Source organism: Phragmites australis, chromosome 14 (genome assembly GCF_958298935.1).
Source record: "Phragmites australis chromosome 14, lpPhrAust1.1, whole genome shotgun sequence".
NCBI classification, from domain to species: domain Eukaryota; kingdom Viridiplantae; phylum Streptophyta; class Magnoliopsida; order Poales; family Poaceae; genus Phragmites; species Phragmites australis.
Genome location: NC_084934.1, coordinates 3893091 through 3964327, shown reverse-complemented (window position 1 = coordinate 3964327; position 71237 = coordinate 3893091). Strand labels below are relative to the sequence as shown.

The 71237-nt window shown below is 42.6% G+C and overlaps 4 protein-coding genes, 2 long non-coding RNA genes and 1 pseudogene across 12 annotated transcripts in view; 4 read left to right on the top strand and 3 right to left on the bottom strand.

Moving 5' to 3' along the window:
- LOC133890168 (ubiquitin-conjugating enzyme E2 2-like) overlaps positions 1 to 1202 on the top strand; it is a 6277-nt gene extending 5075 nt beyond the window's left edge. Inside the window, exons 3-5 of the mRNA XM_062330624.1 lie at positions 1 to 5; positions 141 to 229; positions 837 to 1202. The exon at positions 1 to 5 is cut by the window's left edge and continues 85 nt beyond it. Coding sequence (XP_062186608.1) covers positions 1 to 5; positions 141 to 229; positions 837 to 965 — 223 coding nt within the window. The 3' untranslated portion in view covers positions 966 to 1202. The remainder of the gene's footprint in view (positions 6 to 140; positions 230 to 836) is intronic.
- Positions 1203 to 8617: 7415 nt separating this feature from the next.
- On the bottom strand, positions 8618 to 18278 carry LOC133889942 (ABC transporter C family member 3-like). Of its 3 annotated transcripts, none has more exons than XM_062330364.1 (12): positions 18102 to 18278; positions 15931 to 16242; positions 13471 to 15235; positions 12167 to 12253; positions 11450 to 12082; positions 11173 to 11337; positions 10567 to 10861; positions 10271 to 10485; positions 9636 to 9941; positions 9447 to 9510; positions 9126 to 9365; positions 8618 to 9043 (listed from the first exon to the last, which is right to left on the bottom strand). In XM_062330364.1, the coding sequence occupies exons 3-12, from the start codon at positions 15217 to 15219 to the stop codon at positions 8940 to 8942; spliced, it is 3858 nt and encodes a 1285-aa protein (XP_062186348.1). In that variant the 5' UTR covers positions 15220 to 15235; positions 15931 to 16242; positions 18102 to 18278; the 3' UTR covers positions 8618 to 8939. The 3 variants fall into 3 exon arrangements, with proteins under 3 accessions (XP_062186348.1, XP_062186349.1, XP_062186350.1); XM_062330365.1 differs by having other exon boundaries at positions 16163 to 16242; XM_062330366.1 differs by lacking the exon at positions 15931 to 16242.
- A 4919-nt stretch (positions 18279 to 23197) lies between these two features.
- On the top strand, positions 23198 to 24535 carry LOC133890544 (protein transport protein SEC24 A-like; annotated as a pseudogene).
- A 9293-nt stretch (positions 24536 to 33828) lies between these two features.
- On the bottom strand, positions 33829 to 39010 carry LOC133890461 (probable inactive leucine-rich repeat receptor-like protein kinase At3g03770). 3 transcript variants are annotated; one of them, XM_062330834.1, is made up of 9 exons: positions 38647 to 39010; positions 36548 to 38485; positions 36307 to 36440; positions 35842 to 36082; positions 35401 to 35609; positions 35270 to 35286; positions 35051 to 35186; positions 34507 to 34791; positions 33829 to 34339 (listed from the first exon to the last, which is right to left on the bottom strand). In XM_062330834.1, exons 2-8 carry the CDS (start codon positions 37917 to 37919, stop codon positions 34507 to 34509), a joined length of 2394 nt encoding a protein of 797 aa, XP_062186818.1. In that variant the 5' UTR covers positions 37920 to 38485; positions 38647 to 39010; the 3' UTR covers positions 33829 to 34339. The 3 variants fall into 3 exon arrangements, with proteins under 3 accessions (XP_062186818.1, XP_062186820.1, XP_062186819.1); XM_062330836.1 differs by having other exon boundaries at positions 35051 to 35162; XM_062330835.1 differs by having other exon boundaries at positions 35051 to 35162; positions 35255 to 35286; positions 38647 to 39009.
- Positions 39011 to 41668: 2658 nt separating this feature from the next.
- Positions 41669 to 42676, top strand: LOC133890460 (uncharacterized). Its single transcript, XR_009904041.1, has 2 exons — positions 41669 to 42051; positions 42492 to 42676. It is a non-coding gene; the product is annotated as an uncharacterized LOC133890460 (long non-coding RNA).
- Positions 42677 to 48191: 5515 nt separating this feature from the next.
- Positions 48192 to 49199, top strand: LOC133890459 (uncharacterized). The gene is made up of 2 exons (XR_009904040.1): positions 48192 to 48574; positions 49015 to 49199. It is a non-coding gene; the product is annotated as an uncharacterized LOC133890459 (long non-coding RNA).
- A 7552-nt stretch (positions 49200 to 56751) lies between these two features.
- LOC133890977 (uncharacterized) lies at positions 56752 to 61076 on the bottom strand. 3 transcript variants are annotated; one of them, XR_009904129.1, is made up of 3 exons: positions 60122 to 61076; positions 59544 to 59641; positions 56752 to 57090 (listed from the first exon to the last, which is right to left on the bottom strand). XR_009904129.1 is itself a non-coding variant. In XM_062331645.1 (3 exons), the coding sequence occupies exon 1, from the start codon at positions 60915 to 60917 to the stop codon at positions 60132 to 60134; it is 786 nt and encodes a 261-aa protein (XP_062187629.1). In that variant the 5' UTR covers positions 60918 to 61076; the 3' UTR covers positions 56752 to 57090; positions 59610 to 59641; positions 60122 to 60131. The 3 variants fall into 3 exon arrangements, 2 of the variants coding, with proteins under 2 accessions (XP_062187629.1, XP_062187628.1); XM_062331645.1 differs by having other exon boundaries at positions 59610 to 59641; XM_062331644.1 differs by lacking the exon at positions 59544 to 59641.
- Positions 61077 to 71237: the final 10161 nt, after the last annotated feature.

Here is a 71237-nt window from a genome sequence, read left to right as displayed (position 1 = left end):
AAATAGTAATATCTCTATCTCTCTACCTCCCTCCCTCTTGCTCGCTCAGTCCCTCCCTCCTCCTCCTCTCTCTGTGCATGTTAACATCAATCTCAAATGAAGTCGTGGAAAGATGGTTTAACATCATACTATTCATGCAGTATATGCAGATGGAAGCATCTGCTTGGATATCCTACAGAACCAGTGGAGCCCTATATATGATGTTGCTGCCATATTGACATCTATTCAGGTATCTCTCTTGTTGAGCAGACTTTTAGCCAAAATGCGCGTGCAAAATGTTTTAAAGTATTGTAAAAATGTTGATCAATTGTTATGAAATGGCTCAAATTTGAAAAACTATCTAGATGCATTGTTTACATCTTCCAGATCGTGAAGTTTTGTTTTCTTGTCTTAATTATTACGGTAGTTGCATTGTTGTATACACAATATGATTCTCCTGTATACTTAACGTTGGAAGTTATATTTATCAACATTTTTATTGTGTTGAAGTAAATCCGTATTGCAATATAATACATTAGGAATTTTTCTCATCATAACTTGACGAAGTGCTGGAACTAGTTCACCAGCTCAAAATTGTAAAGAAAACTTGTGGACCTAGAAGCACAGCACAGTGATTATAATTTGACTCAGGTTTACAAATCACGTACTGCACTACTTATTAATTGTTTGTTGTGATGCTATGTTTGAAACTTTGATGGAGCTGCATCAATTTCACGACAGATGTTGGGTTATTTTCCATTTACACAGTGCCATCTCCCAATGGCTTTAGTCTGGAGGTCATATCTATATTATGGCCATTGCATCAATAACTTGCTTGTGCTGCACTTGCTTTGCAGTCCCTGCTGTGTGATCCAAACCCGAACTCTCCAGCAAACTCCGAAGCTGCCAGACTGTTCAGCGAGAACAAGCGAGAGTACAACCGCAAAGTCCGCGAGATTGTGGAGCAGAGCTGGACCGCTGATTAGTGCGTGGGGCCAAGGAGGGCACCCGCCATGCCAGAAAGGGTGCAATAAGCAACTGCGAAAAAAACTTGTGTTTCTGGCTCGCCAGACTTGGTTTCCCCTTGAAACATTGAAGAACTCCAGTGATTGCGTGTAGTCCGTCTTGTTTTTGTGTTATGATCTGAGTGCGAGATACTCATGGTTGTTTAATGCAGTGGTGTTGACCTATCTCATGCATTAAAGGAATCCTTGTTATGTACAGAGTTATATTGTGGAAGTGGTTTGCTGGACTGCCAAAATCTTGCTGCTCTTGCCTGTAATTTGACAGCCTCAAGGCCCCAGGGGATTGATCGTATCTGAAAGGAAGCAAGGTGAGTTCATTGTAAGCGTCAGCCTTTGGCAAGTCATGTTTGTGGTGAGGGTGGCAGTTCCCAATGAACCATAGGATATTCCACTCTGTGAGCTCGAGAAATATTGGTGGGCTTTTAAGATAAATATTCACTCGGAGTTGATCATGTCTAGTGATGAACTTCTCCGCTTTTAACGCGAGGGAAGAATCGGTGGATTTATTTGGATTTATTGTTCTTGAGCCAGGGCACCACATCGAGAACACTACAATCTCTAGTCTATACACAGGGAATGCGAGACGCAGTTCGGTGGCGACAATCACCACATCGAGAACACTGTCACATGCAATTGCAAGCATTCTTACTCATGATACAAGTGGGTACCCTATATTTAGTTTATGTCTCTTCATATAGCAATTACGTGGTAATGATATCGTTAGTTTGATTAAGTTCTGGTTCAACCCAATTGGATCCCTAATTCTGAGCGATCTCAGCATTCCTTCCTGTACCTGTTCACAACAAGCGAGTATATTTGTAATTCGTCAGCAATGCATCTCTTCTATCTCAGATTCATCACGGTGGCAATGTTCGGCATCACGAGAACCTGATTCTCTTGATGATGTGTTACTGCTAGTTTAGCAGAGCTCTCAACTAGTTTTTTTAGTAGAATTAGTGTGAGATCTTTCGAACAATAGTTTGTAATTTTAAAATCTCAGAGTGATTTTGTGGAAGAGGTTCCTGAAATAAACTAGGTGCTAAGTTGAAAAACCAACTTATTCATTTTCCCCACAAAATTAATTTTTTCATAAAAAAAACCACTTTCAAGAATTTGAATGAGTAGATGCTCTACTAAACATAGTAACCACTCACAGTATATTCCCTGTTTTGCCTTCCAGCTCATAATGCAAAGATGCTGCACGTTTGAGGTCACAGTATTTTCCCTGTTTTGCCTTCCAGCTGACAATGCAAAGATACTACAGTACGTGATGTTACATTTGGTCCTAAATTTTCCAAGGTAATACAGTGGTTATTGCACACTCAAAAGATCCATGTAATTAAAGGGGCAAATAAAAGGGGAGAAATTTGAAGTAAAGAGTACAGTGAAAAAGAAAGAAAGAAAAGTAGCAGTAGTAGTCGTCGTCTGCCAAAGAAGCGATGTACATATCTGGGGTAGTAATTCATCAGCACATATAACATTCATATCGAGTTCTATAGTAACTATGATTTAAAACTACTATTGTTTGAAAAATGATATTTTGCACTCTCTCGAGTTACTTCGTTCAAAAAATTACTCACATAATTTTACATTAAATAAAAAAAGAAATATCGGCAATCAGACAAGTACCTACACAAAATTACATCGAATGAAAAATTAAAGAAAAATATATTCTTTGCAATCACAGTAATACTTGGACAAAATTACATCGAACAAAAAATTAAGAAATAAAAGTTCTCGGCAATCACACAAGTACTTGGACAATTTTACATTGAACCTTAAAGTGATCGGTGATGTTTTAAAATGGAAGTGAATTTGGATACTTAGAACTATTTTGGTTTAAAAAATACAAGATAAACTTATATTAAATTCTATCTAGATGTGCTTTAGATTTATCTAGTATGTCTATTCTACCGATCAAAGCACTTGTATCCTATCTAAGAAGGCAAATTGTAAGAATATAAATGTGGAAACGTAAATAAGATAGAGAGAGAACAAACTCGACATAAGGAATTTTTTCCGTATTATCGATTGCATAAATACTACCTCTAGTCCACGTTGGAGCTCCACAAAGTATATGCTCCCGGTTGACACCCGATCAAGATTCTTGAGCCACCAAGTCACAAAGACAAGATCTCCACTCGGATGAGCCACCAAGGTAAGGTCTCACCACTAGCCTCTCTTTCAGTTCCTTGCCGTCGTGATCACTTCGAAGCTTGAACCACCAAGGCAAGGGTCTCCGCGTCCCCGCACAATCATCTTGTCGTCGCTCCACACCAAGTCAGAGGGTCAACAAGCTTGCTGGCGAGTTACCAAGACTCCAAGGTGCTGACGTACCACTTGATACAAGGTTGGATCACTCTTTTATCCACTCTCTAGGCAGCAATCACATAACAACACTCTCTTTAGGCCTATAAGCACTAATTACTCTCTAATGGTGTGCTTAATTGCCTTGAATGATTACTTTAAGTACTTTGGTGGCTTGGATGTTTTCTCAGGTGTATATGAATTTCTCTGAACTCCAGCACCTTCAAATGACCGAGTGAAGAGGTATTTATAGTCTCAAACCCGTGCACTAGCTGTTAACCTAACGTCTCTTAAAAGCTGTTAACACCGGATGATCCGGTGAGAACAATAATACTAACACCAGATTATCCAGTAAGAACACTCTCACAAACTAGCTGTTGGAACCCCACTCAAGCCTATGTGAATACCGGACACTTCGGTATATGCTTCATCTCTATTACCGGACTATCCAGTGAGTTATCCTGAGCCATCTGAGTCTTTTCTTCTTATCTGTGTAAATTGCTCCGGTGTATTCATCCGGTGCACATCACTCCATCACCAGACTATCTGGTGAGTTGTCTTTAGCCAACCGAGTCAATGCAACCCTCTCTGAAAATAGTGCTTCGGTGTTATAGCTTTCATCATCGGACCATCCGATGCCTTGAACTTTGTTATGCTCCTTTGCACTATTCATTATCCGGTGTATTGTCTGTGATATTCATTCCATTAGCACTGGACCATCCGATGAGTTGAATCTTCAATCTTCAGTGGCTGCATCCTTCTCTGGTAATAATGCTCTAGTGCATTCATCCTTCTGATCACCGGACTATCCGGTGAGGCATATTCTTCAGCACAACATCTTCTCTATAAGAATTGCTCCGGTGAGCACTCGACTCAAACACCGAACCTTCCGATGAGGTCTTCATACATCTCTCCCATTTGACAAATATATTCCAATGAGTTCAACACACAGAGCATCAGACTATCCGGTGAGGCAAATCTTCCTGAGACTTCTCCAATTCAATCCAACTTTGTCCCGACTGCGGTGACTTCTTCATGTATTGCATCAATAAAACATACCAACATATATTCTTGATAAACATGTTAGTCCCATTAACTATATTGTCATTAATCACCAAAATCACAATCATAGCTCAATGGAGCTATTTCACTACAAACCAAAAAGAAAAGAAAAGATGTTTTGCATGCATAAAAAATAACTTAAATTAATTTTCATATTTACAAGATATTTTTGCTGAATGGAAAAGCGACGCAATATTTTCGCAAAACCATATCATAAAAACTTAGAGTCGCACTGCCGTTCAGCAAAAATTCAATTTTTTAATTTTAAGAAACACAAAAATATTTTCGCTATTCGGTAGCGTGAAAATTATATTTTTGCAGAACGGTCCCGCAATTTCTTTAATTTTCGCTCTATTGTTGTGCGAAAATTATTTTTCGCTAAACGGCCGCACAAAACAGGTGATATTTTTGGAATTTCATGATTTTTCGTATTATTTTTGAAATTACTGTAAAAATAATATTAAAAAAATTTCATCACATTGCCGTCCACTCCAGCTAGCTTCTCGGCATGAAAAACAACTAGGACGGTAGGCGCGCTTCACCGCACCCGTGTTCCTCTGTCACCACCGGCCGGCTCTCCAGCCCCTCGCAGCCTACAGGGGAGGTAGCGCCACCGCCCAGCCTCCATTTCGTATCGTCGACGGCCGGAGACAGTCGCCATCGCCCGAACCTGCGCCACTGCCATCCTGGTTTTGGCACCACCCGTCACTGATGTCGCTGCCGGGCGAAAGAAGAGGCTCCGGTGCGGGAACCCCGAGGCGTTGCTCATCGGGCTGGCTGAGCTGCTGACCGCCAACGGTGAGACCCCCGCGCACCACGTGGTGCTGCTACGCCACGTGGCTCGGAGGTGGAGCTGGGAGCGGGAAAGGGAGGGGAGCTCGGGGTGGCACACGTCGATGTAGGCATCGACCTCGGGCTTGGTGGGTGGGCAACCGTCAGGGAAGGACCGGAGCCAGGTGCGCGCTGTGATCTCCCATGGGTGCGACAACTGCAGGGAGGAGGAGGCGGGCGGGGTCGTAGGGGTTTGGGGTGGGGAGGGGTCGGGTTAGGGGCATGGTTAGGGCGGTGGCGAGGGAGGAGGGATGAGTGAGACGACTGCGTGGAGGAGATGAGGAAGGGGATTTAGGGTTAGAAAGGGGTCGGATGGGGGGCGTGATCGGGGTGGCGTCGAGAGGAGGTTTAGAGGTGGAATGGCGTTGGGAGGGGTAGCAGCGCGTCCGACGAGAGCTAGAGGATGCCCCCTCGACGACCACAACCACTTGTTGAGCCGACAACTCGCACATGGAGGAGGGTGACGATAGCGTCGAAAGAGGGTGCGAATGGCGAGGGAGAGGTGCGGGAGGGGAGATGGAGCCACACGTGTCACACGTCTATTAGCAAACAGTAGTTGCAGTGCGTCGATGGACTGAGAGGCCACCAATTCTTATTTAACTTAATATAATCGCTGCTAGAATCTCTAGCATGCACTGGGTCCGTCTGCTTCGCTGCTCTCCCGCGCGCTTCCCGCGCCAGCTGACTATCCAGAACAACACGCGTCTGACTGGGCTCCAGCACCTGGCGCTCCCACGCTCTTGTAGCCGCAGTAGGTCCACGTGCACAACCGCTCGGTCCGGTCCAGGCCTGCTCCACGCGAGCCACTCCCGCCTAGGCTAGATTGGAGATGACAAAGGTCAAGCCTCCTCCATCGCCGCCCCTCCTCTTCCGTCACCAACATACCCGAGTGCGTTGCCGGCGAAGAAGCCCTCCCCACAGAGCACTCTGCGAGCGCGCCATCCAGCAAGATCTATGAGTGAGAGGGAGTCTGATTTTTCAGCAAAAAATTGGTTGGGCTGGTAATGGTGGAGGGAGATAGATTTGTGGAGGAGCTTGGATCGAGTAGTAGAGAGATGGGAGAGAGAGAGAGGAGTGAAGCAGTAGAAAGATCGAGGAGCCAGAAGCTCCTAAGGGAAGTGACGGGGAGAACAAGAGAATAAGAACGGTGGTGGGGCCCATGAAGCACTGGGAGGCGCCCGCTTCATCCCTCGCCTGTGGGACGGGAATACATCGGAGCCAGTTATTTCGCATCAGACGCAGATCGCGCCTGCCATACCGAATGGTTAACGCACGCGCGCTCGGGAACAAGCGTATCTGTAATACTTAAAAAAAATATGTTCCGTTCACCCGACATTCCACTCCTAGAAATCTCGCTCATCCCTACGTTACGTTTCGCTCCCTGCATGGGCCTGTGTCGTGCGCTCCCGCGTGCTGTCATTCGCTGATAGCGCGTACCCGTGTTACTATCTATAAAACATGCGCATCAAATTAGTCTAAAAAATGGGACCTGTTGAGCGTCGTTCCGCTCCCGTGAATCTCGCTGACCGTTGTGAGTCCCGCGCTCTCCCAGACACCTGGGCCCTCTCGGCTCGCTCGGTTGCAAGCTGGCCTCGTGCCCAACAGCGGTTGCTACAGTACGCACCTGCGCTCTGCTGTCGCATGGGCTGCGCTAAGCCGGCCCGCTTGCTTGCTGCGTTCGTGCTTCTGCTAGAGCTGGGCCGCCAACCTGCACATGGGCCGTGCCCCTCTGCCCACCACGAACCTCCGAGTGTTTTTGACTCCCGTCGTAACACAAGGACACTTAACGAATCTATCTAAATTTAACTAACAAAGATTTCACTTGCACCGTAAAAACATAATTTATCCCAAGTACATTTATTACACAGCAATTTAGCATGTAACATCCGCTTCACTGTCTAATGATCAAGTAACAAACTAATTACATGATGCGACGGAATGCCAAGTACATCATCCAGAGTAGAATCAGAGCACATATTCATAATAAGCAAATGAAGAGTGGCTCCATGTTAGGAACATCCGTGATTGACAGCGTTCATCTATCTAAGCCTGGTGCGGAACACCTGCCACGTTCTAGTTTGTTCGTTACCACTGCCAATGCACACATATATAGGCCTCCATATTAGGAAGCCTCGGAGCAGGGCCGAACACAGGACAGATGTGGGGTGCGTGGTGGAGTGGAGGGCGTAGAGCCAAAAAATATAAACTATACAAGTTCACAACGGCAAGCACCATGGTACACAATGACATGTCCAACTGGGTCGTCTGACACGGCACAACCTAGGCCCGACTAGATCTAGCCCGTTTTAGCTCGTTAGCTAAATGGGTCATACCGGTCCACGTGTTGAGCCTTAGGTCTAGACACGATCCATTTATGGTCGGGTCCGGCACGGTAGACCCAACAATAATCGAACACATGATCTGCTATTTGAGAGACAAACACACTATCATTGCGCTATAAATTTCTACATGTATTAGATTTAAATAAATTATATAAAACCTTAGAAAATAAAAAAATTAAATGGGTCGAGCCGTGACGGCTCGGCGTGCCACGACTCTGGCCCAGGCACGGTCCAGGCCATTGGGCCGTGCCGGCCCAACCCATTAGCTATCATGCCGTGACGTGCTTGGGCTGAGCTAAAATGGCCGTGCCTCATGCCGACCCATTTGACCCGGCCCAGGTGGACAACACTAATACATATCGCATATCACCGTTACCTAGCCCTCATCGGCTCCTCCTACCTTTTGAATCCCAATTCCCAAAGAGTATAGTAAGAAAAGGAATAATTCTTTTGCTGCCATTGCAATTCTGTACAATTCCTTATTTGCTACTGTCAATGACATAGGTGGGTCCTACATATCATTGACACATCGATGTCAAATAAGGGATCAAATTTTTTTTAGTGGAAAATATGGAATTGCTCTAGAAAAAAAGGATACACAATGGAAGTAAATTACATGCACCAGATGTAGGACAAGTTAGAGTGTGTTTGGTTGTAAAAGAGGTGTTGCATTGTATAGCCTGACTGAGTGGAAATAAGCTGGAGGAGCCGTATAACTCTTGAGAAGAGTGTTTGGATGACTGTATAAGCAGATGCGATAACGGATACAGTGAATCTGTGAAAATGTATGATTGCTTATATGAGCGGATGCAATGACCTTGTGATCTAAGACTGACAAGTAGGTCCTACTGACATTGTAACTCATACAACCTACATCTACTTAGCCTGGATGCGAGTGATGCTCGATTTGGGTATATCGTATAACCAGGATAACTCATGCAGCCTGTATCCCGTCATGCAAGTAACCAAACAGACTTTTATACATGAATACATAAGTGGATACAAGTTTCTCGTATATGCAGGCTTAAATGCAACAAACCAAACAGATACTTATAGCACGAAGCAGACGTAGGCACGCACATGTACTTCCATGGCATGGTGAGATCGCGCTTATTGGTAATCCAAACAGCAGAAACAGAAGATAAGCTATGTCCCAGGGACTTATAGTTTGGGAAAGCTTGCTTTCTATGTACAGTATTAGACTACCTAACTTGTAGCAAGTAGATATTAGCACTTCTAGGGGGAGCTTGTGTTTTCAAGTATTTATGCCACTCTGTCCGCAGGAAGCATGGGAAGGAAATAATGTTCCATTACACATCCCCAAACCCCAATACACAATAAATTGTGACAAAACGTCATCCCTAAACTATTAATTTTGCAATTCTTCCAACTGCTACTTATAATCTGATCCCATGGTATACTCAGATACGAGTTTGGAAAATAAGGATGTGCTGTCCTCTAGCAGTTTTGCTGGTTCGTCATACTCTGCAATTTCACCTGTTTTACAACATGAACAGAGTTAAAGTGGGTGGAGAAACAAATGTAGACATTTTTGGTTCGAGTCAGGGGGCTAACTAACCGTTGTCGAGAAGCAAGACTTTGTCACTATCAAGAACTGAGGTAATACGATGCGCTATTGTAATCACTGTGCATTCGGAAAATTGATGTTTTAAAGTTTTTTGAATCAAATTGTCTGTTATTGGATCCACAGAAGAAGTTGCTTCATCCAAAACTAAGATCTTTCTCCTTTTTAAAATCACCCTCCCCAAACAGACAAGTTGACGCTGACCTGCGCTCCAGTTTTTGCCACTTTCGATCACTGCATTTCAAAGGTCAAAGAACGAGTTATGGTTTTGACAATATGGAGCAGTGTCTCGGGACCTTCTGCCAGATATCAAACCTGTCGAGTCAAGCTTAAGCTCATTCTTTCTAACTTGATCCCCAAGATGACAGGAATCCAATGCCTAGAGAACACATACATACAATAATTTAGCCACCAAATAACACAAACGAACGTTGTAATAAGAAAACATGTAATACACAAAGGAAGTGTTGAGAACAAGAAATAAAGTAAACAATTAAAATGTACCTCCCAGATTTGCTCATCACTATACTCCCCCAGAGGGTCAATATTGCTTCGCAGGGTCCCCTGAAACATAACAGGATCTTGTGGAATGATGCTCAATCTTGTCCGGAGGTCATGCAGTCCAATAGTGCAGATGTCAATGCCATCTATCAACACTTGCCCAATACATGGGTCCACAATGCGGAACAGTGCTTGAATCAAGGTTGACTTGCCACCACCTGTTCTTCCAACAATACCTGTCTTCTTTCCTCCTGGTAAGGTGCATGTCAGACCTTTCAAAACAAAAGGCAATTGTGGTGCATACCGTACCTGCATCACATATAGGCACTTAGAGAAAAAGGCAATTAACTAGAGCAGTCCGTATAAGGTGATATTTGTTTTCCACCTTAAGCAAGATAGATTTCTAGAATATTCTGAGAGTATATTAAGAATAAGGGCAGCAACATTCTGTTAACAGAAGGAACAACATCAAAAATACTAAACAATGCATTGTAATGAAAGTCTTTTTTTTTAAAACAGTCAGCATTACTATCCCTGAAACTATCTCACAAATTTTTGGAAGTTCCATAAATACTGATACAAGTACAGCAACATATATACAAACTGAATATATGTAGCATAAAGTTGAAGAGACAAACGTGGAGGTTACGAAGCTCAATTTCACCCTTTGTTGGCCACTGGCAATTTGGTCTACTTTTTGATATTGTAAGCGGTGGTTCAGAAGGAATGTTCATATACTGCAACATTCTTTCCACAGATATCATTTGATTTTCCAAACTGCAGAGGACAGCAATAGCCCACCCTTGTAGCATATTGAGACTTAGTCCATAAGTGACTGCAAGACCAGCAGTCTCTGTGCAAAAAATATTATCAAGGATGTTAGTCGAGACTAAGAACAATTTTGATCTTGCTAGAAAAAGCCCGATTTACTTACTTGGGTCGATTAGAGCTGTTGACGAGGAGACCAGAAGTATCAATGTGAAGGAAAAAATGAAGGATGAAAGAATATCCAAGCGAAAGCACAGCCATTCCATCGCAGCAGCATTATATAAACTTGGTCGAGATAAATTATCCATCAAATGTCCAATAGAACTGATAAATTGTCTTTCCTTTTGAAAGCATCTAATGATATTTGAGCCAGCTATTGATTCAGTAAAATGTTGCATCACGGGAGCTCTGCAAACTCCAATCAACCTTTGCAACTCTCTAGCAGCATCTATGTAATATTGCTAAAAGTGGGGAATGTGTATGATGATTAGGAGCCAAATAATAAACACAAAACACATAATAATAATAATTCTGAGATACAACTTAATGAATATCATATGGTTGAATAATATCTTGACTGAACTATTACTAATTTATCCAACACAAATGGGCATTGCGACCTGAGTCCATAATTTTATATGCACTTTTAGATTCTTGACTCATGTAAGTTAGGTCCCCCAGAAAAAAAAACACATAATTGCAATCAATGAGAAATTGGCACCGCTAATTATAAAAAATAGAAAATTAATATATAAACTATATAAAAAATTACCTGATACCACAACGACGCAACAATAATGGGGATAAAAATTACGAAGACTGGCCAAGCAATCTGTGACATTAGAATAATTGTTCCTAGAATCTCAATGGCAGGAAATAGAAGATAGCCCATCAGGTCAAAAAGTCTGGTATCCACTGTGCTTTGATCAGTGGAAGCCTACAATTTGTTTCAACTTTCAGCATTAACACCACAAAAAAGCAAATAGCATTCCAAGGACACGCTAATTCCATACGCGGTTAAAAATAACATGCTGAATCTAATTGCTTACTCTATTCAAGATACGCCCACTAGGAGTGGAGTCAAAGAAAGACATTGGAGCTCGGAATATGCACTCGTGCATCTTTTCAAATAGAATAGTGGCAGTCTTACATCCAGCAATGACAAGAAAATGTGATCGTATGAAGATGCACAATGAGCTAACAAGTGCTAATGCAACATATACATTTACCATCAGCAAGCTACTGACTGGAGGATCCACATCTTTAGATACTGGAGCTGCCCAAGCCATCCAGAAATTGCTTCCAATTTGAAGAACTTGGAAAATGATCTGAGCTAGCAAAATAAGTGGCACTAGTGCTCCATTATATGCCATCGTAATATATTTCCAGTAGACAATAAATCCAACCCGGCCTTTCTCCCTCTCTTCTTCTTCTACCAGTTGACCATTTTGAACAATTCCTTCTTCTTCATTGTTATCATCCTTTTTATCCTCTGCTATGAATAGGGTGCTTCCATTACCACCAGGATGATATGTACTATCGAAATTGCCACTAGGGCACTCCAACATGTCTAGAGTTGATAAGGCATCTTTGTGGGATACAACTAATTCCATGAGCTCTTCTCCAGATTTAAGAATTTCAGTGTAATCCCCTGACTGTGCTATTTTTCCATCTCTCAGAACCTGAAAAATGAGGAGAGGAACTAGAAAAGTGGAAAATTTGTTGTGTGTAACATAAAAGAAAAGACTAGATATTTGCCAGCTTACCAGGATAACATCAGCTGAAGGTAAAAATTCGACATGATGGGTAACATATATAACAGTTTTTGAAGCTAAAAATCCTAGCAAGCACTCCTGCAAAATACAAGTTATAGCCGGTAAAAATCACTTAATAGCAGCACATAATCCTTTGAACCCTACAATCACGCTCAAGGACAAATTAATTAAAGTCAAAACTGCATAGCTAACAGGCAATCAAAATATAGGAATTGTTTAACATAATCAAAAGTGCGAAAGGAGACTAGTGTTTCTCAGTCCTCTAAAACCCAATTTTTGGCACCTCAGACAAGATGAATTCAAAATAAGCTACTGCCCCTGGCCTAAAATAGATGTTCATTTAAGCAAGTTGGTTTTGGTTTGCCAATACTAGTTTTGGTTTTTCTATGCAATATTTTTAACCAGATGTCCCTATAAAAGTGCTTATTGATATATAGTATTAATTGAAGAGATGGCACATAGTTTGGGAAGGCAAACTACGGTAGAAAATAAGACATACTCCTATTGTCATGTTGGCACGCACGGCAACTGCCATACCAAACCCATCTTAGAGAAAAGCCAGATATCTTTTATTTGGTTTCCAAGTGAGCATAAGAGATACATTAGTTTAAATGAGAGATTCGTTAGAGATGAGATTTAGTGCTCAATTTAAGGTGTGTTTGGTTTGAAGAATTAAAATGAATGGGATGAAATGGTTCATGATGGGCTGCCCATGTATTTTGTTAAATGAACGCAATGAAATGACCCTGAATGTCTTCATGCACCCATGAATGATGCAACATTTCTTTTTTGACGGAATGATGCAGCATTTCAGTGGAAGTACTTAAATGCTGCATCATTCTGTGTTCCAAATTCAGCTACACGGCACGTAACGATGACGAAGCAATCTGCGTCTGCACCCCACATGACGGTTCACCTCTTTTCAGTACACAAGAATAGCTTTGTCCAAAATGCATATTTTCTTTAAGCATCATCTTATCTATATTCATTGCTACTGAGTCGAACCAAAGTCTAGTTCTTACGTATTTGGCAGCTGTACTAACCAAAACAAAAACAAAACAGCTCTTACTTATTTTCAAATTTGGATAACTTTGCAAGAATAATAAAATAGCTTAAGTGCTAAAAAATTAAAACAAATATTGAACCAGAAAAAAATTAGGGAAAGAAGTAATCATGAATATTGCAACATTATGACCTACAAAAATTATTTTATACAATCAGGACTATTAAGTACCAAATGTCATAACTAAGGCTATGAGTTTTAGCAACAGAATGTATGACATGTCAAAACATACCTTGAATAAGTGCAGTCCAGTACGAGCATCAACCGCACTAAATGGATCATCAAATAGAAAGATATCAGCATCTTGATACAAAGCACGGGCAATTTGTATCCTCTGTTTTTGTCCACCACTTAGGTTGATTCCTCTCTCTCCTATAACTGTTTGGTCACCCAAAGGCAATATATCCAAATCGTTTGTAAGAGAGCATGCTGCAAGGACCTTTTCGTATCTTTCCCTATTCATTTGTGTGCCGAAAAGTATATTTTCTTCAATTGTCCCACTTTGTATCCATGGTGATTGGCTAACACAAGCAATTCTACCACAAGTTCGAACCTCTCCAGATAACTTTGGTATCTCGCCAAGTATGCATGACAGTAAGCTTGATTTACCAGATCCAACAGTTCCACAAATAGCAACTCTCATTCCTTTCTGTACACGAAAGTTCAGGTCTTGGAGAGTAGGCACCTGAGAAGATGAATCCCAAGAGAAGTGACCATTCCTTACCTCCACGGATATATCGGTGCTACCACTTGGAAGCTTAGTTACTACATCACTCGCTAATTCCTCAAGGCATAGAAATGAGCATATCCTGTCAAGTGATACTTTTGTTTGAATGACTGACGAGATTGTGTCCGGAAGACTGTGTATAGGACCTTGCAACTGCCGAAATGTTGCCAGAGCAGATAATACTTTCCCTGTTTCTAGTGGAATGCCTAAAATCATGCAAGTTCCAAATGTGATCATAGCAACAAATGCAGTAGCACCAAAAAAGACAGATATAAGCATTGACGAGGTGTAGACATATTTCTTTATCCAGTTCATCTCAACCTTCCTCAACTCTTTTATCTTGGACAAGAAAATCAATTCCCAACCTTGAAGCTTGAGAATGCGCATGTTTTGTAATATCTCAGACATAGCGCTCATTCTAGCATCCTTGGCAGTCATAGTTTTCTCTTGGTAATTTTGCTCAATCTTCCCCAAAGGTATATTAGCCAACATTGTCAAAAGAGTGGCAGCAAGGGCGGCAAATGCTGCCAAGCCAAGAGTAGAGTATAAGATAACCATTGCAAGACTAATTTGTACAGGGACCAGCCAAAGCTCGTGCATAGACCAATTGAAATCTCCTACACGCTCAGCATCAAGGCTCACAACATTGATCAGCTCTCCATTTGAGCTACTTTGCCTGGACTGACTGGAGAGGGCAAGACCCTTTTGGTAAATAATAGCAATAAGAGCTGAACGCACACGCACACCTAATTGCTGAGATCTGAAGAGCAAATGCCTTGACGAGAGACTTTCCATGAACTGTGCAACAACAAATGCCAAAACCAAAAGGTATCCCTTTTTAGCAGATCGTGGGCTTTCATTTAGGTAGCCAACAAAGTACTCAATCAGATAGGGGCCAACATATGAAGTAACAGTACGGAGTAGGGCATAAACTGCGGTGACAATGATTAGTTTCCATGTTGTGAGCACAAGAGCTTTGGCTAGCTTAACTGTTGTAACATCAGTGTACTGCCCTGTGGCAGAAATCGAGGCAATCTTTGAACGAAACTTAGGGACGATTCCATGGACACTGTCACAGTCATCCAAGAATGGCACATCATTAAGGTCTAGTGTTTTCCTCTTCCCAAGATCAAGTAAAGGACCCATCCAAGAAAAGGTGATATTACTAAACAATCCAACATCTGCGAAAAGTGATCTACTTCTTTTTGCCTCAGATAAGGAAGAAGATTCATGGCCCAATAGTGGTTCCTTCATGATAATGTGATAGCTTCTGAATACAACACAACAAATTCAAAAAGGTGGAACTTAATTGTTAATGCTACAAGCTTAACACAAAAGTGATAGCTCAACTGAAGAAGAGTGTTAGTTTCAACAGATAAGGTTTCCACAAATTGTATAAGTTGCTGCTACAACAAAGACAATGTTTTTAACTTTGATATGCACAGGTATACGTAAGGAGATCTCTAAGAAAACAAAATAAGAGACTTCATTAAAAGTAAAGTGGGGAGAGCAAATCTAACTAAACTAAAATGACATTTGAAAGGTTCAAAGGGTAATGTCGTCACTAAAACCATGGCCGTGGAGCAACAACCTGGAGTTACAATTAGTTAACAGATGTGAGCCTATCTAGATGTAAATATGCATGACAAATCCAACGATACAAGATTAAAAGGGCACAGTGTAAATTCAAACACTTGTGTACTTTACATTCTTCTGAATGGCTCACATACATTATGTGCAGTTTCAATAGCACCCAATTGAATAGGTTATGAGTTGAGACCTATATATAGGCATCAGATTATGATTAGAACTTGAAGCCTGCATGGCTGGACTGTTGTATGAAGGATAAATAGACAATTGTGGCATACCCTTAAGGGGAAATTAGGAAAAAAAGTTCGAAGAGACTAAGTCCAGCCGTGCATAAGCCTCTGCTTAATACAAACTTGCATTATTGAGAAGGCCTACCTATGGTGTGGAAAAGGGGTAGAGGTGAGAGTTCTTAAGTTGTGGAAAAGGTGCAGACTCCAAAACCTTCCATAAATTTACAGTCGATTTTTCTTTGGAATGATAGAACATTTATGGGATACAGCCCCTTAACTGATACAAAGAAACTGTAGTAAAGGGAAAAAAAAACAAACTGCTTTTCTCCCCCAGAAACAGGGAACAAATTAGAGAAGCAGGAGCCCTATCACACAACCGGCAATTAGTATGGTCAAGTAGCGTGGCTGCAACTTTGGTCCTTGTGGAAGATTAAGTATGGAGCAGATAGAGCTCAACCTGAAAAGAAGGGAACAGAAGGCACATCATGTGAGATTCTTATATTAAATCCTGCACATCACAACACAATTAAAAGGTTATGAGACATTTTTCTCCAGGACAAACCTAGCACGTAAGTTTACCAGGATTGAATTGTTATCACTAGTTTATGTTGTAATAAACATTAGCATTATCATATCTAGGAACATTCATAGGGTTGATGAACATCAACCATATACATGAATAATTGACTAAAAGTAGGCTTGAATTATACCATATGGTCACAGTTTACAGAACAATCGATCAAATGCAGAGTATATGGTTGACCGACGATTACTATTGATTATTGCTTTAAGCGAGCAGTGATGGAAAATGCAATTGTCAATGCAAGTTTACTACAAGGGAATGGCTAGCAGGTTGCATTTGCATTCATTATGACTTATTCACAAAGAACAATTCCAAGTTTCTATAAACTATACCCCATGTGAAATCACCAAGCACGTCTATGACTATTCTTCGAGTGGTTATCACTCTGTAGAGGTTACAGGATTTACCAACAGAATGTGATCAACTTGTATTACCCATGCCCGGCAGTACTAATTAATACACAGGCATGGTAGCATGCGGCTAATCGCCAGGCCATGTGAGTTTTTCCTTCGGATTCTAGAACACTGTCGGCGTCAAGCATCCGTAAGCATACTTGACATTATATTCGGAATTGTGGCGAAACTAGGATTCCGCCGAGACCAATAAAAAACATCCCGTGAAGGTGATATGATATTTTCCTATAATCTTCCGTTTAGAGCATTTATCCGCGAACAAAAAGCATACCGGGGCCCAAAACTAAAGAGTTAAACTACTCATGCCAGGTCACACATTGAGCTATAACTAAAGTAAAATGCACATGCCCAATTGATAAGATACTTCTACTCTCTGAATAACAAAATAGATAAAAGCATGCAAAAACATATAACAAACATGCCTAATTAACGAAGATTTGGGTCATCCGAGTTTTTCATGTCTTTATAGAAGATAGCACATGATATAAAGAGATAGCGTATTGGACCCATTCGTTATGTGATTCTAGAAGACGCAACACAAATAGTTTCATATCTCAGCGTGCAATTGGTTCTTAAATTGGCTAATTCTACGATTTCGGATTTAAATCCAATTACGTGGAGTGAAAATTATTACCTAATTCTTGCCAATGCTGCTACAATGTCGCAGGAGGAGAGCTCTGCAATGCTGCTGCAATATTGCACGCAGCACGCTTGCATGGTCCATGGGGAGGTCCGGCCTATGCGGGTCGCGATCGGGATCCAGAGCGCGGGCACAATGTGCTCGGTGCTCGGGCAGACAACGAGCACGGCCGCAGGACACCGGCCGCGTCTGGTGTCAGACGCGCGGCAGCCGAGCGGCACAACGCGCACATGAGTCTTCCATTATGGAAGGGCGACGTCTTGGTGTCATCTATCCATAGAAGGCGATAATCTAGATGTGTAATATTTTTAAATAGTCGTATAGTTTTGTAAGTATTAGAATATAAAAATATAAAAATAAAGAAAATTCAAAATTAGACGGGGTGCCGTTTGGTAATTTGGGCAGAGTGCAATTCTTTTTGTGTCCTTGTGATTTGCAGTTTGCACAAACCCAAATTTCGAACCCTAAAACTCAAGACAATCTGAAACAAGTGAATCAACAACAGACGCACTGATCGATGCACACAACACCATCTATTCTTGGATCAAGAAGCAAGGCATTTTTTTGTTGCATTATCTGGTGTCCAACAGATCGATGCTCAAACAACCTAATAAGAGGATGGATGAAAAAGGGATTGATTGATCATTGATGGATCATGGACGGGATGATTGATTACCAACCTTTCCTAGCGCGCGCCGGCCGATCTGGAGGGTGCTAGTCTGGAACTCGACTCCAATGGTGGCCTTGGACTGCAGACGCCAATGGTGGAGGACGGGAGCGTCAGAGCCCCGACGCGGCGTGTGGCTTGAGTCGTTTCGTCGCTTCGACCGGCGACTCTGTTCGTTGCTTATGTAAACTCTAGAGTTTTACACAAGAATCTGAGTCTGTTTCGATTTCTAAAGATTTAGTATTCTTAGAATAAGATTTTATCTCTTAAAAATTGATTCTATCTCTTATAATTTTTTAGTATTATATATATAAAACATCATCCTTCATTATAAATATAGATGAATAAAGAATAGATAATTTTTTTTCCTTATATTATATCTCCTTTTGCAATTGTTCTCTCAAGCAATCGCTAGATTATATCCGGTAGCAGCGGTTTCTCAACACGTTATCAGTATAAAGCTCTGCCGGAGATTAAGCTAGCAGAACGAATCTGCCTATAACCGATCTGCATTACATCGACATCATCGTCAAGCGGGCAGGTCATGGCCTAGCCTATATGCCTTATGTGATAAAAATTTGTTCACATGGATTGAAATATACGATTGATTAAATATGTATACTTGCTGCTACTATTGTTTATTTTGCGTCAAAATAGACCTGAATCGCATGAACAGTAGCGAGTTCGTATGAATATCATCGCAATATCGTATCTTGCATGAATAGTAGCATCACAACATGAACGGTGCCATAACAGTAGCGCATACAACATTGCATCGTCGGCGTGAGCACGGTTGGTGGAGCCTACAGCAGCCACCTTGTCGCCGGCCAGAATCCGGCGACCGCCCCCCTGCACAGTATGCGGTAGCCCGAAGGCCACCACCACATATATAGAAGAAACGAAATAAGAAGATCAACAAAAGGACGCCGCCGCTTGTGCCGCACCGGCCGCATGCAGCTCGCCGTGCATTTGATGCCGAACCGTTGGGCCACATCCTGCCGCACCTCCACCCGAAGTTGAGCCATTGCCGAGTCACCGCCGGTCACACGCCCGTCCCTTCCATCATCACTCACATGCCGCCTGAAGCGGCGCCGTTGCACCCTAGAGGACCGCCATCACCGCCCTAAGCACGCGTCGCCATGTGCCCGACCACGCCACCATGTTGCCCGAAGCACGCCTCGCCGGTGCCACCCGGCACCAGCCTCACCGGCATCGCCCTGCACTAGCCATGCCCCCACTTGCTGCCCGAAGCGGCACCGCCCCACGCCTGCATTCGCCTAGCCAGAAGCCGCCGCCGCCAGCGTTGCCGCTTGCCTCCACTCCGACCACCACCCGAAGCGACACTGCTGGACAACCTCGCCGCCCGAAGCGTGCACCGTCGCACGCGCGCCGCTGCTAGAGCACCGCGCCGCCACTCGGAGTCCGACCGACACCGGCTATCGTAGGCCCCATGAGCCACACCGGTGTCGCCCTCGCACAGGCACTGAACGTCGCCGGCCGTCGGACTAAGTGACGGCTAGGGTTTGGAAACCCTAGCCGTCCCCCTTATTTAGATAAGACGGGCATGCCAAATGGGCCGGTCTGGCCCAAGCAGGCCGGCCCAATATGGAATAAATCCGGTGGAAAATAAGAAAAAAAAATATAAAATTGCATTTAGCCCCCGGGTTTTTTCCATTAATTTAGCACAACCCCTGTATTTTTGCATTTAGGTCTCTGATTGTTCTTAAAATTACCCAGAGGTCCCCTTTTTGCATATTAGACAATATGGTTTCTGGAAATTACGTAAATCCTGGAATTTTGCGTATAAACCCTAGGACTTTGCAAAAAACATGGAGAATGCCTTTTCTTGCAGAAAAGTACATCTCGAATTTGAATTTTGCATCTGTTTTTGTAATTATATAATATTTATTTTTATGTTATTGTTACTGTTTAAATTGCCTGATATGCGTTTAAATTCAGTAATATTCATATAATAGTATATAAAATATCAGAAAATTTGCAATAATTATATTTAGAAACTCGATGCAACCTTACTAGTAGTAATGCTTGCGTCATTTAAATATGAAGATGACTGGCATCGTGAACAAGGAGTTCGCTGAGCTAAGTGCAGATGGCTGCAACTATCTCACTTGGACGTCGGATGTCCGGATTATACTTAGAGTGAAAATACCGGTTTCTCAAGAAATTCAGTTTCTCAAGTCCCAAATGGCCGCAACAAGAAATTTGGTTTCTCAAGTTCCAAATAGCCGAAGACGTTTGGCGAAAGTGAGAAATGAGAGATTACCACAGCCGATCACAAAAATACCCCAAATGAAAAAGAATGGGAGCCAGTTGAGACCTCGTGATGGTATGAAACCTCAGGAAGTAGGCATACCGGATTTGAATCTTCCCACGTAGGAAGAAATTAGCAAAAATACGTGCGCTGAAATCGACACGGGTAAACTAAACGACCTTGCTCCAACAGCAAGAAATTATGAAGTGTAAGATGAAGAAGCTCCTGAAAGTGCAGCCCATGATGAAATAGCAATAAACTATGTGAATTTAGGTGAATCCTATAGCAGTGCAACCACAATAGTTGATGTATACTTCGCAAATAAAATTGCCACAGTTCCAGATCATGACCCTGAGCCTGCATCGCTCACTGAATGTAGAATGATGTCAGATTGGGAAGACTAGTAGAATACAATAACAACTGAAATGTTGTCCCCGAACAAAAGAGAGGTTTTTGAGACTGTATGCCACACACCTCCCTACATCAAACCAATAGAATATAAGTGAGTTTTTGTTCATAAGAGGAATGAAAGAATAAATTATAAGGTACAAAGCACGACTAGTGGCACAAGGTTTCACTCAACAACCAGACGTTGGTTATGAAGAAACCTATTCCTCGGTGATGGATGAAATTACCTTTATATATTTAATCTCAATGACAGTCAACCTAGAGTTGAAAATAAAATTGATGGATGTTGTAATCACATATCTTTATGAGAGTCTTGATTTAGACATTTATATGAAGGCACCTAAAGGAATAACATTACTGAATCAGGATAGAAAAAATAGATACATTTATAACTTACAATTGAAGAATTCGCTATATGGGTTGAAATAGTCAGATCCTAGAATAGATTTTTGCATATGAAGATGATATGAAAATCATCGGTACAAAAGAAGCAATAGATGAAGTAAGCTTGTACTTGAAGTATGAATTTGAAATAAAAGATTTGGGTAAAATCAAGTTTTACTTAGGCCTGTAGCTAGAGCATGTGATAGATGTAATTTTAGTACATCAGTCAAACTACACTCAAAAGGTGTTAGAACGGTTTGGTTTTGAAAAATCATTTTCTGCTAAAACCCCATATAGTCAGAAGGTCACTGCAAGCAGATCAAGATCCCTATAGACCTAAAAAGAGGAGGAGGAAGTATTGAGACCGGAATTCCCAATACAACGCATAGCCTATTAGAAGGCATTGGAAGGACAATAATATTCTGCGCTACTTGCAAGGTAAAAAAGATCTGGATCTATTCTCTAGAAAGAATCAGGACCTAAGTCTGGTTGGATACGTAGATATTGGGTATCTATCAGACCCGCATACAGCAAAACCATAGACTGGTTATGTTTCTTATGTGGTGGGACTGCAATATCCTAGAAATCGTCCAAGCAAAGACTTGTATCTACTTCGATGAAACACTAAAAAAATAATAGCTTTATATAAAGCCGCATGGGAATGCGCATAGATTATAAGAGTGATCAATCATATCCAGTAGTCATGTGGTTTGAACACTACTAACACCCCACTATTATCTATAAAGATAATACTGCATGTGTTGCACAAGTGTAATCCGGATATGTGAAAAGAACCTAATGAAGCATATCAAACCCCAAGTTCTTTTATGCTCATGAATTGCATACAATTAATGAAATAAAGGTAATGCATACCAAGTCATGTGAAAATCTTGCAGATTTATTCACTAGGTCTTTTTATGTATCTAGTTTTGAAAGATGTGTTTGTGGCATTGGGATGATAAGGCTTAGAGAGTTGTATATTTCAGGGAGGGGGGGGATTTCACATAATATCGTTATGAAGAATTAAATTTTAGTCGAGAAGATTAAGTGCCCAAAGTTAATCATGAAGATTATATCAAATATTTTTTGTGGATTGTATTCTTTTTTTTAGATGAGTTTTCCTAAAGTTTCTCATATTAAGGTTTTATTGAGGCAATTCATGTGACCATGTCGCAAGCTATGTACTCTTTCTCTCAATTTTGCCCATTGAATTTTTAGGGAGTTTTGATGAGACACATGTATTTCGTGAGAAGTGCCAAAAGGAGAGTGTTAGGAAGCTGAAGTTTCACGACAAAATTTGGGCTCGTCTCGCTCTTAGGGTTTTTGACATTATATACGGGACATCACCCCTCTTTGTAAACATAGATGAATAGAGAATAGACAATATTCCCCTATATTATGTCTCATTTTGCAATTGTTCTCTCAAGGGATCACTGGACTACACCCGATAGCAGCGGTTTCTCAACAGCTTCTTCTGTCGTTTCGGCGTGTGGCATCTGGGGACTCTAGGGACGGAAGCAATCAGGCAAGCCCACTTGCGTGCATGGTTGCTAGGTTGTGACCTATGTCGCTGCCTGGGCCACACGTCAGGCCAGATGGACCGCACATACTTGCTGGATGGGTAACATATCTCTTCTCTACTACTTAAAAAATACGTAGTGATTCCCGCACCAAGCATGAAATCCTACCACCCCCTCCTCCGGAGCTCTGATAGGTGGTCCCTCCCATCTCTTCTCCCTGCTCCTCTCCCCGTCTTCTCCCTCGTAACCTTCTCCTTTGTTTTGTTTTAACCCTCGCTCACTCGCGTCGCCTCCTCCGCATCCGGTCGCCCCTCGCCTCCATGCACCCTTGGCGCCCTGGTCGCCATCGGAGCATCGTCTAGTCGCTTCGATCTCGGTACACCCTCCCCCCTGAATATCACCGCTCCCGTTAGATCCGACCGCGCCGGTGGGATCCGATTGGAAAACACGTGGATCACACACACGTAAAAAATTCTGATCTTTCCTTGGTTCTGCCACCGCCCGATTCCGTAGGTGTTCGACGCGATGCAGCCACCATGGGGAACAAGAAGCCCGCCAGCAACGAATGAGAGGCTCGTCACCCCCTTCGTGCCTGGGGCCGCTGTCCCGCCACCTCCGGGGGTGTCCTCGCCATTCACTACCAGTGGCCCGTTCGTGCAACCCGGCGATGCCCCACCGCCGTGGCAGGGCATGCCGCCCCCACAGGCTGCTGCACCGCCCCTATTTGGGGCCGCGCCATCCACGACAATGGGTGGGTAGAGGCGTCCACCACCGCCTCAGGGCCCCTTTGGCACGGCGCCTCCGTCCCAAGGCCCCTTTGCTATCGCGCTACCACCTTAGGGCCCCTTCACCTCCACCCCACGCCTCAGGATCCCTTTGCCTCCGCTCCTCCACCTCAAGGCCCCTTCGCCGGAGGACCGCCGGCCCAGGGTCCCTTTGTTGCTGCTCCGGCACCTTTTCGGACCCCACCGTCATCCCTTTGGCAGCCACAATCTCCCCCGGGACGTGCTGTACCTCCACCACCATCATATGTGAGGCCGCCACCACCAGTACAATCGCAGCCGCCGTCCATGCAACGGTATTACCCCGGTGCACCTCCTGCAAATCCGCAATTTCCAATGTCGAGGCCAGCGTTTCAACAGCCAGTGCAGACCATGCCGCCACCTCCAATGGGTCCGGCATCCACTTTTGGTAGTCAGGCAGCGTACCCGAGTGCTGGGCCTCCGGTTGGGGGCACGCTTCATCAGAGCTTAGTGGAGGACTTCCAGTCTTTATCACTGAGTTCCGTGCCTGGGTCACTAGACCCTGGTGTCGACGTCAAAGGGCTGCCAAGGCCATTGGATGGTGACGAGGAGCTTAGTGGAGGCATACCCATTGAACTGCCACCCGAGATACTTCCGGCTGACAACCCATGCGATTCTGGCGTCTCAGTCATTGGTCTCTAGGTGACATTTGCCCCTTGGGGCCGTGGTACACCCTCTTGCAGAATCACCTGATGGGGTAATCGACTATTAAGCTCTTACTTTTTTATGTTCCAGTGAATTGGCTATTTTCTTGACATGCTTACCCATTATTTAGGAGGAAGTGCCAGTTATCAACTTTGGGTCCGCCGGTGTCATCTGTTGTCGAAGATGCAGGACATATATAAATCTTTATGCAACATTTGCAGATGCTGGAAGGGAATGGCGCTGCAATCTTTGCACATTGCTCAATGATGGTAACTATTTCTGAACTTCAGCTCATGTACATTCTGCATGTAGTCGAATGGCTGATAAAGAGCATATTGGCACACAAATAATTATTCTTGTCTGATTACCGTTGATTTCAGCCAACTACCCTACCTTTTACCAAGAGGGTGTAGCTAGCTTCGCCGTGCCTCCTTTCATTCTTTAGACTTAGAATAAATGCATTTTATACACTCGAACTATCACGTTTGTATGGATAACTCACTGAACTTTTCAATCATCTATTTTACCCCCAAACTATCAATACCGTCTGTTTTACCTCCTGGAGTGGTTTTTCTCGGTGGTTTTGACAACGTGGTAGCGGTTTCGTCATGTAGCAGTCCTAGTCAGTGTGCTGATATCAGCGTTGCGCAATAATTCAATTTTTCTTTAGAAAAATAATTCATGAAAATAGATTATTCCAAAAAATAGATTTTATGTTTAGAAAAAAATCCAAAAAATATAAAATAATTTAGATAAATGTTTTAATATGTTTTTAGCTCTATTTTTATCTATGTAAATATTATTTAATGTTTTTCTAGTGTAAAAATTATTTCAAAAATGTTAGAATAAATGTTTTAATTTGGAAAATAGTTTTAGAAAATATAGATTAATTCTGATAAAGTTTAAAAATATTTTATTTGATAAAATAAATTCTTTTAATATGTTTTGTTGCATATAAAATTAGTTTTAATTCTAGAAAAATTAGGTTTAAATCCAGAAAAATAGTTTCGCGTTGTTTGGAGCCGTTTAAATTTATTTAGCCATACTTTTGTGCATATTTTGGGCATATTTGAGCACATTTGAGCATATTTTTGGTACATTTTGGGCACATTTAAGCATATTTTGGGCATATTTACCACATTTTGGTCCCATTTGGGCACATTTTGATCACATTTGGCTATATTTTGGTCATATTTGGGCACATTTTGATCATATTTTGGTATATTTTTAACGCATTTGGACATATTTTTGTCATATTTTGGCACATTTGGGCACATTTGAGCATATTTTGGGCACATTTAGCTTTATTTTGGACATATTTGAGCACATTTGGGTACATTTTGGCATATTTGGCCATATTTTATCCAAATGTGCCCAAAATATGCTCAAATATGGCTAAAATTTGTCTAAATGTGACCAAATATGTCTAAAATATGCCCAAATGTGGCCAAATGTGCCCAAATTTAGAAAAAATGTATCAAAAATGTGCTCAAAATATGTTTAAAATGTCCAAATGTGTCCAAAATGTACCCAAATATGACCAGAATGTGGCTAAAATGTGCCTAAAATATGCTCAAATGTGCTCAAATATGCCAAAAATATGCACAAAAGTACGGCTAAACGAATTTTAAATAGCTAGAAACGACACGAAACTACGACTAAAAACGATGAAAACTATTTTTTTGAATTTAAACCTAATTTTTCTAGAATTAACACTAATTTTATACGCAACAAAACATATTAAAAGAATTTATTTTATCAAAGAAAATATTTTTAAACTTTGTCAGGATTAATCTATATTTTCTAAAACTATTTTCCAAATTAAAACATTTATTCTAACATTTTTGGAATAATTTTTACACTAAAAAACATTAAATAATATTTACAGAAATAAAAGTAGAGCTAAAAACATAGTAAAACATTTATCTAAATCATTTTATATTTTTTGGATTTTTTTCTAAACATAAAACCTATTTTTCAGAATAATCTATTTTCATGAATTATTTAAAAAAATCTAATTACTGCGCAACGCTGATATCAGCACGCTGACTAGACACGCTGACTAGGAGTGCCACGTAGTGCAACCACCACCATGTCATCAAAACTACTGAGAAAAACCACTCTGTAGGGGTAAAATAGACAGTACTGATAGTTCGGGGAACTAAACTAGACGGTTTAAAAGTTTAAGAGTTATCCGGACAAACGTGATAGTTTTAGGGAGTAAAATAAACTTATTCCTTTATTAATATCTGTTAAGAAAGATTCTTTCACTACTTTAAATGACAAAGTTTAGATGCATAAATTTAATAAGTATCTTTTCTCAAGTTCCCGTATTAGTATGTTGTTCTTGAAGTAGTGTGATGACACGAGCACAGCATGCTATGACGCTTAGGCGTTTTCCTGAGGGAATTTTTTTGTGTGGTACTGTTTACACCAAAACTTTACTGTAAATATATTCGTCATTGAAGCTCTATTACAACGTTATGTATACATTACTGGCCATGCTAGAGAGGATCTGTCTTGTTTCCTGAGCAACATCGCATAGCCAGAGAAGGAAGAACTTTTTTACCCTGGAACACATGGCAAGGAAGAGTGTATTTTTTTGTTGTAAAAGTTTTGTTTATAATTGCTACCACCCTTTTCTGTTGCTATTGTTCAGATGGTTAAAGTTTAAAGTTCAGAAATATTCGAGTGAAAAAGGAGAACGGAAACATTTAGGAATTTGGGTAAAATTAAGCATGGTTTCATCCGAACTAATGCATAATTTTTTTTAGATATGGGAGATCAGGCATTGCTGTGCCATAAAAGGCCCGTTAAGGATGCAATAATATTCTTTTCAAACCTATTTATTTGACTAGGCGACTCCACTTATTACCACTGCAGTTCGGGAGTTGAAAAGGCACCTTTAACCTAGAACATATTGCCACTGAACCAGCTTTCTTTTCCTGCGGTTCCAATTTCAGAGGGTATTTTCGGCTCCCGTTGTAACGCACGGATATCTAATTAGTATATAAGACAGTTTTTGAAGCTGAAAATCCTAGCAAGTGAAGTGATCCTGCAAAATACATGGGAAATTTCACTTAATAGTAATATATCAAGTTTATACATATTAGCATGAAAAGGCACAAAAGAAACTTTAGTGGATTGCTTAGTGGAGTTGACCATTTAACTAACCCAAGCTCTGATACTATGTTATGAGAAACCGTCCAAAGAGTATTCTAATTAATCATTAGAAGGATCATATTCGTAATCACAACCTCCATGATTATTAACCAGAATACTATTTCGATAGTCCCAGCACGTGTTTTGTATCTAAGATCGGAATACATGCCTTTCCAACATAAGTCATCACAACAAGACTTAAGAAAGAACGAGTAATTAAAGTTATCTTACAAGCCTTTAGGGAAGCATCATTTACAATAGTTTACAGAGATACTACATAGTAGAAAGTAAAGCTAATAATAACAAAAGCTAGGTGAAACCGTATGTCCATAGGCTCCTCCCCAGAGCACGCCATTTAGAGTAGGATGCACTACTCATACCCGCCGCTAACATCGGCAGGCGTGAAGTAGTCAAACACCACATCTTCCTCACCACTAGAACCTGAAAGAGCAGTGTGAGTATGAATATACTTGTAAGACTTAAACCATATAGGACACATATAAATAACCCAACTCTAAGGATTATGCATTGAGCCATTAGCAAGAAGAAATACAACAAGGTTAAGTAAATTAATGCACATAAGCAACCTAGACATATATGTGTGAGCGCCTATACTTAACCAATCATGGACAAAATTGCCCTGCAAACCTCCATATGAACATAAATGTAAATAGAACCATGATAAAAATTATTGTAAAGAACCATCTCATCCTCGTACCAACATACCATAGCCACTAAACCAAAATCGAAAACTCTACGACCGATGCAAATGAACAGAAGCATGCTCATGACCGAGAGCATGATATTTTGAAATATTTTTACACTCTGCATGGGGATACTCCTAGACCTATACGACTCAAGGACTATACAGCTCACGTGTCCACACAGGCCCATGCAAGGGGTACTCGTGTCAACCTTTCCCAATAAGCCCCAACTATTTGGATCATGTATCGCTCGGTGCGGAGGTATCTAGAACTACTCCCGGAACAAACTAGATACCTCTACAAGCCTACCCGCTCACACCGTCGATGTTCAGGCTAAAATGATCACAGCTACAGAGGTATTCGACTCGCCTTACCATTAGATCGACATATGGTGAGTAAGGTAAGTGCTGGAGATAACTGCACTGATAGACGGCCTTAAAAGATGCATGTGGTTTATGGTGTCCGGGTTTCTCTCCCGAACTGCCCCGAAGACTCCTTTTGAGCAGAAAACACCCGTAACATCGCCCATATTTCGTCTCATACTCACCACTCGTCCAACCATCTCAACATCATAAATGTATTCATAAACCATAAGTGAGCCCTATGCTTGCGAACAACGGCGGTACTATCGCTCGACTTCTATCGAGGACCTAAGCGTTGCTAAGCATATCGAATAAACTTGTAATTAGACATCGATCATATGCTCAAGGTTACAAAGATATGGATGAACGACAATTCAAGATAGAGATCATGCAATCAACATAGGTTCTACCCATTTTTGCCTGACACTTGACTCGCTAAATATGCGACATACATAAGCATAATTTATCAATTTTAGACTTCATTCAATTGAACAAAGGGTGCAATATGCTTAGATGTTTGTCTTTCTGCTCCAAGGTTTGCCCGATACTTCTCGCACAACACTCACAGAACTCTAGGAGGTTGGCTTTGTCCTCGATCGTGCTCGCGTCACGCTCTGTTCCTTCATTCACTAATAAAGAACGCGTGCAATGATGAGTATGAATGAAGTACAAATATGGATGCTCCAAAGTGCATGACAAAGTGAAGATGCAATGCATCATGACATGAGTTTAAAGCATCAAATATTTCTTGATTTGGATTTATTATTAAACATTCAATACTTTTCTGGATTTATTAAGCTTACATCTAAGCTTAGCCCTAAATAGACATTTTAATTAGGTTTAGAATGATGGTGAGTAGTTTTTCATAACCAGTGCATAAAATAATAGGATTTACAAAATTGATTTCATCAATTTTGGAGCTAACAATAATTAATTATAGATTAAAGAAGCTCAAACCTATTTTATTAAACCATAAAATTTAAATACATATTTTATAGCTCCTAGTATTTTTAACATGTAGATAATGATAATACAAACCTAACAAAAATGGTTTCATGATTTTTGGAGCTATACATATTTTCCTATGGATTTTTAAGTGTTTCAGCCGATTTATCAATGCAAAACTAATTCCATTTTGTAAAATCCAATTTAAACCGAATCGTAAAGCGGCTACACCTTTTTCTACTCAGGGCCAGCTAACCACATTCGCTGACATTGGGCCCAGGCTTATTTGACTTGGGTCAAAGGCCTCAAGGCGGGGCGACATAGTGTTGGTAGCACGGTCGGTTCGGCCAGCCTCGTCGGCGGCGAACGGCGCTGCGGCGTGGGCCGTGGAAGGCAGCCAAAGCATCAGCGTGACATGACGGACCCGACTGAGACACATGTGGTCGACGACAACGACTGAAAAGTGGCCATCGACAACATACGGCGGCAACCTACAGCGGCGGCTAGACGGCGACGGTAGACGACCCGACCGAAGGAAACGATGACATATACACGAGTTAGCAAACATGACGGCATGGATCTTGCCCGAGGATCCCGATGACGGCTCGACCGGCGATGACATGGGGCGAGGCGGCGGCGGCGGCGTGCGACTCACACGGAGAAATGCGCTGACGACGGGCCAAGTATGAAATAGTGTGCGCAAAAGCTTTATGGGGGCACGAGGGAGCTCACTGAGCTTTGGATTTAGGAGATGGAGCTCAAAGTTGGCGGCTTAATAGCGAAGGGGCGGAGACAAGTGCCGGCGACGAAGAAGATGACGGCGCGAGCCTTAATCCGACGAGGAAACGAGTCAATACGGTCGGGAAGGGCTCAGTGAAGCTCCACCCGAGCTCCCGAGGGCTTGGCCAGGGCAGAGGTGAGCTCGACGGTGCAGATTTTCTCGGCAGTCGTGTCGCTCCGTGCTTGCGCTACTCTGCGAGAGAGAGAGAGAGAGAGAGAGAGAGAGAGAGAGAGGAAAGTGAGCAGAGAGAGCCGGGGAGTGGGGATAAGGACGTCAACCGTCCTTGCCCTGGAAGCCTTGGTGTCATGTCTCGTTTTTTCGATGACGTGGCCGGGCACCCCAAAAGTCCACGAAAACGACGGTCGTCAAATGCACAGAGAGAGGGAGGTCGGTGGATAAAGAGTAGCCGGCTGAAGAAAAATATCCTTCCCAATTCTTCTACTCAAAAGAACATCTTCCTGTGGTCCAAAAATTATGGGACAATTTTTATGTGAAACTATAATTTATGTGTAATCCATTTTAACTTGTTTGACCCAAGAAGCTTTAGCGCAATTTAAACTAAAATTCTTCAAACAGGCAACCTTTTCTAACTTGTTGCAATTTTTATGCCTTCAAAATAATTTCCAAAAAAATGGAAAAATTCATTTATATTCTTCATATGGTATGGACTAATTTCTAAAATTGTTTCCAACCCTATGTTGCATAGCAAAAATACGAGTTGCTTTACAATACATCAATTACTATTATCTTTAACCATTTGTGTTTAACCTTTGATTGAATTATTTTCTTGCTCAAAACTATTAAACACGATGCTTATGAATGCTTAAACACATGTTTAAGAATTTTGGGTTGTCACACTGGTGACGGGTCCTTATCTATCATTTATAACAAACTAGTTATCAGTGACGTGTTCGGGATGATAAATATGGGACTCGTCACTCATGACGGTTATCATCTGTCACTTATGATATTTTTTTCACGTAGTGCGCTAATCAGAAAGAATAACCATAACCCTATCCGTGTAATCAACCCATTAAGAAAAAGGATGATGCAGCTCGTCAATGTGTGCTTCAAAAGCATACAGCACAATATGTTCAAAAAAAGCTGCTTGGCGAGCAGTAAAATTGTTTTCTGGCCATTTTATCCAAATCCTCTGGAGATAATGAAGACATGGCTTGTTGAGCTTTTGCAGCATCCTCTTTTGACAGCTTCATTCCAAACTGCTCACTCATGTTTGCCATCATCTCAGAGCTCATGCTCTTCATCATGGATGCAAACATCTGTTAAATCAGGAAAATCCAACGGATGTTAAAACTCAAAGCACACTATTTTGCTATCATCATGACAGGAAATATTTTTAGTTAAAAGATTTTTTACCTGCCGCATTGCAGGGTCTTTCATAGAATTTCTCATGGGTTCTTGCATATCAGCTGTATAAGGGGGAGCACTAGATGATGACTGGCCCATCCTTTGGACGTTTGATATTTCGTCAGGGTTCTCCGCAATAGTTTGAGATGATGAAGGCCCAAAGTTATTCTCTGATCTAAGGGGTGAATTGCTTGTTCTGGCTCTTGATGAAGGTTGAAAGTTATTCTCTGATCTCTGGTGGGCACCACTAGGCCCACCCATCTGACTAACAAAATGAGATATCTTACCAATCATATCAGATGCCATCTTAACCATGTGACGAGTAGGGATAGCAATTTCCCTGTCAGGTCGGGTCCCCGTGAGTTTTAGATCCAATGGAGACGGGTTCGGTGGAAAATCGGCCCCGCAGGGCTGACAGGTCGGGGCCCCGATCGGAATCAGGTTCGGGTGCAAGTGTGTTTTTGCACCCACGGGTGCCACCCGAAACCCAAAGGCGCGGGAGCAGGCATGGGAGCGGGAGGGTGCGGCAGAGGGAGGGCGTGTGTCGGCGTAGGCGTGGAGGGCCCAAGCGCAAGCGGCGCATGTCGGCACGGGACAACAGGAGGGTGTGGGACGTGTGTCGGCGCGGGCGTGGGAGGGCGCGAGCGAGATCGGCCCGTGTCGACGCGGGCACGGGACGAGCAGGCTGGCCGGACGGACGAGTGCGGCATGCGGGGGGAGGGAGAGGTGGGCCGAGGTGGCTCGGGTCCCCGCCAAGTCTCGAGTCCCCACTGGGGCTGGGGGCGGGAGCCGTTTTGCACCGATATCTATTTTGGAGCCAGGTCGGGTTTTTGAAATCAAGTTTCGGGTCGGGTTTGGTTTGACCAAACCCGACAGAGGCAGACCTGTTGCCACCCTTAGTCAGGAGACATTTATGACATATTAGGCCCAAATTTGGAGCAACGGAGCTTGTGCCATTCAATGAAGAGGCAACTTCAAACATTTTCTGAAGTTATTCTGGTTTCATGGTGCCAATCATATCGCTGGCAGTTTTGACAAGCTCAGGTGACATTCCTAGCATCGCTAACTTCGACAAGGCTTCAGGATCGCTCGTTGAGACATGATTTTGGGATGACCTGATACAACTGACGAGGAAAGAACAATATCCATAGCATATGCAACATAATTCAAAAAATACACTATGAATAATAAGTATTAAATGGGTTAATGAATAGAACACACAGGATTAGAGTAATGTTTACTATAACGTGGACATATGTAAAGAGTTCAAGCTTTTTGCAATAAGACATGGAATTTTCATAAGTTTTGAATAGAATAGAATGCAATGAATGCAGATATCACACATGTACAACTGACCACATGGATAGGTCTACCCAAAAAAAAAAAATGCAGAAAGCATGACGATAGACCGCTGATTAATGCGTGGGGCCAAGGAGGGTGCCCGCCATGGCATAAAGGGTGCAATAAGCAATTGCGAAAAAACTTGCGTTCTGGCTCGCCAGACTTGGTTTCCCCTTGAAACATTGAAGAACTCCAGTGATTGCGTGTAGTCCGTCTTGATTTTGTGTTCTGATCTGAGTCCGAGATACTCATGGTTGCTTAATGTAGTGGTGTTGACCTATATCATGCATTGAAGGAATCCTGCTTATGTACAGAGTTATATTGTGGAAATGGTTTGCTGGACTGCTAAAATCTTGCTGCTCTTGCCTGTAATTTGACAGCCTCAAGGCCCCAGGGGATTGATCGTATCTGAAAGGAAGCAAGGTGGTTCACTGTAAGCGTCGGCCTTTGGCATTTGGCAAGTCATGTTTGCGCTGAGGGTGGCAGTTCCCAATGAACCATAGGATATTCCACTCTGTGAGCTTGATCGAGAAATATTGGTGGGCTTTTAAGATAAATATTCACTCGGAGTTGATCATGTCTAGTGATGAACTTCTCCGTTTTTACCGCGAGAGAAGAATCGGTGGATTTATTGTTCTTGAGCCAGGGCACCAGGCTACAATCTCTAGTCTATAAACAGGGAATGCGAGATGCAGTTCGGTGGCTACAATCACCACATCGAGAACACTGTCACATGCAACTGCAAGTATTCTTACTTCATGATACAAGTGGGTACCCTATTTTAGTTCATGTCTCTTCACATAGCAATTAAGTGTGTCCTGGTTCAACTCAATTAACCAAAAAAAGTGAAACTTGCATCCTAATTCTGAGCGATCTTGACATTCCTTCCTGTACCTGTTCACAACGAGTATATTTGTAATTCGTCAGCAAGGCATCTCTTCTAGTATCTCGTAAGATTCATCATGGTGGCAATGTTCTGACCACGAGAACCTGATTTGTGATGGTGATGAGATGGGGTGGGCGCTGGACCACCTGATCCAACATGTTCAGAATGCAGTGGCTGTCTGCCATTGCTGCCCAGAACAGCAGCAGTCACTGTTGAAAGAACAGTGCACTTATTCACTCACAGTATATTTCCTGTTTTGCCTTACAATGCAAAGATACTACAGTACATGATGTTACATTTGGTCCTAAATTTTCCAAGGTAGAAGCAAGCAAATACAGTGGTTATTGCACACTCAAAAGATCCATGTAATTAAAGGGGCAAATAAAAGGGGAGAAATTTGAAGTAAAGAGCACAGTGAAAAAGAAAGAAAAAAAGTAGTAGCAGTAGTCGTCGTCTACCCAAGAAGGCTCTGTACACATCCTGGGGTAATAATAATATGTGAGTTCGAGCTTCAGCTTCAGCTGCAGCTGCTATACACTTAGCCTGGCATCATTCTGTCCAGTTCTCTACCATGCAGCCGTGGTGATCAAGATCAACCGAACTTGTCAAAGGAAAAATGTTGCTTCATGTGTTTCATCGCCTGGCCAATGATTTCTCTTCTCCTCTCAACCTATATGTCCAAGAAAATGGAATAGCGTCATTTCAGATCCTAGTTGCACAGCATGATCATCATTCAGGTGTGCAAGAACCTAGTCGCACGGCATGATCATCGTCATCCAGATGTGCAAGTGCAATGCTGATTGAGTAGAGAGGAAGAAGAAGGGGTAGATTATCTACCTAGGCATCTGCTCTGTTGGATCCTCTGGGGATCTGCGACGGCGACAGCGGCGACTCCTCGCTGCTCTGGGAGTCCCCCCGCCAGTCGTCCTGCACCTGCGCGGCGAACTGCAGGTTCCAGAGCACGTCCTCCACCGACGGCCGCTGCGCCGCCTCCTTGCCCAGGCACCGCAGGCAGATCTCCATCACCGTCCGCAGCGACTCGTCGGAGCACGCCTTGCTCACCGACTGGTCCGCGAAGCTCCTCTTCCTCCCCGGGCCTTCCGACGTCAGCGCCGATTGCAGCTGCGTGCAGGTTCAGGTGGTTAGTAGGCACTACGCAATGTGAGGTGCAGAGACCAGAGATGTATGCATGGTGTCAAAATTTCGCTGAAACTACGTGAATTTTAGAGGGAACGAAGTATCTAATTCCAGATTTTTCTTTCACTAACGCGCGAGACCCACATATATGAGGACGAAAATTGACCGAATTTTTGGTGAAATTTCATGAATTTGGTCTTCTCGCCGGTGAACGAAAAAAATTGTAATCCCTGATGGTGATCACCTGTTCTTTCATGATTTCCACCTCATGTATGGATGTGATGGGCCTTCCTGACACAACCTCAAGCAGAATCACGCCGAAATCGTAGATATCAATCTTGTCGCCGTTCGGTACCCTGCAAAATGTTATTGGCAGCAAACTAGATGATCTTACCAAGATCCATCGCAATTGGTACTTAGATTAGCTAACTATATGATCTTCAAGTACCTATCAGATGGATACCTGCTTCCACCTCCTCCCTGCATAATATCCAACAAAAAAGATGATACAACACAGCATTGTTAGTCCAGTCATACTGGTTGGATTCTTCAGAGATTAGAACGCATGATTAGAACCAATTGCATCAACTTCACCTCGGATTTCGCGGTTTCGGCTAGGATGGGGATGTTGTAGCTGCCGATCTTGGCGACAAGATTCTGATCCAGAAGGACGTTGGTGATCTTCAGATTGTTCGCGAACAGGCCAGGCATGATCCCTCCGTGCAGGAACTGGATGCCCTTCGCCACACCAATGGCGGCCGATATCCTCTGCATCCAGGGGAGCTTCCTCCCTTCTGTTCCTTCTGAACATACACCAAGGAGGCAATGATCATCAACTAGTCACATGAGTTTTCTTTCACCATTCTTTTCTTTTTCGCGAATAAGCACGAGAGCTGCGTATTCTATATTATCTAACTGTATTCTATATTATCTAACTGACAGCCCGATCACCGACACGTGTGCCACGTGTTGGTGATCGGGCCGTGCGTCGGAGCTATGAACAACATTTGACAAGATGATTGGGGAGGAACTCACGTGAGATCCTGCTCCTGAGGTTGCCGTTCTGCACGTACTCGAACACAAGGTAGAGCTGCGTGACGGTGGAGTCGTCGAGGTTGTACTCGAAGCAGTGGCCCAGCGCGCTGACCAGGTGCCGGTGCCGCAGCTTGGAGATCATCTCGATGTGCCGGTTAAAGCTCTGCGACGTCTGGCTCCTCTTCACTCGCAGCGACCGGATCGTCACCGGAGTCCCGTTGCTCAGCGTTCCGCGGTACATCTGACAGCAAAAGCGCAGATCATTCCACAAGAAACTTACAGAAATTTCACATGAAACAGCTCGATTCCAGCAGAAATCAATTATAATCTAGACAGAGTAGTTCATTCAAGAGAATGGCTAGTATTTTTATTGAACTAACAGAAATTGAATTTGAGTTCAAAGGAATTGAATCTGAACAAAGTGTCAATGGATTGGTGGAGAACAGGACAAATACAAAATACTACCTGGCCGTGAGCATCGTGCCCCATGAGACAGGACAACTCAAAATTGTTGGTTGCCGCTTCAAGCTCCACCAAAGAAAATGATCTGTACGCCGGAATTCCTAGAGCTCCCAATTTCATCGTCTGAGATATGTAACCTGATCATCACAGCCATCGAAGAACATGTTACTGACACTGAAATTAAGCTGATGATTTAAGAGGTTTTGAGTACTAAACGAAATGCGCAAAGAGAACAAGATCGTACGCGCATCGGCGAAGAACTGCGAAGGATAAGCGCTCGATGCGTGCTCCACCAGCCGTCTGGGCGGCCTGGCCTTGGCGCGCCTCATGGTCACCTTCCTCACGGCGAGCAAGACGGCGACGCCGGCGAGCACCGCGCCGGCGAGCGCGGCCGTGACAATGCCGACCACGAGGACGGCCCTGGAGCCGTGGTTCTTGCCGCGCGCCTGGTCAGGCACGATGCCCACGGCCAGCGCCTGGTTCTGGCAGAACAGGGACGGGCGCTGCGAACCGACGTCGCCGTCGGTGGCGGAGAGGCAGTTCGCCGCCGCGAAGAGCGCCACTTTGGAGTCGTCATTCTTGCTTGACCTGACTCTGGTAAGGCAGAACGGGAGGTTCCCGGTGAGGAGGTTCGACGACAGGTCGACGAACCGGAGGTTCTCGCCGCAGGACATGTTGCCGGCGAGCAGCCCGGTGAAGTGATTCCCGGCGATGCTGAGGTACTCTATGGACGGCAGCGCGAGAAGCGCCGGCGCGAAGGGCCCGACGAACCGGTTCCTTGACACATCGAGGTGCTCGAGGAGGTAGAAGGAGCTGAGCTCGCCGGGGAGGCCGTCGCTGAAGCGGTTGCCGCTGAGCACGACTCTGGCCACCTTCCTCCCCAGCCGCGGGAACGCTGGCCCGAGCGAGTTGTTGGCGAGGTCGATCACCTGCAGGTTCTTAAGCGCGCTCAGGTCTGGCAGGTCGCCTGAGAGGTTGTTGGACGCGAGCGCCAGCGACCTGAGCGACCCCATGTCCATGACAGACTCCGGCAGCGTCCCCTGCAGCGAGTTGTTCCTGAGGCTCAGCACGGCCAGCGACGGCAGCTTCCCGAGCCAGCCAGGCAGCTCGCCGGACAGCATGTTGTCGTCAGCGATCAGCGTCTGGAGGTTGCCGAGCCGCGACAGCCCCTCCGGGAGCTGGCCGTAGAGGTAGTTGCCGCTCACGTTGACGATCTCCAGCGCCGCCAGCCGGGACACCTTCTCCGGCAGGGGGCCCCAGAGGCCGAGCCCGGTGAGCGTGAGCACCCTGAGGTCCGGCAGCCTCGACAGCGTCGTGAAGAAGGCGTCGATGGAGAACGTCTTCGGCAGCGGAGGCGCGCCGCCGGGACCGATGATGTGGAGCTGCGTGACGCTGTCGCCGTAGCACTCGACGAAGGCCGAGGCGGTCTTATAGTCGCCGCCGTAGCAGAAGTCGGTGTGGTTGCTCCAGTTGCTGAGCACCGGCGGGTAGTTGAGCAGCTGCTGGATCTTGAGCAGCGACCATGTCTGGGAGGACTGCAGCTGCGTGGATTCAGGCACCATTGCAAGCAGCAATGGCAGCAAGATGAGAAGAGAATGCCTGCAACTTCTAGCCATTCTCGGCTGCAACAAAAATTTCTTCCTCTGTTTTCTTTGCAAATTGCAGGAAGATTTCTTCAGGCTTCTGAAAATTTGTTGGTGATTGCTAGTTTGCTGCTATGGAACTGATGAACAGCAGCAAGAGCAGAAATGATGAGCAAATTATCAGAAATGGCAAGCCTTTTTCTTCAGAAGCAGACCATCAGAAACAGTTGAGCAGGGAAACGAAACAAAACCAGCCAATTAATCTGTCTGCCTTCCTAATCAAGAACACCAACAGAAATGCTGCTAGAATCTTGAAGCAAGATTTCTATCTAGAGCTTGGATGCTGGGAGCAGAATGATGGCAGCAACTGAACACAGAAAAGCTGAGATGATCTTTAGTTATTGGAGATAGCTACTGGCCACCAGGAAAAAAAAATGTGTTGTGCCACAATGTCCAATCCTGCACAGGGAGGATCTGGCTGGTAGACCACCAGTTCTTTTCATCCCACAGGAAGCAAGCACTGGATGCTAATGCCTCTTCCTCCCCCCTGCAGAAACCTCGCCAGATTTGCTTCCTTTCTTCAGGAACTGGCAACAGAACTGCAAAACAATTCCATCATCTCATCAGGTTACCCAAGCATCACCTCAGCACCAAGATAGCTACCACTATTACCTACTAATAGTTACTATTTTTTGGCTTGATACTAATTACCAGACCATTCCAAGAAATCAAAGAACAGAACTGCAAGAACCTTAATTACCTTTAAGCCACTGCAGCAGCACTCACTGCTGAAGCTGAAGAATGCAGAGGCCAAGGAACTCAGAAAGCATGTGCAGATGAATGCAATGCAAGTGAGAAGTGACTGGAGCAGCATCAACAGTTCATTAAAAAAAATTCTGGGGTTTTGTGGGGGGAGGGAATCGTATGCACAGTGTCGTATACCACCCTAGTGTCGCCACGCATCACGGGGTGGCTGAGGCATGGGGCAAAGGTACAAGATTGAGCTGGAAGACGGAGGCTGGCAAAAGGACAATGAGATATGAGCCCAGTGCTCTCTTTTCCTCTCCTATCATATTAAGTTCAGACTTCAGGGTAGGGAACTAGGGATCAAGCAGGGAAATGGTTCTTTTTTTAGGGTCATGCCTTTCTTCATTTATTTGAAATACATTATTTGTTTTATCTTGCTTCCCCTCTTTTTCATTCTTAGGGTTTGTCAAAGCAAGATTTGTCTTAATTTGGAAAATTATTGTTGAAGCAAGAGTGTAACCATATGTTGTTTTCTGGTAGGTTAATGTTTTCAGTGTAACCTTTTTTCCACAAAAATATGTTTTCAGTGCAATCAGTGAGCATATAAAATTGAGTTTGGTGGTAGAACAACATCTGATCACACTGTGATCCAGAGTTGGTTCATTCATTAGAATAGTTTATCTACTGTTCTGAACATAGAGCAGCTAATTTGCTTGATGCCAGCTCTCATGAACGATAGAGAGAATAATAAGATGGGGCACTGTTCTGCTGTGAGCTTGTGCAAACATTAAAAAAACTTTTTTGAGAAAAGCACAAAAATCATTTCAAGTTGGCTAGGGTGGCCCAAGAACTTGAATTTTACATCAAAACCACCTTTACACCAAAAAAAATTGATAAAGATTGGCAGGGCTCCATATTTTGATCTACCTTTTATTCCTTTGTTCGACTGATTTCTTTTTTTTATCCTTCCTTCTATCCTCTTGTTTGCTTTACTTAAAGCAGAGAAGACAATGGGAGCACCACTTTCTCTTAGGTGGCAAACATGCACCAACCTCTCACTTCCTGGCCAAAGGACTTTCTAGGAAACACAAATAAATATATAAATATATTGTTGCAAAATCAGATTAGGACACACAGATATTTGCCCTGTGAAAAAATCTGTAAATAAAAATAAATATATAGATTGCATTGTGCATGCCAATTTACTATCTGCCCTGTGAAAAACTGGAATCTAGAGGGCATGTGTGTTCCCACATTGACTTGGACGTTTGTCAGATTTGGCGCCCACTCTCACTGTAGCCATCTAAAATAAATAAATAAATGATAGTATATGTCCCAACCACCATGTCTGGTCCCATGCAAACAGTAGGCTGAAGAATGAAATGTCTTAGTAGTATTAGAATGGACCCGTCATGTGAGTGAGACAAAATTAATGTAAAGTAATTAACACGTAGCATCAGATGCTTTTGAAGTTGCTTAGTTTAACAGCTTAATACGATGGGTTTGTAAACTTCCCCAGAGGCTAAAAGCGTGGTCGACGATCGAGAATATCGAGCAAGTTTGTGTGAAATGTATATATTTTTACTTTCTTTTTCTCGTGTAATATGTGCGTGTGCGGTGGTGCAGGGAGCAAATAAAATGGTCTTTTTAAATGAACTACGTGCGAATAAATTTTAGGGGAAATAACATTTTTAAAAATACGGGGTAACTAAGATGTGCATGATGTTTTTGTTTTCGACAATACGTTGAGATGCAGTATAGTCTGGTAGTTGTAAATTTGTAATGTGCTGGACGGGCTAATTTCACTTAGAGTTGGAGGGATTATATGGATTTTGTTTTCCTATAAAAAAGGTCGTTTCCGTTTTACATCGGTTCTAGCGATATCTTTCCACATGACAAATACAAATATTTTTTTACATATGTAGTGGTTATGTAATACTAAATTTTTTTTTAAGGGAAAAAGAGAGAGATTTGACAAAAAGTTGACTTTTTGATCCATTGCTCGTGTGGACGATCGGAGACCGTGGTTGCGTTCATCTCGTCGAGACGAACCCATTTTGCTATTCATACGTCCGTTCCGGGCACTTTGAGACCCGTAGCGAGCCCAACAAATTTAGACCATTAGTTGTTAAAAAAAAAAAAAAAAAAAAAAAAGAAGAGATAAAGCTCCGGTCGTCACTCGATCCATCCAGACTCTTCGCTCACGTTCGCGTTTGCTCTCTCTTCTCGTTGCTGAGCACGTCGCTTGCCGCTGCTCCTGCCGTCGCCCGCGTGAGCCGCCGTGCGCCGCGCGCTGCTGCCGCCGCGCCGTCCGCCGACCGAGCCTGGCCTGCCGTCGCCGTCCTGCTCACCGCGTGCCTACGCCACCGCGCCTCGTGCTGTCCGCCTGCCGCGCGCGCGCCGCATGCAGCTGCGCGCCACTTGCCGCCGTGCTTTGTGCCGGCTGCTGTGTTTTGTGCTGGCCACCGTGAGAGAAGGAAGAAGCAAGCCACAGAGCCAGCGCAGGAAGAAGAAGCCAGGAAAGAGAAAGGAAGAAAGAGGAAAAAAAAAAGAAGAAGAGAAAAAGAGAAAAAAAAAAAGAAAAAGGGGAAAGTTGGAAATTTCGGATTTTCGTCGGATTCGTCGTCAATTTTTCGAAGGCGATTTCTCGGTAATTCCTGAACATTTGTGGTTGGATTAAATCAAATCAATCAATTCCTGTCGTATTATTTCATGTGATCAATAGTCTGTTTCGTTTCGGTAATCATTATTGATTCGAAGATACGATATCCGAGTCGAAGTATTTATTTCGATCATCAGAGCGAAGTCTAATTAGTGAGATTTTAGTTCGACTCTGAATTGAAAATAATGTATCATTTCATGTGATACAATTGTCTGTTCAGTTTTTTTGAATGTAGGCGTATACGCGACGTTTTCAGACGTAGAATTGACGCTTCATATTTTATGTGTTTTAGTTCTAATAGTATGCCTGTCCAGGTGGTACTATTTCTGGACGTTCTTGATCGAAATTTTCTTCATCGTCGGTAAAGGCAAGTGAATGTATTGTATGACTACGCTTTAACCTGTTATTGGGTTACCTACATTCTTTAATTACAATGCATTCATCTGATCTGAATAACTGATTATGAGCTGGTTACTATGCTGTTTACTTTTCCAGAAGTTTACTCGATGATTGATCTATGAAGTGCAGTAAGTACGATATGCCATTCTGCAGTTGTTCATTATTGTTTTATGCAATGTTGTTTTAAGTCTCAAGCATTTTTCGGGAGTTATGTCGGTTATGCTTGAAGCACGTCATACATATATATCTCATGCATTGGAAGTTTGTCGTCGTCTTCTGGCCGCGACCGTACCGGTACAGTACCGTATGTCACCCGAGGAGGGGTACGGTGCACACCCTTACGTTACCCGAGGAGGGGTAAGGGTGACCCTTACGTTACCCGAGGAGGGGTAAGGGTGAGAAGATCATATCATATGCATGGTTATGTCTTCTTAGGGTATGGTGCACACCCTTACGTTACCCGAGGAGGGGTAAGGGTAAGGAGAGCATATCATGTACATGGTTATGTCTTCTTATGGAATTCAATGAATCATTCGCATCAAATTTTATTTCCTTTAAGTTAGCTTGTATATAGATATATATGCGGCTCTGAAGGCTTATACCAATCGATTGTTAAAATATTTAATGTTATTGTTGGACTTGCTTAGTCAGAATTATTTCTCCTAGTGGTGGCGGTCTGTTTCATTACTAGTTTCTATTTAGAATTGTTAGCACATTCAACTGTGGCTAAATAGCTTTTTGTTAAAGTACCTTTCACTTGCTGAGATTTTCGAATCTCACCCGTGCTTTCTTTACAGGTATGTTTAGATGTTGACGTGCATTTTGGGGATGGATCTTGGTAGCTGCACACACTACCTCATCACCATGTTGATAGCTCAACCGGTGTTATAAATGGTGTTTTTGGTGGTCTGTCGTTTGCTTGGTTCATGTTGTGGTGAGACGCTGGTAGCGTCGTGAAGGTTATATATATGCTGGTTATATCTGTTTCTGCCTGTCTGTGATATTTCTTTTGGTCAGTTATACCTCTTTATAGAGGAAATGCTGCCAAAATGTCCTATTTTTCATATAAATAGGCTTAGTTGTAAAGTAGGGTGTTACAGCTTGGTATCAGAGCCTAGGCTTTAGGTCCTAGGTAATTGAATGATGAACCTGACACACTTGCACAAATAGAATGGGTATGGGATGCATTGCATTTCCTACGTCTTGCTTATCTTTGTTTGCTTATGTTTACTATCTCAAATAAGTATTATTGAAGTCACTTGTTTGATTCTTCACCTAATCTTTAGTGTTTTATCGTTGATCTATATTGTTAAGTTGTTGCAGTCAGTTCCATTAGAATGGTGTAGGATTTCTTTTCCCCATGGAGTCGGGGCAATCTTTTTGCCGATTGTGTGAAAATGTATTGATAGTGAGATCCTAATAGGGTTCTGGGAGTTTTTCTAATCTTTTGCTAGACTTGTACCCTAGTTGTTGATGTTTTGAGGATTAGTTAACCCCTCGTGTTTAAGTTGAAATGTTTATATACCTTATGTGTCAGTTTCTTTAATATCTGAGAATAATCTTTTATGGTTGGAATATCTATGCATGTGTTGAAATGATTATTTGAGGTAGTTATTTTGTTAAGTTAGCCTTTGTGGAAGAGTCCACTGGCTATGGGAGTTGAAATCATCGATTGCGTTGCAGCGACTGATTCGCGTCATAGTGACGCTAGTGGAGTGATGCCTAGGGCGTTGGTGTTGTTTAGAGGTTGTCAGAAAAATTGTGGCCTATAACATCATTATGAGGTGCTTTGTTGGCGTATCGTTATGGGAGTTGGTAGTTGAGTTTGATAAATTCTACTCGCCGAGTAGATTCCGAAGATAAGGGTTATTTGAATCTTTCCTGGCTAAGTAACCGGAGGTATCACTAGAGTCTGTTGTAGCAATTCTTCGAGTGGTTCTTGGTATATGGTTTGCTTTGAGACTTTCTTTCTTAGATTTCATGAATTGAGTGGATCTGAAGAAGTGGCTAGATCCTGGCTTAAGATTTTCCCGCAATGGAGCAGGTTTATGTTTGTTGCTCCAGTTTATTCTCTAAGCTGAAGTTTTCGCCAGGAAGTGTCTGGGTAGGTTTGCATACTGGAAGTTTGTTCCTATTGGGAGTAAATATCTGCTGTTACATAAAGTGATATTCTACGTACTTGGTCGCTAAGATGTCAATACGTGTTGTGAGAATAGCTTAAAATCGGTTTTATCTAAACTCTGGTTTGAGGGAAGAGCATTGTAAATAGTGGAGTTTATTCCAGAATTTAAGTGCTGAGATTAAAGTTATGTTTGGGAGCTAAGGGTTGCTCTCCTGTTTAAAGGAGTGTTGTGAAAGATGATGAACCATTGGGGTGTATCTTTGTAGTTTTGTTGCTGTTTAGGAGAGGGTATGTCTTCTAAGGACCCGGAGAGAAGTATTGTATACTAACGCTCAACCCATTGACGGTAAACTGGTGTTGCAAATGGTGTTTTCTAAACTAAATTGGAGTTGGATTAACAAGGTTGAGTTTGTAAAGGTCATATTTTCAACCCTCTCCATGAGCATTCCGTAGTGATTATCTTGTCGGCTAGATTAACTGATGTCTTTTCAACTTTCGAGGAGGATGTGTCTTTGCATGCAATTCTACTTTGAAGAAGTTGTGGTGTGGTTACCGATAGTGTGACTGGCCTGGGAATGTGAGCAAGATGTGAAGTTCTTTAGTATGCCAGTTTGGCATGTTTTGAACGTACCAGTCAACACAATTTATCTATTGGTCCAACTGCCTTTGGATGGGAGTGTTATGGTATTCAAGTTGGAAGGTGCAAGTCTAAACTAGTACCATGAAGGACGAGTCGTTAGATGTTTAGAAGGATTGAATTAGGCACGTGGTTGTAATCTCCTGATCACCCGTTCTAGACTTGGTGACATATCGAGATGAGATTGACCAACTGGAGGTTTATATCTTAACGTTGTGACTGTCTCTTGTGTAGATCTATCCACACTCGTATTTTTTTGGAGTTAGTGATGTTTGTAGAAGAAGTGAAGTGTTGATGTTTCTTTAAATCTTGAACCATAAAGGTTTAGAAATTGATCCTCCCTGTGAAAGAGTTGAAGTTGAAGCAAAGAAGGTTTATATTTCTTATTGGGGGGTTTCGACCCGAGTCTGTGGAGTTAGCCAAACAATATTTTTTGGTGTGATTGCATCCACCAAAAAGGATGTTTCTGGGCAACTAATGCCTTGGTTTTAGAACTAGTCGATGAGAGTGTCTCATAATTGGCTGGTATAGTATTAACAGAAATATTGTGTGTTCTTGGATTCATTTTTCCTTCTAAGAGTGAGAAGGCAACGGAATGGTAAAGACCGTCCAATGTAACCGAGATTCGAAGTTTTCTTGGATTCGCTGGCCATTACTGACATTTTATACAAGGTTCTTCCTTTATTGTAAAGCCTATGATTAGACTTACTGAGACGTGTGTTCCATTTGTATGGACTGATGAATGTGAGATAAATTTTCAAACTTTGAAGAATAAGTCAGTGAACGCTCCTTTTCTGGCTTTGCCCGAGAGTGGCAAGCGTTTCGCAGTCTACACCGATATTGTCCGAATTGGACTTGACTGTGTGCTTATGCAAGGAGGTCAAGTAATTGCATATACTTTCAGACAATTGAAAACTTATGAACAGAATTATCCAACTCATGACTTAGAATTGGCTGCAGTAGTTTTTGCCTTGAAGAGTTGGAGGCATTACCTGTATGGCGAGTCATGTGATATTTTCTCTGATCACAAGAGTCTCAAGTATATTTTCACTCAAGAGATCTGAATTTGAGACAACGAAGATGGTTAGAATTAATTAAAGACTATGATCTGACAATTCAGTATCATCTAGGGAAGACGAATGTGGTAGCAGATGCTTTTAACAGGACAGGTGTTCCTAAAACAGTAATGTCTATATTGTTGGATTTGAGTCGAATGAAGATTTCTTTTTGTTTTACTAGTACAATACAGAAGGGGACTCAAATGTTTATTTAGTCTACTATACATGAGCATATTCGTGAAGCTCAACAGCATGATTGTCTTCTTTAAGAAGTTCGAAAGAGAATTTTAACAGGAAAATCAAAAGAGTTTAGTATTGATGAGTATGGTGCAATACGCTTTAGAGGCTGTCTCTGTGTACTACAGAAGGCAGATATGAAAATGGATATATTGAGAGTAGCTCATCGGACTCTTTATACTATTTATCCAGGTGAAACCAAAATGTATCGAGATCTAAAGCAAAATTTTTGGTGGAAAAGGATGAAAGTGGATATTGCTAAGTATGTTGCAGCTTGTGGTGTCTGCCAACAAGTAAAGGCTGAACATAAAAGACCTGCAGGATTAATGCAACCCTTAGAAATTCCAGAATGGAAATGGGAACATATCGCTGTGGACTTTATTGTTGGATTGCCTCGTTCACCTCGAGCAGAGATGCTATTTGGGATGTTGTGGATAGGTTTACAAAATCCGCATATTTCATCCCAATGAAGATAACCAGTTCGGCACATATTTTGGCTCCCCTGTATATCAAGGAAATAGTGAGGTTGCATGATGTGTCAAAATCGATCATTTCAGATTGGAATTCTAAATTTGTATCCCAGTTTTAGCAGAGTTTGCTTATAATAATAGCTATCAAGCTAGTATTCAGATGGCTCCTTTTGAGACCTTGTATGGCCGAAGGTGTGTTTCTCCTTTGTGTTGGGATTTTGTTGGAGAGAGATCACTACTTGGTCTGGATTTGGTTCAGCAAACATCAGAAAAGGTATACCAAAATACATCATAACTTGTTGACTGCTCAGAGTCGACAAAAGAGCTATGTAGTTGTCCGGAGACGAGACTTAGTATTTGCAGTTGGCGACCATGTTCTTCTCGGGGTGTCGCCAACCAAAAGTATTGTACGTTTTGGTACCTCTGGGAAATTTAGCCCGAGGTACATTGGACCATTTCTAATCACAACCCGAGTAAGCGGTTGGTTTTACTATCTTGAATAACCAGGCTCGATGAGTGGAGTATCTATGTCTCCCATGTTTCTATGCTAAGAAAATATCTGAGAGACCCTGAGCATAAAATTGATGTTGAATCGATCACGATAGAGAAAGATTTGACCGTAAAGTGCCACCCAGTACGTATTCTGGATTCCTTAGAGCGAGTTATGAGAAGGAGGACTATCAAGTTTGTGAGGGTCCTTTGGACAAATCAATCAGAACGAGAAGCAATTTGGGAACTTAAAGAACAAATACGCAAAGAGTACCCTAAGCTCTTTGAGACTGGTGAGTCATAAGTTTTGAAATATTTCACCTTTATTCTATAGTTGCCATGGAAGCGGCAGAATTCGGGGACGAATTCCTTTAAGGTGGGGAGAATGTAATACTAAATTTTTTTTTAAGGGAAAAAGAGAGAGATTTGACAAAAAGTTGACTTTTTGATCCATTGCTCGTGTGGACGATCGGAGACCGTGGTTGCGTTCATCTCGTCGAGACGAACCCATTTTGCTATTCATACGTCCGTTCCGGGCACTTTGAGACCCGTAGCGAGCCCAATAAATTTAGACCATTAGTTGTTTAAAAAAAAAAAAAAAAAAGAAGAGATAAAGCTCCGGTCGTCACTCGATCCATCCAGACTCTTCGCTCACGTTCGCGTTTGCTCTCTCTTCTCGTTGCTGAGCACGTCGCTTGCCGCTGCTCCTGCCGTCGCCCGCGTGAGCCGCCGTGCGCCGCGCGCTGCTGCCGCCGCGCCGTCCGCCGACCGAGCCTGGCCTGCCGTCGCCGTCCTGCTCACCGCGTGCCTACGCCACCGCGCCTCGTGCTGTCCGCCTGCCGCGCGCGCGCCGCATGCAGCTGCGCGCCACTTGCCGCCGTGCTTTGTGCCGGCTGCTGTGTTTTGTGCTGGCCACCGTGAGAGAAGGAAGAAGCAAGCCACAGAGCCAGCGCAGGAAGAAGAAGCCAGGAAAGAGAAAGGAAGAAAGAGGAAAAAAAAAAGAAGAAGAGAAAAAGAGAAAAAAAAAAGAAAAAGGGGAAAGTTGGAAATTTCGGATTTTCGTCGGATTCGTCGTCAATTTTTCGAAGGCGATTTCTCGGTAATTCCTGAACATTTGTGGTTGGATTAAATCAAATCAATCAATTCCTGTCGTATTATTTCATGTGATCAATAGTCTGTTTCGTTTCGGTAATCATTATTGATTCGAAGATACGATATCCGAGTCGAAGTATTTATTTCGATCATCAGAGCGAAGTCTAATTAGTGAGATTTTAGTTCGACTCTGAATTGAAAATAATGTATCATTTCATGTGATACAATTGTCTGTTCAGTTTTTTTGAATGTAGGCGTATACGCGACGTTTTCAGACGTAGAATTGACGCTTCATATTTTATGTGTTTTAGTTCTAATAGTATGCCTGTCCAGGTGGTACTATTTCTGGACGTTCTTGATCGAAATTTTCTTCATCGTCGGTAAAGGCAAGTGAATGTATTGTATGACTACGCTTTAACCTGTTATTGGGTTACCTACATTCTTTAATTACAATGCATTCATCTGATCTGAATAACTGATTATGAGCTGGTTACTATGCTGTTTACTTTTCCAGAAGTTTACTCGATGATTGATCTATGAAGTGCAGTAAGTACGATATGCCATTCTGCAGTTGTTCATTATTGTTTTATGCAATGTTGTTTTAAGTCTCAAGCATTTTTCGGGAGTTATGTCGGTTATGCTTGAAGCACGTCATACATATATATCTCATGCATTGGAAGTTTGTCGTCGTCTTCTGGCCGCGACCGTACCGGTACAGTACCGTATGTCACCCGAGGAGGGGTACGGTGCACACCCTTACGTTACCCGAGGAGGGGTAAGGGTGACCCTTACGTTACCCGAGGAGGGGTAAGGGTGAGAAGATCATATCATATGCATGGTTATGTCTTCTTAGGGTATGGTGCACACCCTTACGTTACCCGAGGAGGGGTAAGGGTAAGGAGAGCATATCATGTACATGGTTATGTCTTCTTATGGAATTCAATGAATCATTCGCATCAAATTTTATTTCCTTTAAGTTAGCTTGTATATAGATATATATGCGGCTCTGAAGGCTTATACCAATCGATTGTTAAAATATTTAATGTTATTGTTGGACTTGCTTAGTCAGAATTATTTCTCCTAGTGGTGGCGGTCTGTTTCATTACTAGTTTCTATTTAGAATTGTTAGCACATTCAACTGTGGCTAAATAGCTTTTTGTTAAAGTACCTTTCACTTGCTGAGATTTTCGAATCTCACCCGTGCTTTCTTTACAGGTATGTTTAGATGTTGACGTGCATTTTGGGGATGGATCTTGGTAGCTGCACACACTACCTCATCACCATGTTGATAGCTCAACCGGTGTTATAAATGGTGTTTTTGGTGGTCTGTCGTTTGCTTGGTTCATGTTGTGGTGAGACGCTGGTAGCGTCGTGAAGGTTATATATATGCTGGTTATATCTGTTTCTGCCTGTCTGTGATATTTCTTTTGGTCAGTTATACCTCTTTATAGAGGAAATGCTGCCAAAATGTCCTATTTTTCATATAAATAGGCTTAGTTGTAAAGTAGGGTGTTACAGGTTAATTATCTGATAAGCCAGTAGCTATCTAGCTAGAACAAGTAGCACGTTTGCACGAGAAGAAGAAAGTTACTGGAAAGGAAAATTATTTGCACGCGGGAGAAACCATTTTCATTTGCTTGGGGAGAGCATGTGCATCTCGCGGCGGCCATTATGATGTTGCTGCGTCTCTGTTAGGGTGGGTGGTCGGGCATTTCCTTTGGCGCCATCACTCGTTTGATTTCTTTCTTATTTGTAAGACCACATCTGTCCCATGAACAAAATTACAAATATAATGTTGAACCATGTTGTTGTAGCAGTTTTTTTTCTTTTTCTTTTTTCAATTCGCCAGAACCAGAAGAGGTGCTGTTGCAAGACTACGATGAAAACTTAAACTTGTTTTATAGAAGGAAAACTCAATTAAACATTTTGTACAAAATGATTATGAAGGCAAGGCAATTTTCTAAAGTGACCGCTGGCCACAAAGCCCCTCTCTCGTAATCATGTAATTAAGTCATTGCTACGGACAATTCTCTACAACTAGAAGCTTTTGCACAACGTAGAGAAAATATTTGTGCATTTGGTCAATTAAAACCGTGTGCAAATCACACTCATACTTGTGCATCAATTTGACACACCAAGCCTGTACCTAAAAATGTACAAATGGACCGTCTACTGAACCAGCCCGAGGTACGATGCTGTAGGTACGGTCTAAGCACGACACGGTCCGAGCTGAGACGGGTCGGGCTAGCACTGCATGAGGCCATGAGCCGTGCCTGAGCTGGAGCGTGCGGCACAATCCGACTGAGTCGGGCCGGCACGGCACGCATAGGTCCGGTTATTTTCTATTTTCTATATTTTTAATTTTATAGCTATTTTTTTATCTATTTTCTATATTTTTATCATATTTTCTATATATTTTTAATTTTGTAGCTATTTTTTATTTTTATCGGACTGGCTGTACCGACGGGCCGTCCGTGCCTGTTGTGCCCGTCGGACTGGCCGTGCCGCTGGGCCGCAATCGTGTTCGGACCGGCCCGACACGGCACGGTGACCGACAGGTCGTGTCGTGGGCTGAGGAGGAGGCACGCGGGCCGACACGGCATAACCCGTTACAGTAGCCGGACCGTTCAGACTGTACCGTAGCCGGGCCGTGCCGGGTCAGCCCGAGTGGCCCATTTGGCCATCTCTACCTGTGCCCCTTGAAGACAAGCCACCATATGATATAGTGACCTACGTTGTGAGCGAAAGGAGTGTGGTCTGTGTTGGAGCGGCGAAGCACTACATTAGTAAGATAGTGGTGAGCATTTAGCTGTGCCTAGTAAAATACACTCTGATATATAGGAGGAGCTCTAATGTCCACAGCCACGGGGTTATCCGTCCGTAGAGCGTGACACTCGTGAGAGGCTCATACGTAGCTTAGTGGTGAGAGCTAACTCACTCATACCATAATAAAAAGTCATCGTGCAGAATTTATGTTTTTTTTAACTCATTTACATTTCGCAATTTCTTATTGCGTTATTTATCTTCTATATTTACCTTTTTTAAATTATATGTGCAATTGTTAGGATTAAAACCTAGGGTGCAAAATTTTATGACAGAGTAGCCAAACTAAATAAACTTAAAACACGTCTAGATTAAAATCAATTTAGGTTTACCTTGTTACATTAAGCTGAATAATTTTTAAAAACTCTAATTCACACCCATTTTAGTACGTCGTCGGTACTGATTCTTACATCATGAGGCAGGATCTTGTGACCGAGTGGTGCCACCATCACGTTGTTGCGTCTCTGTTAGGGTGGGTGGGCAGTTCTTTCGCGCCATCACTTATTTGATTTCTTATTTGTCCTGTTTTTGTAACATCTTTCCTGACTAAAATCTAAAATTAGATACATATGCGATCGTATTTATCGAAATAGAAAATATTCGGTATTTATTTATCGAAAACTAACTTTCGATACATCGTGCGTCAAAAAAGCGGATCTGACCATATTTAGCATACGAGATGTCAAATATATATATTCAGCACCTTATATGCTAAAAATCAGATATATTCAGCATATAAAGTGCTGAATATAACATTATAGTTCATATTCGACATATCATATACCAAAAATCAGATGTAGATGTTGAATATGGCTGTATCGGCATATGAGGTTTCCAATATAAAATGATAGGATCAGAGTAACCGCAGCCGGTACAGGTCATATTCGACACACGAGGTATCGAATACGGTACTGTAGCCCATATTTGACACCTCATGTGCTAAATACACCTGATTTTCGGCATATAAAGAGCCGAATATGCCATATTCGGTACCTTGCGTGCCGAATATGGTCGGATCGGTGTTTTTTCGACGTACAGTGTACCGAAAGTCAGTTTTCGGTAAATAAAATATCTAATACGGATGTTAAAATTGTAAATATGATGATATATTGTCTATTTCGATAAATACAGTCGTATATGTTGTCTAATTTTGGATTTTGGCCATCTCCCTTCGTGTACCCCATCTATCCCGTTAACAAAATCACAAATATTGAGGGAAAAAACATGTTGTTTTCTTAGGGGGGAAGGAGAAAAATGTTGTTTATGAAAAGAGGAAGGAAAATATATAATACGCATAGCTGGATCTGGAACAAACAGGGCAAATGGAAATGCATATGTTTTTTTTAGACAATGGGAAAAATGGAAATGCAGATGTAAATCTATATGTCCATCCACATATGTACACCACAGAAATGGCATCACACCCTGAACTATAGGTAGAAGTAGATCAACGTGATGCGACAACAGGGTTGACTTGAATTGTTAGCAGTGTGGTCTCACTCTCAACAAGAGTTTGAGTAGCGGTGAAGTGCCACGGTACAGATGGAGACCGGCCGCATTGAACGCCAAAGAAAAGATGGAAAATGACTGGTAGAAATTGAATTGAAGGATGGAGAAAAAAGGTTTCCTGTTACCTGGGGATGGAAAATGACCGGCATCAGAAATTTTGTGTACTAGCTAGCTGCTTCCTTAGGTTTGCAGCAATCACTGGATTAAATTACCAGTGTCGGTGACTCACACTAGCCTCGATCAGCTGCTTTTCTTTTGCCTGATGGTGGATGGATGACTCGGATTAATGCTACAATCAGGCAATGCTGTGCACTAACAGTGGAATTAATCAATAAAATAGTAGTGCAAAGCTGTGCATGCTAGGGGTGGGCAAAAATACCCCATACCGAAAACCGAGCCAAACTACTTGAGACCAAATTTGAATTATCCGAGACCGAAATTTCGGATAGTATTTCTGGGTATAGGTCCTAGATAACCGATTTTTTTGTTTTTTCGGGTATGTTCCTCGGGTATCCGAAATATCATTATGTTCTTTTCATTTAGTGTTTCTGGAGAGGAAAAGTGTTCTTTTTTATTTGATGTTATAATGTTTTGAGAAGAGACATATACATATATGTTTCTATAGCGTATTTAGTGTGTGAATTGTGATTCATTATACAAGATATGAGACTCAATTTTATTGTCTATCGGTTAATATGGGTAGTTTAGGATAAACAAATTTGATAAGATAGTAAATGACAACTTTACTAAGGGCATGTGGTAAGCTTTTTTTTTTCTTTTTCTTAATAACTATGCATAAATCTAAAATATAAAACTAAAAATAATAAAAGGAGTACCATATAAAAATTTTGGGTATTTTAGGTATTACGGGTACCCGAACCGAAATTTCGGTAACTGAATTTTCGGCCCGAATTTTTGAACCATATTTTAGGTACTAATTTCAAAAGACCGAAATTCAAAATACCCGAAATACCCGGATCGAAAATTCAGTATACCTGAACGCCCACCCATATACATGCATGCGCCCGGTATCAGAAATCAAGTGGAGCACCTAAAAATGGCAACACCAACCCATTAATATTAGCGCAAATGCCAACAAAATCATAAATTTTAAAATCCCAAAAAAGATTAAATGTTTAAAAACGCATTCGGTTCTTGAACCACAAAATATAGTACAGATTCTCAAATATCTTTTGTGTGAACCGACTAGGGGATGTTTGGGAGAAACGGAAACATTTCTCCAGTGTTTCTGCAGAATCGGTATCAAACGGGTGTGAGCGTCGCCGGTTTCACCGTGAATCGGCTGAAACATTTCTCCATTTTTCGCCTAGCACGGTGAATCGCCTGGATATTGGTTTCATAGGAGGATCGGTCGCCTGTTCCCAGCATGCCCCTGACTGTCGTCCGAGCCCTGCTGCCCGCGCCATTGATGGAGAGTAGGAGTCAGAGGAAGCATCGAGGAGAAGAGTAGGGGTAGGGAAGGGATAACGACGATGGATGGGTGGATGAGCAACGGTTGGGTTTGCTCAAAAGAAAGAACAATATGGTGTAGGACCTGTTTTCTTGGACCCATCTGTCATTGATGTTTAAATGGATTTTCATTGTACCAATGTTTTCAATTTTTGTTAATAATACTTGTTAGTCCTACATTTTCTGCGATTAAAATGGTCAATTGCACCACCGTCCCCATAACAAGAGCAAATTTGTGAAAAGCGTCATCATTTCTTTCAAGAAATCGGATCCCACCAGCTTACTAAACGATTTTTAGTGATGATTCTGATTCACTAGACAAATATTACCAGATAGAATCCAAAATTGATATGTTTCTGAGAGAATCTATATCCCTAACAAATGGGTCCTAGGATTCATATATCTAAATTGATCGAAGTCTCCATTACAGATTAAAATACGAAAACACGTAATATATCTATATCTATTTTATTATTTTGATCATTGAAAGTTCATACCAAATTCGAAATCTTACAGCCAAAATTTGTTATTTCATTATATTTAGGATTCAGAATAATTAGGAGAACATATATCATAACTAATGAAATTCTTTCACCGAATACTTAATACCGTATTAACAGCCATGCTTTTAATAGCAGGTAGCAAAAATTATTTGTTCCCTTGTATGCTTTGTGATAACTGATTGACCCATCTCTTACCACGTATGAGGTAGTACTAATATCAGCCATCCGATCAACTCACAATAGACGATCCACGTTAACTTGGAGTACCTAAAAAATCCTATATATAAACATATGATTCTACAAGCAGCTCTAGATCGAGTCAGTAAGAAGACATAATTTTATCGTCAACCATGACTGGCCAATGGTTTATTGGTCAACCGGCATGATTACATTTTTCCTACCTTTTAATTTTTTGTTCAACCGAAACCTCGTGATTGTGCGATTGTCTTACCAAATGTCCAATGATTCAATTTCTTAAAATCCAAATCATTCCCCTCTTGACACTTGATACATACCAAGCTGAACGATAATATGCATTATTGCACGCATACAAATAGCGCACCTTCAGACCAAACTTGTCACGGATCGAGGGCACGTTGCAGCACAGCTTCATATATTCTCGCATCACTAGATGTGTCGTTGATTTGTTCTCGTCTACCGATCGGTTTGCATCATACGTTAACTCATTGTTCATCCTATTGTCATATTTCATGTTATTAGCATACTGATCAGTTCAATCATGTTTGCTCGGTTCCAGTAAATAAACTAACAGTGATAATACATTACCATTATCGGTTTGTAGTTAAAGCTGACAGTGATAACCAGTTCTTTAACTAGCAGGATTATCACAACCAATTGCTCAATACTGATATTAAATCAGCAGTGATAGAGTTTCCTGTCGCAGTGCTTGATGGTGTCAAGAGGACTGAACCGAACCGAGTGTATATATGCTAACGACAGGTAGGATAATTGGATGAAGAATGGACGGACATGTGATGCAAGGAATACGTTGCCGAAGACGGGGAAAAAGATTTCAAGAACACACATGTACTGATGTGGATGAAGCTGCTGCGCATGCAACCTGAAGTGGATGTAATTGTAGTGAAAGCCTGCTCCTGTTTGCAACAAATATATATCTAACCTAGGAAGGAGAACAAAGTTAAAGCAACTGAAGTAATAGGTCTCCTCACGCTTCCCGTATCTTTGCGGCCTTCTCCCGTATTTTTTTCCTCCTCCTGTTTTCCTATAGCAGTAGAAAAGATGTCTGCCGGAGGTGTTCTACTTCTCATCGTATCCATTCCTGTAGCAGTCGATTCCCCCTCTACTGGAGATGACTTTAGACTATCCCTAACCATATTCTCTCCATTTAATTTTTTCTGATTTTTTTCCTCATTCTCGTTCCTCTATTTTCTTCTATCTCCAATAGCTTTCTTTCGAAGGTATTCGTGAAATAAAATAAAAGAGAATCTCGTTCTACAGAATAATCTTGAGAAAACTTTCGTGATAAAAACCGTAAAAAATAGTTGAAATGCTAAAAAAACAAAAAATCCCTTGGCTGAGAGAAAAATCCCTTCACTGAGAGAATTTCATCCGTAAAAAACTCCCTTCAGGATAGTCTTGGCCGCATGCTGCTCCCACCCCGAGTGCGCTGTCGTCCCCGCTTGCAGTCTGAAGGAATCTGGGCCTTCGCATCAGAAGAAATGGAGGGTCCATATTCATTTGAGAGTACATTAATTTATTATTCCTTTCTTTTAGATACTTATTTCTAATTTAGCATTCTAATTTAGCTTGGTTGCCTTCTGGAGCATCAGTGGCAGATACAGAACTGAAAATTATAAGCTCTCCTTTTTTTTCTTCCTCTTTTCATTCTCATCTTCTTTTTCATCCTCTATGCCCAAAAAATGAGGGAGGGGACGAACATATAAATCTGCAACAGATTGTGACTACTAGTAATAGAAAAGTCTCATGTCATGCATGCATTGGGCAACGGAAATTGTAAATCAATCTAGCAGAGGTTGAACATATAAAACTTGCAGATTGTAACTACCAGTAGTAATAGGAAAGTCTCATGTCATGTCAAGCATGCTTTGTTTTCTTGCCATCGAATTTATGACAGCTACATACGTGAGCATTGCGTATACATGGACACAAAATATTACAGCAGGTCGTCCGCAGCTACCAGTGGCCGAAAGTGCTATCGCTACCGGTGCCGTCTACAACTAATGCAGTATAGAACTATATGGTCATAAGAGGGGGACGGACTAAGATCCTGTGACTTCACCTCATCGTCACCAACATATGAGAGCGAATCAATGCGTCAGTAATGATATCATGAAATGTGAAACCAGACCCACACGTCAGTGACAATATCACCGACATCAGAGGATCCCGATCGGGGGACTGTAGCGAGCTGGCCTTCAATAGCATTTAGCACCGACCTCATGGTTTCGTTTCCACCCGGGGGCTTCGTTATCACCTGCATCTATACAGAATTACTGGTACACACCATTGATCCTATCTATCCGTACCTGAATTCCCTGACACATGGGACCCTTCCACGCTTTCTTAACCTTTTCTCTAGCATTCCATCAAAAGGAAATGCGCTACATAGTATCTCGCAAGGAGAAACATGGTTTAAGCAACCGAATCAAACTGAAGAGCTCAAGTCAATTATGCTGGATAGGGTCACCAAAATCACAAGATGACAAGGTTCAGATTTCAGACAAAGATGAAATAAGCTGTCCATATCCCTAACTTAACAGTTAACACAAGCTCTGGCCTCTTTACGTACATTGCATCAGAACAAAGTCCCCTCCCATCAAAGAGTGCTACACTGACAAGGTTCTCTTCTCACAATACTAAGTACCTGGACACAGACGGAATGGTGAAGCAACGGTGGAATCAGCGGATTTTCCATAAGGTGTGATTATGATCCTTTCTCGCATTACGAAAATCTTCCATAGGTATGGCACAAAGAAGCTTAACCCTGGGCAGGTGATTGACAAGTCATTAGAAAATACAGCAAAACAGGTGCAGCTATTATATTAGTGCAACAAAAAAGATACAATCTAACTATATCTTTGCAAATAAATGAATGATGGCGCAAAATAACAAGGTATATTAAGCATAACATGGATTTAAGCTGAACCATATCAGGCAACTGTAGTAGCATTGTTGTTTAGTTCCAGTATCAGGCAAACAAAAACTGCAATAGCATTGTTGTTAAGTTGTAGTATCAGGCAAACAAAAACACCAGTAGATGTTTAGTTCTAGTATCAGGCAAACAAAAACAACAGTAGATGTTTAGTTCTAGTATCAGGCAAACAAAAACTGCAGTAGCATTGTTGTTAAGTTGCAGTATCAGTCAAACAAAAACAACAGTAGAATTGATGTTTAGTTCCGGTATCAGGCAAACAAAAACTGCAATAGCATTGTTGTTTAGTTCCAGTATTAGTCAAACAAAAAAAGTAGCTTGATACCACATACTGCCAAGGTTGTCAGAATCGAAGATTCTAAATCGGATTAGAGACTTGATGGTAGGATCACAAGTCCCAACATCGACATAGATTCTACCTGATTCTACCAAAAAATATATATATCATTTTTTGTTATTCCAAGAGTGATTTGAGTGCTTATTACTCATTTATCACATATTTTGGTTCACAATTATATGTTCACCTCACATGCAATGGTGTTTCCCATACCATATCTAAGAATGGGACCCACAGGGAAATAAAAAATCCAACTGTTTCTTTCTCTCCCTCCCACGACCTCTCTTCCTCACACACGCAGCTTTCTTCCCCCATTCTCTCTTCTCCTCACAGTAACACTTCCACCTCCTTAATCCGCCGCCAGAGTGGCCTATTTTGCCACTGGTGGCCATCAAACAGACTCCTTGTGCTCCCTCACTTCCGTTTATTCGTTTTCCCAAGTCGATTTTGCCTCTATATACTTTGATTTGAGCCCTAGATCAGGCACTGATGCCTGTGTGGAGGGTCTTCCTGCACACGTGACACGCCTAGCCACCCAACAAACTCTCTTCGCCACTGTCTCCCAGAGGGTCACCCCTCTATACACTTCTCCGACGCCTCGAACGCCAGCGCCTACGTATTCTAACAGCGATTTGGAGCAAGGTTCCATCTGATTGTACACCCTGGAGCACGGTTTTACTGCAATTCTATGGAATACGACTCAGGAGCGACTTAGATCGTTGTAGGGAATGTAGGTTTGTAAAGTCGTACGATTCTACAATCTGAATCGCGATTTTAACAACCATGCATACTGCATCTAAATGCCAGCAACTAGGATATAAACTATGTTATCCAGGGGCTGGTTGGATCCTAATCAGCCCTGTCCAAGGGTTAAAAGCATTCCAGTTATATCATGTGGTTCAGTATTGTCATAATGAACCTGTGACAACTGAACATATAAGGGAAGGCAAAAACTGGAAGTTGGTCTAGAGTTATAACACAGAATCAATGGGCACACGTCAGTACTCAGCACTAATGTGGTCAGTGGGGGTAAGCTTCGTACTGACAAAATAAATCCATAGTCAACCATGACTTTACATGAAACAGGGCAGCAAATGCTAAATCTAAAAACTGATGCTTAGATATGATTAATGAGAAACTGGATGATCATTTGAATACATCGGCATGGCACATCAATCAACTACCAATAACAAGGCGAGTATTAAATATTTATGTGTACAACACCTATTCAAAGAATCAACATTAGAGCAATTTTGTGATCCTCGCATCAGATTTGTTAATAAAATTCTAAATTTCAGTTACAGTAGAGTACTAAATCAAAATGATGACCTTGATCCTAATATGCTACACTTTAATCACTTACAGTAACGATCTAATACTAATCCAAAGTAGCTTTAGTGATAAATGCTATGCTGAAATACAATATGAGCAAAAATTGGATGAGGCAATTATATTAAGCCAAAAAGAATTTTTCTTTAATCAGCGTCTTCATTCCAAAAAAGAATCAAATTTATCTGAGGAAATTTCATCAAAGCCTTGGTACATGATCATCCGATGTACCTATCAACGGATTTGCTGGAAAGATTTCCATTGTACTGCATTGCATTGTTTCTTTAATTAATAACTAATTAACCTAGTGCTCCACACATAATTCCTGTCCAACCAAACATAGTATACCAAATGTTCACTGGTCAAGATATTTCAGTGCAGACCAAAAAAACAGCTTGCATAGTATCCCAGGGCCCAGAAATTAATGAATAGTAAGAAAGAGACCTACAACAAAAGAGCTAAGTTCAGGCTTAAACTTATTTCATTCTTTCCGTGCTATTCTTCCAGACATGATACATAAATATAAGAACTCAAAGTTTGCTAGAACTAAACTAGCAATCACCACCAGTCATTAACTTACTTGAATTTTAGCATTAAGCATGCAAAAAGTAGCACTTACTTGCTACTGCACTTATATCACACTTCAAACCAGAAGGTATAAAACAAAGGGGATTCAGAAGTATACTGGTATGAGAACGGCAAGCAAATTGACAGATCCTGTAAGAGAACAAAGAAAAATCGCCTCCATGAGACCGTAATGGCATTGAGAACTGTAGCCTGAACAAACAACATCAATGCACAGGGAGGTAACAAGAGTGATTCTTAGGTCAAAGCTACACTTGGCAGCACAAGGTTACTTGATGAATAACGATAATGGATTTTCAAATTAGGTGCTAAATTGCTAGTGATCATGTTTTACCCAAGAAAATAATATTTTTCACACTGGTACAAGTATTTGAGTGCATAAAATGTATGACTGCTAGATATCAGGTGGACCACGCACCGCAAGCTATGGCAGGTTCGAGTCACGCATCTAATTATACCAAAAACACAGATAGCGATGTTATAAACAATCAAACAGATCTCATCAGCTAAACATTGTGCAAAACCATAGAATCTGATGTGATAGATATGTAACCATGACACAAAGTTCAGAAGACAATCAACACTAAACAAAAATGTAGCACTCAAACTTACAGGCAAGAAGCTACTGCGGCGGGTTCTGTCCAGGCTGCTGCGGCCCAGGCGGCGGGGGCGGCATCCCAGGCCTGTGTTGTCCGAAAGGCGGTGGAGGCATCCCTGGCCTCATCCCGGGCGGTGGTGGCCCCGGCATCCCAGGCCTTACCTGTGGCGGCCCCATCGGCGGTGGTCCCCTCATGAACTGCTGCGGCGGTCCCCCAGGGAACGGAGCAGGCGGGCGTTGGAACTGCATTGGCATCTGCGGTGGCATTCCAGGCCGCATGGGCGGGACCATCTGCCCCGGCGGCGGGCGCACGACCTGCGGGTAGGCCACCGGCGGCGCTGAGAGGTTCGGCATCGGCGGCCGCGAGATCTGGGGCTGCATCATGCCGGGGGCAGGCCCGCCGACGCCCCTGACCGGTCCCGCGAGGCCCGGAGCGGCATGGAGCAGCGGGCCGGTGGGCATCCCACGTCCGGCAGCGCGCCCAACACCCGGGCCCGCGAGCGCGCCCCCGGCCGCGGCGGCCTTGGCGCGGGACTCGTCGGGCGGCGGCGGGCCCTCGACGGTCATGGAGACGACCTCCTCGCCGCGGAGGAGGAGGAGGCCGAGCGTGCGGCGCTCCTCGCGGTCGCCAGTGGTCTTGGAGGACTTGGAGGGCGGGAGGCGGCGGAACTCCTCGCAGTCGCCGAGGACGAGATTCATGTGGCGGTCGAAGGCCATGAACTTGCCCACGAGCTGGCGGCCGTCCTGGATCGTCACGCGCATGCGGTAGTTGATGAACTGGAGCATCTTGGATCCTCTAGGGTTCGACATGGCGGCGGCAACCGGGGTGCACGGCGCCGGGGGAGGGCCGCGGCTGCTAGGGTTAGGGTTTCGGCGGCGAGGAAGAGGAGGAGGAGGCAGCGGCGGCGGAGATGGGGAAGGGTTTTCGAGGGGGTTTGAGTTGGTGTGGGACCTCCTGGGTGCGGAGAAACGGACAGATGACGTGGGCTCGTGGCTCGTGGGCTTTATGTATTGTCGGTTAGTCGTGGGCTCGATTGAATCAAAATAAAAGAATTTTTTTAGTATTTATAAAAGTATATGTCTATTTTAAAATATTGTATATCTAGTGTACCATTATCAGTTGCATAAAAAAATAAAAAAATATAACGTTCTATTGTTTCAAAATTCAAATCATTATTAAAATAATTAGAAAACATTATATATATAGAGAGAGAGAAAGAGAGTAGAGGATACTACGGTCTACCTCTCAAAAAAAATGAAGGAAAAATATATTTGGTACAATAACAAAAGAAAGACAACAGACTGTGTATGATGAAATCTGTTTTTTTTTCTCCTTATAAAAGTATTGATTTGAGTTGAATTTTTTTAAGATAGGTTATAACATCCCTTACGATATTTTTTTTTAAAATGACTATTTTTTATAGTGTTTTGAATTTTGAGAGCAATGAAACGTAGTGTTTTTTATTTTTTAAGTCTTTGCCCGTTTGAAGAGTGACAATAACCTATATATCTAATATTTTGAAATAAATGTATACTTTTGTAAATATTAAAAAATCAAAAAAATCAAAATAAAATGAGGTGAGACTGTGCCAACTTGATGGGCTTGGACTACTGTGGCAAAATTTTCCCTTTTTCCATGATAGGATTTGGTGGTTTAATTTTGTGAGTTAAAAGCCAATGTAAAATTTGGCTAAGAGAAGTGCACACGTATCTGAAATTAATCCATTAGTAGTGTAAAGTGTTTTTGCCAACTAAAAGTTAAACCAAAAATCACACATTACAAAACAGAAAAATTGAAATCAGTAAAATCCTTAATACAAAATAGGAAATAACATATTATAAAACACGAAAACTGATGATCGCAATATCTCTATTACAAAACAGGAAACACTCATTCTGAAACCAGAAAATCCATATTTAACGTGTTGGGTGTTAAATAGGAGTTATATATACGCGTGGGGAGTTATATGCGTAGAACTGACCTCGGTTGTGCACTGATCGCCCGATCGAGCCATACTTCCTTCCTCACATGCACCCCAACCGAGCCAGCCTCCCTCTCACGCGCCTCCGATCGAGCCTTCCTTCCTCTCATGCGTCCCTGACCGAGCCTTCCTTCCTCCCGCATGCCCCCGATCGCTTCAATGCATGCCTGGCCGAGTCCGCCTTCAATCCACCCTGCACGCCACCGCCTCCGACCCAGAATCGGCCAACAGTGCCGCCCTACAAAATCTGACCAGGTGCCTCGATCCTAAACCCCAAAATCCCTAAAACTCACGACGGCGGTCGACCTCAAGCCCCAAATTGACACTATCGGCATCTCCAGATCACAACTATAGTCCTCCGACCTCAAATTCTCGCCCTTAATGTGAGGAACCGTCTAGATAATATTCTAATTAATTATTAAGTCGATCATTTGTGTAATCATGACTACAATGCATGAGTTAAATAAGGAAAATATTGAAAAGATGAATGAGAAGTATAGAACTTATGGTAGCCAAGGTCGGAAACATATTACTTTTAAAATTGGTGATCTTGTGTGGTTACATTTGCGTAAAGATAGGTTTCCTGATTTGAGAAAGTCTAAATTGCTGCCTCGAGTTGATGGTCCTTTTAAAATTGTGGAAAAGATCAATGATAATGCATATAAGCTTGAGTTGCCTGCAGATTATGGGGTTAGTCCCACATTTAACATTTCAGATTTGAAGCTTTACTTGGGAGAAGAAGATGACATTGCGTCGAGGACGACTCCAATTCAAGAGGGGGAGGATGATGAGGACATCACTCTTTCGGATACACACACACCGAGTATTCCTTCAACAATAGGTCCATTGACACGAGCTCGTGCACGTCAACTAAATCATGAGGTGAACTCGTTCCTTAGTGTTCCTTTATATTTTGATAAGGATGGGATGCTACTGAATAATTGTGATATATTATTACTTAGGAACACGGGAGAAGACCAGCAAGGGCGCCCAAGCCAAGGTGGAGGTCCAATCAAGTTTGAGTCCGTTTCGGAGTCCAGGACCAGACTGCACTAAAATCGTCGCCCAGGACGCATACGGACTCCGTTTTCGACGTTCTATATATGGTTGGAAAGCTAAGGAGATAGGCTTTCCAAAGGAACTGGTCCCATGCCCAAATTCTTTCTGAGTCAACAGGAATCGTCAAAACAAGTGAACATCCAGAATCTGTCAGGGTGTTGCGCCACCATCTTTTGGCCCGTTGGGCCGTGTAACGTGTTGGAGTCCATTAGGGACACGTCCAGGGGTCCTTGGCCGACCCTAGTCTCTTATATACAGTAGCCGCCGCCCCAATTAGGGTTGGGTTTTGCTTAGATATTGATCTACACACAGATTGTGAGATTTTCGCTCTTGTTCCGGACCGACTAGGCCGCCGCAAGTGTTTGTGGGACCCCAACTTCGAGTGCTTGAATTCTATTTGCAATATTTCAGATTGCATCTTCTACGTTCTTGCTTGTGTTCTCGGTACGCTTGTAGGGATTGAGCTTTCTTGGTGAGGTCAACCACGCGACACGGTTGATAACCAACGGAACTGTGGTGTAGTGATTACAAGGGAGATGATCTGTTCGGGTCGAAGCCTTTGGATCATCAACGTCGAGTTCTCCACCTACCGACTTATCGATACTGTCGATGACACGAGAACCAGGGGTCCCCAAGTCCCGAGGCCAGACCAGCAGGTTGTCACGTGGCGACCTCCTACAGGGATGATCTCCCCGAAGCGCGAGAAGACTAAGTCCCGAGAGAGGGCGCTCGGGGCCATGTACAGTGGTCCCCGAGTACCCGAGTTTCCCGATGATCTGCAAAGACCAAGTGCCGGGAAGAGAGTGCTCGGGGTCATGACCAGTGGCCCCCGAGCACCCAAGTCCTCCGACGACCAGAAAAGCTGAGTATCGGGAAGGGTGTGCTCAGGGCTGTGAACAGTGGCCCCCGAGCACCCGAGTTCCTCGAAGACCAAGGAAGGTAGTTCCGGGAGAGAGTGATCGGGGCTGCGAACAGCGGCCCCTGAGCACTCGGTTCCCCGAGGATCAAGAAAGGGCATATTCGGGAGAGAGTGCTCGGGGATGTGAACAGTGACCCCCCGAGCACTCGGTTCCTCGACGGCCTAAGAAGTCCTTCGCCAATGGCCCCCACAGAGGTCCAGCGGTGAGGTGTCAGCCAGTGAAAGGCCCGGTGCCGCATTTAAGAGGGCGCGTGACCTGTCACTTCCAACTGCTCCAGCCACACTTGGTGTCAGTCCCTGCCACATTCTGGCAGGAGGGCGTGGGGACATTTAATGCACGGGTCCCATCCCGCGTCATCCGGCGCGCCTCGGGATAGCATCGCGAGGTACAAGGCGCCCCGCCTACCGCCCTGCTGTGTCAGGCGTACCGGACCTGGCGGGCACGCCGGGTCGCTCTGCGGCTGCCCGGTAGGCCCTCTTCGCGGCGCCCGATGCAGAGCGCATCATGACGACCGAGACCGGGCGGAGGGCGCGTTTTCAACCCCCCCTGTCACTTCGCACAGCAGCCCATAATGGTTGCTTTTCCACATATGGCACCTTGGAACTCGTGCCCTCCCTTTTGGGGCACGCTACCACCGGCGGGTATTTAAGAGAAGCCGGTGGACACAGAAAGCAGAGGACTCTGAGGACTCTCTCTCTCTCTCTCTCTCTCTCTCTCTCGGTTTTGGAACACTCAGAGCCAAGGAACAAGACAGAGGTTCAGTACAAGCACAGAAGCTGAGACCACCGAAGAACAAGGAGCCCGAAGCTCTAGGATAGACAGACATTCTTATAACCGGCAACATCCCTGAGAAATATTCTCAGTGCATTTATAGCATCCACACAGGAGTAGGGTATTACGCTCAGGGCGGCCCGAACCTGTCTAAAAATCACTCCAGTGCATTTACTGCATTCTGCATTCGATCATTCCATTCCACCTGCCATCGCATTTACGCCCATTTATTTCACCCGCAAAACAGATTCAGAATCATCTCCCCGACCGAATCTCAAAGGGGGTCTCTCCGGATCCCTGCTTTAGGAATTCACCCTCCGACAGCTACCTATCGGAAGATCAGGCCAACAATCCCATCACATAGCTTCACATCAATAATATGCATTCATTAAATTCCATTTCTACAAAACATGATCATTGCTTGAATATTTGCTTTTATATCAATCTTGTGATCAAACAAGCTTCCATGTTGTCTTTCCCTGAATTGTTAAGCGCTTGATTAACTTTCTTCTTTCTTGATTAAGAATACCATCCATCTGATCAAGCAACCTATTATTGCAATTACCTTTGATTTACCATTGCCTTTTGATCACATATCTCTTCATCATCATATGCACTCATGTATTCTATTTCTTTAACTTAATCTTCATTTCAATATCTTTCTTCATATTAATATTGTGACCAAGCAAGATTCCATATAAACTCTTCTTGACCAACTAAGCATTTGATCACTTATCTTCTTTTTTGATCAAGATACCAATTTTGTGACCAAGCAAACTCTCAACTAAATTGAAACACCCTACTTTACAACCAAGCCTATTTATTAAAAAAATGAAATTTTGGCAGTATTTCCTCTATAGAGAGGTATAACTGACCAAAAGAAATATCACAGGCAGGCAGAAACAGATATAACCAGCATATATATAGAGTCCGCCACGACGCTACCAGCGTCGTACCACAACATAAACAAAAACAAATGACGTACCATCAGACACACCACTTGTATACACCGGTTGAGCTATCGACATCGTGATAAGTTAGTGTGTGCAGCTACCGAGATCCATCCCCAAAATGCACGTCAACATCTAAACATACCTGTAAAGAAAACACGGGTGAGATTCAAAAATCTCAGCAAGTGAAAGGTACTTTAACAAAAAGCTATTTAGCCACAGTTGAATGTGCTAACAATTCTAAATAGAAACTAGTAATGAAACAGACCGCCAACACTAGGAGAAACAGTTATGACTAAGCAAGTCCAACGATAACATTAAACATTTTAACATTCGGTTGGTATAAGCCTTCAGAGCCGCATATATATCTATATACACGCTAACTAAAGGAAACAAGATTTGATATGAATAATTCATTGAATTTCACAAGAAGACATAACCATGCACATGCCATGCTCTTCTCACCCTTACCCCTCCTCGGGTAACGTAAGGGTGTGCACCGTACCCCTCCTCGGGTGACATACGGTACTGTACCGGTACGGTCGCGGCCAGAAGACGACGACAAACTTCTAATGCATGAGATGTATATGTATGACGTGCTTCAAGCATAACCAACATAACTTCCGGAATATGCTTGAGACTTCAAAAAAAAACATTGCATACAACACTAATGAACAACTGCAGAATGGCATATCGTGCCTACTGCACTTCATAAATCAATCATCGAGTAAACTTCTGGAAACGTAAACAACATAGTGCTCAGCCCAGAATCAGTCATTCAGATTAGATGAATGCACTGTAATTAAAGAATGTAGGCAACCCAATATTAGGTTAAAGCATAGTCATACAATACATTCACTTGCCTTTACCGACGATGAAGAAAATTCGATCAAGAACGTCCGGAAATAGTACCACCTGTACAGGCATACTATTAGAACTAAAGCACATTTAAAACACATAAAATATGAAGCGTCAATCCTACGCCTGAAAACGTCGCGTCTACACCGATATTCCGGACAACCGAATAGAGAACTGTATCACATGAAATGACACACTATTTCCAATTCAGAGTCAAACTAAAATTCTTACTAATTAGACTTCGCTCTGATGATCGAATACTTCGACTCGGATGTCGTATCTTCGAATCAATAACAATTATCGAAACGAATCAGACTATTGATCACATGAAATGATACGACACGAATTAACTTATTTGATTTAATCAAACCACAATCGTCCAGGAATTACCGAGAAATCTCCTTCGAAAAGATTGACGACGAATCCGACAAAATTCTGAAATTTCCAACTTTTCCTTCTTCTTTTTTTTCTTCTTCCCCTTTTTTCCTTTTCTCTTTTTTCTTTTTCTTCTCTTTTCTTTTATTTTCTCTTTCTTCCTTTCTTCTTCCTGGCTTCCTTGCTTCGGCCGGCTGTTACTTGCTTGCTTGTTTCACTCAGCTGCTAACACAGAGGCGCATGGAGCACACAGCAGTAGTGCGCAGGCACACGACGGCGTGCAGGCGTACGGCAGCGCGGCAGCACGCGGCGCGGCACACAGGCGCGCGGCGGTGCGACGGTGACAGCGCGCGCTGCAGCGCAGCGGCGCAAGCGGCGCAGGCTCGCGGCTCTCGGCAAGGCGCGGCTGGCGGCGCAGCAGAGAGCATCGGCGACGCAGAAGCGGCTGGAACGGCGCAGCAGCGGCAGGAGAGAGAGAGAGAGAGAGAGAGAGAGACACGAGAGAGAGAAGCAGAAAATGCGAGCGCTCGAAGTATCTGGATGGATCGGGTTGAGGACCGATCCATCCGATACTTATCCTTTGTTTTTTTTAATTTTTTTTTCAAAACAACGAACGGTCTAAATTTATTGGGCTCGCTACGGGTCTCAAAGTGCCCGAAACGGACATATGAATAGAAAAATGGGTTCGTCTCGACGAGATGAACGCAACCACGGTCTCCGATCGGCCATACGAGCAACGGATCAAAAAGTCAGTATTTGGTCATCTCTCTCTTTTTTTTTCTCTAAAAAAATTCAGTATTACATAAATCTACATCTAATTATGAGCAACCTTTTATTATGAGATCATCAACATAACTGTAACTGTAATACGAACCAAACCACCCATCATCAACATCACTATCTATTTCCCATCATACCACCATGATCACAAATGAAAACTCTACAACTGCTGCAAATGGACAAAAGCGTGCTCATAACCGAGAGCGCGATAATTCGAATTGTTTTATATACCTTACAGGGGAGTACCTCTTTACCCATACGACTTGAGGACTATTCGGCTAGCATGACCACACAAGTCCACGCAAGGGGTACTCATGTCAGCCTTTTCCAAATAAGCCCCAACCATTTAAACATGCGCCTCGGCATGCGGGGGTCATCTAGAACTACTTCCGGAACAAACTAGATACCTCTTCCAAGCTTATTATGCTGACAATACCCAAGACTAGCATGCCAAAAAATCACAACTACATAAAGTATTTGGCTCATCCGTCTCATATACGGATATGTGGTAAGTACGAACAAGTGCTAGAGTCAACTACAACAACGAATGGTGCTTAATTGGTTCAAACGGGCCTATAGCATCCGAGACTCCCTTCTCAAGATACCCCTATTGCCCGTTCAAATCTCGGCTCATCCTCGCTAACTTACACCATCTTGCATCGTCATTATCTTTGTGATATGTGGTGAGCCCTAAGCTCGCGAATGATGACCGAACCACCCCTCGACTTCTACCGAGGACCTAAGCCATGCTAATCATAACACTATTTTTAAGTTAGATCATTATGTGACATGAACAACCTAGGTTACAAAGTATCAAACGATAAACAATGTCAAGGGAGGGTAATGCAACAAATAGAATATAACCCAAAACTCGACATAAGACTCATTAACATGCAAACATATATAAAATATAACTTATCAATTGACACAATATATGATCCAAAGTAATGGGATGAAAATACTTAGATGCTTGCCTTGTTGATCAGCTTCACAAGCAAGGGAAACAACTTTCGGATCACCCTCGATCACGCCCGCGTCACCCTCTGATCCTTCATTCACTAACGAAGATCATATGCAATGATGAGCATGAAAGAGATACAATGAAAATGCTATATGATGCATATCAGTAGTGTATGCATCCTAACATCAAGCTAAAAGTACAAAACATACAAAGAAACAATGAAATTTTGTGGTCTAAACATCGTCGGAAAGTAACAGGAGTCTCCACATAATTCTATGGGCTCTTCGGATTTTTCCAGAGTCTCCACATAATTCTTCGGACTCTTCGGGTTTCTAGATTTTCTCTGGGATATCCAAACTCTTCGAATTTTTATCCGGACTCTCCAGAGTTCTGTAGAATAATTGTTCACAATGATTCTTCGATCGAATCGACTTGCATGTTGAAATCTAAACCACATAAATATGCAATGACACTAATACATTGGTTCTAAACCTAATACACTCACTCTACATCCTTGATTTACTAGCTATCTCATCCAAACCTTCTTTCCATCTCTAATGCCTCAAGAACACGACATTGCTTTGCTAATCTTTCATTGTTGTCCACAAATTCAACCAAAACCGAACTAAAAATTGCGATGCTATCATGGAAACCCTAGGTTACTTACCCAAGGTCCTTTGCCAAGGCTTGAGGATGTCGATTTGGGGAAGAACCGAAGGAAAATACTTGGAGAAGGGAGAGCAAACTTGTTGAAAGATGTAGAACAACAAGGGTGACGAATTTGATTGCAATCCTCTAAACCTTCATGCATGTGAGTAAGAATTAGATGGATGGAGAGCTAAAGAGGTGGGGAATGTCATAGAGTTACATGCAAACCTCGATTCTTCTTCTTGAAGGTGGGATTTGGAGAAGGAATGGAGAGAGTGCTCGAGAGGAGAAAAGAGAGGGGCTGTTGCCTTAGCTCTGTCCACCTGAGAGAGAGAGAGAGAGAGCAAGAGAGTGAGTGAGTGAGGTGGCTGCCCAGGGGAAAGAGAGGAGGGGTGGGTCCCACTCACAAGAGAAAGAAGCTAATAATTGTTGCTAAACTTTTATAACAACTTGTGCGATTAACTTCTAAGTGAGACTTAAACTAACGAAAAGTCTAACGTTGGTTATTTTCAAAACGCCTAACAAAACTCAAAACACCAATTGAGATAGCAAGCAATCCAAAATACTTAACAATAAGCATGATGATTAACATGCTTAATGACATGTTTATACTTAATGACATGATTAAGGAATTAGGACGTGACACTTAACACCGCCGACCATGCCGAATTTTGCAGAATCGACGCCAATAAGGTCATCCGCGCCCAAGCATCCCCGTTTATAACTATATCAACAAAATTGGCTACGGATTCTGGTGCTACTACAACCATATCCATGGCGATCACACCAGTCGTGCGTGTGGCAGAGCAGGATCTTGTGCACCACCAATGTCTCATGACGCTGCCGGTTACGATCTCTCTAATCGACATGGAGACACCTTTAGTTGAAAGGAGTTATATCCATGTAAATCACCTAGTTGCGCTTTGTGCTATACTTCAGTTACAACTTGGTTTGTAGTTGTGATTCAGAAACAGCCAAGAGTACAACACACTCAACAACATAGTTACAACAGGATAGGCACTCTAGTTACGATATGAATTGTTGAGTGAGTATTAATTACAACATGATAGATACTCTAGTTACAATATGACAAACATTCTAGGTATAATATGGTGAATACTACAATTACAATATAGTGAACACTACAGTTACAATATGGTAGATACTCTAGTTATAACATGATAGATATTCTAGTTATAACATGGCGAACACTCTACTTACAACATGGTGAATACTATAGTTATAACATAGTGAACACTGCAGTTACAACACGGTAGACACTTTGGTTATAACATGGCATACACTCTAGTTACAATCTGGAAGACACATTTTAAATAAAATATCCAAAATAATTTGTAACATAATTATTTATGATTTAGAAAACAAATTATCGCAATTAGTTACATTTAGTCAGCCTGGCGAGTTACAATCTCGCTATGCATATACTTGTAACTACTCTATGTTTGTAGTTGCAACTAATAGTTGCAATTACTCTATACCATATGTTGTAACTCCTCTATACGCGTAGTTACAACAGGTTGCAATCACTGCTCACAAGGTGGGAACACGCTCGGTAATACAGTGGGCCCGTGGGGTTGGTGAGTGCAACCGCGCTCTATGCTTGAAGTTATAACATATAGTTGCAATCACTCTATGCTTATAGTTGTAACTCATATATAAATGAAGTTGCAATTGGTTGCAATCGCTGCTCAGTCTCCAGTGGACCCGCAGGGTCGGTGGGTGGGATCACGCTCGATCCGTAGGGCTGGCGCGCACGCTCCGACCTGTGCGCATTCTACAACAAAATATATATTGCGATTACAAGA

Coding starts and splice junctions, on each gene's coding strand:
- LOC133889942 (XM_062330364.1), bottom strand. CDS start 15,219: ATGAAGGAACCACTATTGGGCCATGAATCTTCTTCCTTATCTGAGGCA. Junction 9,942..10,270: donor TTGAGCTTCGTAACCTCCAC/GTTTGTCTCTTC, acceptor TATGTGATGCAG/GTACGGTATGCACCACAATT. Junction 9,044..9,125: donor AGTCTTGCTTCTCGACAACG/GTTAGTTAGCCC, acceptor GTTGTAAAACAG/GTGAAATTGCAGAGTATGAC.
- LOC133890461 (XM_062330834.1), bottom strand. CDS start 37,919: ATGGCTAGAAGTTGCAGGCATTCTCTTCTCATCTTGCTGCCATTGCTG. Junction 36,083..36,306: donor GGCACGATGCTCACGGCCAG/GTAGTATTTTGT, acceptor TTTTGCTGTCAG/ATGTACCGCGGAACGCTGAG. Junction 35,610..35,841: donor CCTCAGGAGCAGGATCTCAC/GTGAGTTCCTCC, acceptor GTGTATGTTCAG/AAGGAACAGAAGGGAGGAAG.
- LOC133890977 (XM_062331645.1), bottom strand. CDS start 60,917: ATGTCGAACCCTAGAGGATCCAAGATGCTCCAGTTCATCAACTACCGC.